This window comes from Vanacampus margaritifer, chromosome 4, assembly GCF_051991255.1.
Source record: "Vanacampus margaritifer isolate UIUO_Vmar chromosome 4, RoL_Vmar_1.0, whole genome shotgun sequence".
NCBI lineage: Eukaryota > Metazoa > Chordata > Actinopteri > Syngnathiformes > Syngnathidae > Vanacampus > Vanacampus margaritifer.
The window spans coordinates 21890124-21962212 of NC_135435.1; the positions used below are offsets into that span (position 1 = coordinate 21890124).

The 72089-nt window shown below is 38.2% G+C and overlaps 1 long non-coding RNA gene across 1 annotated transcript; it reads left to right on the plus strand.

The window, feature by feature from the left end:
- Nucleotides 1–15187: 15187 nt before the first annotated feature.
- On the plus strand, nt 15188–46035 carry LOC144050920 (uncharacterized). Its single transcript, XR_013293965.1, has 3 exons — nt 15188–15364; nt 16201–16369; nt 45429–46035. It is a non-coding gene; the product is annotated as an uncharacterized LOC144050920 (long non-coding RNA).
- The last annotated feature ends 26054 nt before the right edge of the window (nt 46036–72089 follow it).

The following is a 72089-nucleotide window of genomic DNA, read 5'->3' on the forward strand; positions in this document are numbered from 1 at the left end:
TTTGTAACGGCTGAGTCCAACAACTGGAACCATTTAGCCGTCGGTTTAAATGGAATCATTGAGAAAAAATAGTTTATTTTAGGTAAAACTTTCATTTTAACGGTGGCTATTCGTCCTATTAAAGAAATAGGAAGATTATTCCAGCGTTCCAAGTCACTATGAATGTTATCCAGAAGTGGAGAAAAATTTAAATGAATTAAATCAGTTAATTTAGGTGAGATTTTTATGCCTAAGTATTTTAAATTACCTATAGGAAATGAGTAATGTGGGTCCTGGCTTGCAGGGTTCCATGAATTTTCTGTAATAGGTAGAAGTGTTGATTTTGTCCAGTTAATAGAATAATCTGACAACTGTGAGAATTTAGTTATTAAGTTAAATACTTCCCCTAACGAAATCGCCGGGTTTTCTAGATAAAGTAAAATATCATCGGCATATAGATTAATTTTATGTTCTGTTACCCCAGAGTGAATTCCTTGAATCCTTCTTTCCTGGCGTATGGCTATTGCAAGTGGCTCGATAAATATTGCAAATAATAAAGGGGATAGTGGGCATCCCTGTCTTGTGCCTCTCTGTAAAATAAAGCGCTTAGATATAATCCCGTTAGTAGTAACTGTAGCTTTGGGAGAATCATATAATACTGACACCCAGTGGATAAATGATTTCCCAAAGCCAAATTTATTTAAAACAGCAAAGAGGAAGGACCAGTTAACTTTGTCAAAAGCTTTTTCTGCATCCAACGATATAATAACTGCCTTCTTATCATGCCGCTGTGACATGCTAATAAGGTTAAAGAGCCTCCTAATATTATTAGTAGAGTGGCGATCTTTAATAAAGCCTGTTTGGTCGCTATGAATAATTGTCGAGATTACTGTTTCTAATCTAGATGTGAAAGCCTTAGTAATAATTTTGATATCAGTGTTAATTAGTGAAATCGGACGGTAACTTGATGGAAGGGTGGGGTCTTTTTCTGGCTTTAATAAAAGTTTAATTGCTGCTGTATTCATGTGTGGACGTATGTAACCATTAGTTTTAATTTCTGTTACTACTCTTAAGAATAGCGGAGCAAGCATTAACCAGTAGTGCTTAAAAAATATAGCCGGATAACCATCTGGGCCAGGTGCCTTGCCATTAGGCATACTATCTAGAGCACTGTACAACTCGTTTATAGTAAGTGGCGCTTCTAACATATCTTTATATTCAGTAGTTAACTGAGGCATATTTAAGCTACTGAGGAATGCCTCAATATGCTCAGGGTTAGGTTTGTTAGTTTCTGAGTATAGGTTGCGATAATAGTTATAAAAAATTTGATTAATTTCTTCTGGTGATTGTGTACATTCACCAGTTGTCCCTTTAATAGCCGTTATAAGAGATTTTTCCCGATTGCGTTGAAGTTGGTTTGCAAGAAATTTACCTGATTTGTTATTATATTCAAAGTTGTTGTATCTCAATTGTTGTATTATAAACTCTGTCTTTTTAGTTAGCATATCGTCTAACTGTATTTTTGTATTTTGTAAGTCAGTCCATATTTGGTCATTTGGGTTTATTGCGTACTCATCCGTCAGTTGTTTAATTTTATCTTCCAAGTCATTTTCAAATTTTTGATCCTGTTTCTTTTTATAAGATGAATATGATATAATTTTACCTCTAATTACTGCTTTCCCAGCTTCCCAGAGAAGAGATGGCGATAGGCCTGGAGAGTCATTTATTTCCAAAAAGTCTGCCCACTCTTTCCTTATAATTTTATCAAACTCTGCATCGTTTAGAAGAGAGATGTTAAAACGCCATGTTGGTGGTGGTTTAAAAGTATAATCAACTTGTAGGGAAAGTGAGACTGGTGCGTGGTCGCTAATAATAATAGGATGTATTTTTGTAACAGTTTTATCAGCAATAGAGTTATTTGTAAGAAAATAATCAATTCTTGAAAAAGACCGGTGTACAGCGGAAAAGAAGGTAAATTCCTTCTTATTTGGGTTTTTAAGTCTCCAGCTGTCGACGAGGCCAAAATCATCCATATATTCCCTTATTACTTTAGTAGATTGTAATCGCCTTATACATGTTGTGTTATTAGAACGGTCTATTAATGGATTTAAGACTGTGTTAAAGTCTCCTCCAATAATAATAGTAGAGTTCGCTGCTAAATCAAACAGCTGAGAGAAAAATTCATGGAAAAAGGCCGGATCATCATTATTAGGGGCATATAAATTGCCAAGTGTATATATCTTATTAAATATAGTTATCTGAATAATAATGTATCGGCCCTCTGGGTCTGTTATTGTATTATTTAGAGTAAAGAGTAAATTCTTATGTATGAGTATACAGACTCCTCTTTGTCTGCTGTTATAAGGGGCAGAGTATGCTTGGCTAAAATTCTTATCAATAAGTAATTTTTCTTCAGATTTTTGTAGGTGGGTTTCTTGCAGGAGGCAAATATCTGCTTTTAATTTTAAGAGATGGTCTAAAGTTTTTATTCTTTTTGCCTGTGAGCGAGCGCCACAAACATTCCAGGAAACCAGAACTAATTTATGCATACAAACAATATAGGCTCAGTCCTGTGTAAATATCTGCATAGGCCATTTGTCAATACTGGCATGTTATAGGATAGAATCAAAGTAGTTAGGTGATTTATATAATTTGTGTAAAATATAAGGAAATGTGTAAGTAAATATAACAGTGAAAAAACAGGTAGGGATGTGAAAGTGAAGGACGTTAGTGGGGAGTTAAACAACATTATAATACACCAGTAACTGGTAACCCAAGCGAGATTTTTTTTTTTGTTTGTTTAAATCTACTTTTAGATATAGTTATGTATTATTATTATATTTATAATATAGCGTAAACATAATGAGTATTCATATTTTAGGTTTTATAACCACATATACATTATATGTATATGTATATGTATACGTATACATCTAATAATCAAACAAAGTTTAGTTCCATCGATGCTAATTAGAACAGCCAGGGAGTGGAGTTGGGGTTCCGGAATAGTTGGCCATCGATGTATAGTTTATCAACGACCATCATAGTCCGTTTACCCTCCTGCCTATTTTGTTTCATTATAGGAAACAGTACCTTTCGCCGCTCATTAATCTCTCTAGGGAATTGGTCATTCATTCCGAATGAGGTCCCTTTAAGCTCCCGTCCTTTACTTTTAACAAATACTTTTTGTTTAAAATGCTCAAATTTGGCGATAATAGGACGGGGTCTATTGCCCCTACGGGCTCCAAGCCGATGTACCCGGTGAAAGGAGATGTTATTTACCGTCTCCTGAGGAATTTTTAACGATGTCGTCATAAATTTTTTTATCTCAACCTCTGGATTGTCAGAGGTGTTCTCGGATATACCTGAGAATATTAAATTATCCTGCATGCTACGGGATTGAACATCCAGAATAGTTTCTTTTAGCATTTTATTTTCCTTTTTAATGGTTTCTAACTCGGCTGAAACAGTCACGAGTGTAGCGTGTATCTCGGCATTGTTGCGTTGAAGATCATTTATTTGTTGGCTGAAGAATTCCATACTTACCTTAAATCCTTTCACCTCCTCGCAGATTAGGGAGAGGACCTCTAACTTTTTATTTATGGACTCCAGCATACTGACCGAGACCTCCGTAGTAGTTAGGTCGTCCGTGTCCGTCGCTGAGTCATTCTTTCTCTTTTTAGAGGGTTTCTTAGACGGTTTCTCGACGGAAGAGTCCTCCATCGCGCAGTTGTAAAAATAACCGTCAATGAAGCGTTCGAGGTCCTCCACGTTGGATGGTATTCCAAATCTGTCGGATGAAAGAGAAAAGAGAAAAGCCAAGATATATGATGGTTAAACTCGAATTAGTTTAGCATAATAGAGCTAGTTCTATCTTAGCAGCAGGGCGCTGCCATGTTGGGGTGTCCCGGTCTCGCTGTAGGTCTCGCGATAATCACAGCATCTCGAGCTCCCTTCATCTGACAACTTTAATGGCCTTCACTTTTTTCTCCCTTTTCTTTTTAAATACCACCACAAGTCAAAGGGGACTGGCTGTTTTATTTTTTTGTTGTAATACATCTCCTTGACAATTGTACTCTGCGATATTTTTTTGGACAGAATAAAAGCAACTATGCCATGAATAGGTCGAACACCGCGCTGGAATTCAAACGTTTTCATCATGTGGAAAAGCCGTGAAATCCTTGAACAGAATGAAGCAAATCACGCCGCTGACGATCCAGCATTACATCACAGGCTTGCCTTGAATGGTTTGTCATGCCATTAATTCTGTTGCTGTGCATAGAACTACACAGGTGAAAATCAGATTGCGGTGATGTCTTTGAGATTTTTAGTGGACATTTAGGGGGTCAGGGTTTAGGTAATGTAAATGAAATTGCATGCCATTTCTTGGCTAAAATGGCCATCATTTGACAATAGTGGACTGTTATGCTGTGAGTGTGTGTATCTGTGTGTGATGTCACTTCAAGCTCCCTACAAACCCCCCCACCACCCCAAAAACACACACACATTTTTCTTCTCACTCTTGCTCGCCGCTGAAGCCTCGGCGGATCAATACCGGCAGTTCTGGAGACATACTGCATCGCCATGGCAACCGGACCCCCTGACCTATGCTGTGCTACGCTACGCTATGCATGGGGTAAATTACAATCCGGCTCATTAGCGTGCCATCTTCTCCTCTCGATTTCATCCAAGTGGCAAGTTTGTCCAGGTCCGAGACTGATGTTAATTTATTCAATCTGTTATTTGGCTCTCTGTGAGGTGTGCAACACAAATATATACAGTGTCAGTTGAATTTCCCTCTGAGGGCTTCTAATAAGTAAATAAATCACATTTTAATTAATTCCAATAAATGATCTCACATTTATTAAATAAAACACACACATGAATTTAAATATGGTTAAACCCCTGGGCGTTATTTTATTTTGAAATGGCTTGGTCAGAACCAACAAAAAGCCAAACAATGGTCAAATAACGCCCAGGGGTTAATTATGATCATGGCCACATTAAATGCACTTTATTTTTACTTCCTCCCCTGAAAATATATAAAATGTATATATTTTTCAACTGAGTTGTACAAGTCATATTCATTGTGGAAAACATTTTAAATTATTTATCTTGGTCTATTTTTTTCTATATTAAAAAAAAAAACACAGGGGTGTGTATTTTTTACATGTACACTGTATGCAATGATTTTACACTTTGTAGCTTAATATTAACCGTATTTCACATTTTATTTAATATTATTTCAGTGTTCACCTGAGATCTTAATAATTATTATCCCTATGTTTCACAAATTGGTAACATTTTGATGGAAGCGTATATAGTTTGATAACATTTCTGCCGCATACAAGCATTATATACTGTACATTACTTTGATTATTTTTTTGGTGTGTCATTACCTTAATACAGGGTGCATGAGGGTAAGTATATATATATTTTTAAGAGTTTATTTAAAAAATTGTAAAATAAAAGTTTACTGTGGATGAATTTAAAATCATTCATCAGGAATGAAGAAAATTTGTGACAGACAATTGGACGGACAACTTTTCTCATCTAATTGTTATGCTCTACCTTTGACTAAAACTAGTTTAAAAGTTACACTTAAAATGCGTATGAAATTCCTCAGTATTAGTCACCAAAGTCAGGTCAAATATTTTATTATTTTTTTTATTTTATTGCAGAAATGTACACAAAGGGACCACTGTAGCGCGTCTTTCATCAAATTTCTCTTGAGCAAAATTCAAACTCTAACTTTTCTTTCAAAGTGTTTGAAGCAGCTACCTGTGGCACATAGCCTCAGGAAATGTCCTTTCTAGCAAAGTCAAATCAATGGCAGATTCATGAAAGACACTTTCAATGTCATTCAACAATTCAAATATTCCACCAGAGGCCATTTAGACCTTCAGGTTAAGTCACTCAAAATGTGGGGTGGGCAAACATGAACTCACTTCACCTAAAAAAATGACAGTTTCTTATTTTTATGGTTGGGTATTGATTATGTTAATAAATATAATATTAGCTAAAAATGTGTACAAAAAAAAGCAAACACTGTATTACAATTATTAAATGTTGTGCATTTCAATGTGTGAAATCAGTATTCAATCCCCAAGCAAAATAAGTTAGTACTATGACCTGAAAATCATCATTGTTGTGTGGAAATTTGCTATGCCCAAATATGGTCAATTAAAAAAAAAAAAATCCCCATATCATAACGTTAATTTATTCATCATCCTCATGCATATTAAACTACTTTGTCATCTTATCATTTTGTTCATTGCATTACTCAATGGCTCTAATATCTTTGAGAAAGCATTTGGGAAGATGATGTAACCACAGTAATTTGCATTTGTGAGCATTAAAGGATTTTTGTCCGGCCAGCGGGTCAGCAAGAGCACAACTTAAAAATAAAGTGAGCAAACTTACAAATTCTACAGGGTGCCAATTAATATTTTATTATTTATTATTATTTCTCCCACTGTAAACGCCATTAGAGGTTTGCTTTGATATTTTCATACTTGTCTTAGTAGGAGATAAAACATGTTTGGAAGTACTAGTGGGACATGAGCGTATTCTTATCCACCAGTTCAAACCCGAATTACTCAGCGGCTCATCAAAAGGAAATCAGGCTGGCACTGTGAGAAAAAAAATCAATCAAGGACAAAATCATCTGCTGCATTCATGTCGGATAATTCAGTGTGCTGAAAGGAGTCCAAGGAGAAAAACAAGCAAATATACCAGTCATTATCTTGCACTCCTATATAATGATCAATACTTTTTTTCCCATACCTTTCTTAGCTGTAAGACACAACGTGGAACATTTCGGAGCACTTCAAGTACTAGGAGGTGATCTTCTAAGCGTGCGTGCTCGTTAAAAGCGAGGAAAGAAGAAGAGATGAGGCAGGTGGTCGACTTTGTGCTGACGAGTATGAAGAAAAGTCTTTCAAGGACTCTGCAAAGTTTTATATCCACAATTTGGCTCCAGACAACCAAAAAGTTGATGAAAACAGAAGTTCTGATTAGATCTATATAGACAAGGGATGGGAAACTTTAATTACGGTGGGAGGGGGGGGGGGCACAGTTTTTCATCAGCACGACTGGGGGTGGCCACATAGGACCACTCACCTCTCAACCAAAACTAAATATATAATTAATTTAAATATAGACAAAATACGTGCATGTCTGTTTTTTATGGAACCAATGAGTAGGTTAACATTTAAATGTACATAATTACCACATGCTGTGATCCCCCCCCAGTGCAAAGGGCTTTCATGCATTTAAAGTTGGCACAATACCGATGAACTTATTTTGCGCATAATTTCACAAAAGTCAATTCATTTAAAATTATAAGACCCAGTGCGAGTGCAATTAAGCCATTACTGGCATCTAGTGGTGAATGGTAATATTACAACTTAAAACTATACAGTGCAGCCTGCGGACAGTGAAAATCAGCATATAATTGACGCCTATTGAAATGCATTGGAACTTTTTTTTTTTTTTGTAAACCCCAAACATTCTTCAAAAAAAGGCTGATAAACCTCCAAGTTACATTGCTAATTACATGACAAATGGGTTTACTCCTCTTTAATAATAATAATAATTCTAACTGTTGAAACAGGTCACATCCTGTTAAAATCAGGTCACTTCCTGTTGATTTTAGGCCACTTCCGGGTCACTTCCTGTTAATTCCTGATGTTTCAACTATATATAAAGCAGGCCGCAAATGAAAGTGGGTGCCGAAAGAAACTTTTTTATTTTTTTTTAATACTCAGAGGGCCACTCGGAGTGTGGTGGCGGGCCGCCAGTTGCCCATCCCTGCTGTAGACCTAAGTAATCTTCACAATCATAAAAAGAACAGGCTGGGTAAATAAGGAAAGCCAGCCAACAACCCAACATAATTGAAACCCCAAAATAAACCCGAGTGAGTTTGTCAAATTCAGCTCGTGACTGTGAAACATCTTTGGCAAATCCAGCGCACCTTCTCCCCCCCCTTTTGATTAACTCTCTCACTTCACATGTCATAGAATGGAAAAGCAACTATGGTGTAAGTGAATTAGGTGTCTTCAGTCTTCCTCAATTACTTAGAGGCTGTGCATCAATGCGTGTCATCCATCATGCAACGCAGGCAAACGGCGCATCAGCATTCCGCGCCAAGCTAGCCAGCCGAGGCAGATGTGTTACACCTCTATGGATAAGATGCAACTAAAACTCAAGAAATTGGTAGCACTCTTCAAGCCAAGGATATCGTTGCAACGGCAACTTGTCAACACAAGCAACGCGGATTCAAGGACACGTACGCACAAACACACACACACATGAGAGTCACCTGCAGACGCACGGAGGTGCCGCTGTCCGGGTAACCAGGGTAACAAGTCACTACAGCGCAGTCGAGCTTATTACTAAGTGCTTGACCCGCACCTTGGCCCGCTCTCATAGTGAAGGAGCCATCTTCTGATGGTCTTACCTAATCCCCAGATGGAAGGCTTGTTTAATGGATTACTTCCTCGTGGCTTCTGCATCGCTACACTCAGGCCTGAGCAGTCTTGTGCGACAACAGGAGACAACACCTGGAGATTCTCTCAAACAGCACGTTTCATATTGTGGACTGAAGAGGGTCTTCTGCCCAGATTTAGTCATAACTGTTTTAATTTCTTTATTTCCTCAGTAGAACTTTTACCTGTGGATGTGTCTTTGTGAGTGTTGTCGCGATTTCTGCTAGCTGCCGTCGTGGCTGGGAGGCCTCCTCTATTTCCACAACAATAGACCATTTGTCTGTGGTTGAAGTCAATGTGTTAGCATGATGTTTTTAAAGTATCTCATGTCCGGTAAACTCCGGGTGGGCTGCTGTTTGCTGGGGGCTTTGTGGTACCGCCCTTCAAGATAGTATAAGAATGTTGTAAGTCCTCTGTAACTTCACACTTGTGAGAGGCTGCAGCCATTGTCTGGAACTCACTTGTGCCCGGAATATTCTGTAGAAATAAAAGCTTCGAAGTGACTGTTCATCGATCTCCAGCCTGCATTCGGATAACCAACATTCTCACTATCCGAAAGAAAACGAACACTTTTTCATTTTCTCCAACAGGACCTACTATATGCCTTCGTCATGACAGCTGTCACCATATGTTGTTTTGAAGTTATGAATGGCAAAGAATGAACTAGCCTGCCCACAACTCAATATACATTGAAAATACTTGAAGCTTTTGACAACCACATTAAGTTAGGGTCAATCCCAGTTTTATTCGCAGTCTGTCTCCCGGATTCCCCTTCACTGGCACTTAATTTAGCTACTACAGTATTCCAAACAGCGGCTACCTTGCCAACACCAACAAGCCGAAAGCTTCGCTTAGTCGCAGGCAGACAAAGAGGAGCCCGGCGGAAGTCAAGTCGCGCCATTCGAGACGGAGCCCTCCCCTGAGCGAAGCGATCGACAGGACAAACATCAAGGAGTCCCTCTCGTTCCGGGGGCCTCTCTCTCGTCAGTATGTCAAAGCACACACCCTTGACCTCGACACTCAAGCCCCCCCCCCCCCCCCCGCTCGTCACGCTGGTGGTCACATCAAACATGGAAGGCAGCGATACAGTCAGTGTGACACCGCATGACATTCATGCACACTCACATGCAGGACATTTACAGGAGCCAAAGAATGTGTGAGAGGACAAACATGAGAGTTCTGTAATCAGGGACTCTATGGGGCCTTGCAGATTAGTTGGGTCTCTGGAGTTCCCTTCCCACTCATCAAGTGTGAAATTATACAGCCGAGTATTCTGTTTGAGAACCACCCTTTTTCTGAAAAGTGTCTGCCAGCCCAATGATATTAACTTCCACAGAGTCGGGTTCATTTATATTTAGCTATCCTCACACCAAGCTTTGTGACCTATAACTTGACAAGCTAGGTTAGTTGATCCATAGCCACTCACCATTGTTGGGGCAAAATCTGTACTTGTCAATGCAGAGGCTAATTTCATTAGGATGAGAAATAGGGTGTGTAAAGTAAGCTATAACTATTGAGTTTTGGGGAATTTTGACCAAAAAAAGCACAGTATAGCTCCTTTAAAGATACAAGTGGATTTTGTTGTTCTTAACACATTCATATTAGAATTTTTAAAAGGAACACCGACTGCAATGACAAGTTTTCTCTATAATATTTATTTGGTTGTTACTAACATAACTATGAGATTAATTTTTCAAAAATCATTTCCAGTTGAATACATTTTGTAGAAACTTTATTTGGACATACTGATGCGTTGCGACGTAAATAACAATGACGGCGTTTGTCCAAATAAAGTTTCTACAAAAGTTATTTAACTGTAAATGATGTTTGAACAATTAATCTCATGGTTATGTTAGTTCCTTTTAACTTTCGCTTATGATACGGCAGTGCACTAATCGGTGGTTGCTCGAACTAAGTAGCGAATTTGCCGTTGAAAACGAACACCTAATCAAAATTTTCCAATTTGAGTCAGAATGCGTAGTAGCATCTTGTCGTAATAGAGGAAAGTTTAGAGGGGATGTCTCGTCTCTCTTCTGCGTAGTATCCTGCACATGTGTGGAACTTACGTAAGCGCTATATTTGAGTGGACACACGAAAATAGTTTGAGAATATTTCGCTGGCTAACAAACATCCTAGCAACAAAGGAGAGAGAGTTTGCTAACTTGGATGCTAGAGAAACCTGAGAGACAAACTAGCTTAGCGCTATCTAGTAGCTACAAGGCACAGCAGTGTATAAGTGCAATCCATTTACCATTTAATATTTCCATCAAATTGGACTTTTTATTTGTTGGACTAAGTAACTGATTGGAGTTGATTCGGAGCTGGCCTAATAAATTGAGATTTTGGGTGCGAGTCCAGGCACTAGCTTACTGTATGACAATTAAACATGTTAATAGACCCTGGACTGGTCAGGAGGGGACATATAGACAAACAACCATTTACAATTTCGAGTCTTCAGTAACTCCATCATGCTTGCTTAGTAGGCCTATGTTTATGCACAGTACTGTGCTGCCACCATTTTGAAAAACAATGGAAATTTGTATGGTTTGTTTTTCAAGTCAACCAAATTGATGACTATTTGAGCCCCAATTTTCAACTATCACTAGCTGTATGTTGAAAATGTACTGCTCAGCATGGTGAGAGGGTTGAAAGTTTTTTTGGGGGAAGAGGCTCCCGTAGAGGAATTTGTGGTTAGATTTAGCATCTTCTAAAGTACATTAGGACAGTATGACACTCACAATGTAATCCTATCGTGAGGGAGCAGCACTCTCACCGTCATCATTAGCAGAAGTTAAAATTCCTGCAGCCTCTCTAGAGCGCTCCATGCCCATGGGGGAGGAATCGGGAAGGGGGTGGCGGGAACTGTAACCCACGCCGCACCAGGGCAGACGGGGGTGGCGCCTCTGCAATTTCATTTCGTTCAAAAATACTCGCCAAACGTTGTTAAGGCTGCATTAAAGGATCCTGTGTTAAAACAGGCGAGAGGGCAGGATTGCTCTGCTCCGCATTAGCCGGCCTGTTGGGTTATACTACACGCTACGCACGGCGGGAGACAGCCCTTACTAACTGCATTAATTCCCCACCGTGTTGTACGATATACGGCACCTGTGGATACACACTCGCGCCGTTGTCGGTAATTACTGTCTGAACAGCAAAGCAAACAGATGCTGGCAGCAGCATCGGACTCGGTCAATGGAGGAAGCTCCCCTGGCAACCGTCTGGCGGGAGGCAGCGAGTCCAGCAGAACTTCAGTAATGTGAATCTGAGGTAGAACTCAGTTGTTTCTTTTAAAACTTACCTGTAATGGAAAGTCAAAGGGGTCATACTATGCATAACTTAACTTTCTAAGCACTTGTATACAAATAGTTGTGCCTCTGGAATGCCTTCCCATCCAATAAGTCTGAAATTAAATCAATATTAAATTCTGAAAACGTTTCTGTGAGTGAGCCGTCTACATTTTTCCAAGTTGTGACGTCACAATTGGTAGGCAAAGTTGCAGTTAAAGCCTCCAGTGCTAGATTTGTTACTCATCACTTTATTTTGGCAACATCGTTGCTTGAATCCCACAAAATTAATCGATTAATCGACAAGTAATCAATTGTAAAATTAATCGACAGCTAGTTTAATAATCGAGTAATCGTTTGGAGCCAATACTTTTTTAATCATTTGTTCCCAAAAACGTATAAATACGTTCTATATTATATATTACCAGTGTCCCAAAAACATACTTATACGTTATTTTTTTAAAAAAATGTTTTTAATGCAAGAGCATACAGAAGGCTTTGATGCAGCCTCTGAACTGAAGAGAGTGGTTGAAGCCATGTTAGTTATTACGAAAACGGCCAGCAGGTGGCAGCAGAGTATACGAGATCAACCAGGGCTGTGTTGCAAAAAGCTGTTTTCCCCACAGTTTTAAACAGATTTGTGAATAATGAAGAAACTTAGCTATATTCTAAGGCTAATTACTGCAAAACGGAAACAGATAGAAATATAATATTTTTCCTGATGAAAGAAGATCTTTCTTTTAGTAGGTTCCATGTTTTTATAGCAATAGAACACACTATTCTGTGGGCCTTGCAAAACCAGTCAAAATACAGCAAAACAGCCAGGAGCGAAGGGGGTTGCTTCAGTGAAAGCAACGACTCGACTCGATGTTACCACTAATTTGTGTCAAAGCAAAAAAGCTAAGCAGAGCTGCAGTGTTGTTGGATTACTGTTGGCTATCAGTGTTAGCTTCTGATACCTGGCATATAAACCAGTACATTCACAAAATATGACACTTTGGGAATATTTACTGTATTCAGTGTTTATTCAGTAAAATAATTTTGTTTTTGTTTTTGCAGAACACCTGTTGCACAATTATAGAAACCCACTTTTTAGATGTGGCCACATCCAGAGACAATTCCACCCCACTCACCCAGCCACTCTTTTCTGTCTCACTCTTCCGTCCTTCCCCTCGTGTCGTAAGGCCAGTTAAGGCCAAGGACGAGGCGCTTTAAGCGGCCTCACCACCGACATGTCGTGGAATCAACTAACAAACAAACAAATCCTAGGAATCTAAATACTGGGAAGTGGTTCTGATAATTTCCCATCCCTAACTAACTACTATGCTGTACTACGCACTTTGTTGTCCACAATTAGTATTAAAAAGTATTGCACCATTTCAAGTTAGGTCGTGGCTTAGAGCTTACATTTCCATGCAATTGAAAACAAGCGGACACATTTAAGGCAATATTTCAACTTTCTACTACAACTTACTTGAACTTGCAAAAAAAAAAAAAAAAAAACTGTCATGAATCTATATGAAAACAATCGCTGCAGCTGTATTAGACGCATGGGCAGTAACAACAGGTTTAATATGATTCCGTTGGAAGGAAGCAAGATACATACTATGAACAAAATATGAGGATGGGGATCTTTTATGGCTCAAACATCATAAAGATGCAAACTCACACTGTTGTTCATCTTTCAAGGTTTGAGAGGTCATATTTCTTCCGAATGCACAAATGTGGAATCCTACAGCCAAACACACACCTTGGAAAAATTCATCTGTATGTGGCAAGTACGCTATTGATTTTTTTTTTTTTGCCCCCCCCCTCCCGTCTAACCCCTTCTGTCTGAACAGTGTGAGCGTGCCAGAGCGGGTGGGATGTTTTTGTGTGCCCCTTCTATTTGTCTCTCTGTCATCGCTATTTGAGCAGGCTGCAACCACTTTGTCTTGATTTGCATTTGTCTGACTTCAAACCCCTGAACGACCGCAGAGAAACTTTTGGGGGGAAGAAAAAAAAGTTTTTCAATTTTCCGCTAGAATACTGTTAAATGTTGAACTGATTTTTTTGGGGGCGGTTTTGTGGGACAATACTGATCAGAAACAATGTTGAATGTTTTTCCACTATTTAATGTTTATTTAAAATTTTTAAACCTTTCATTCATATTTAATTTTAAGGGTAAATGACATAACATTTGATTGACTGGCATAAATCACACACAATAATGTGCGTGGAATCCATTTTGGTGAATGTTTACTTACTAGATTTGGTTCTCTCAGAGAGTAATGCATGTAAAGAGTGGTAAATTTGCAAAAAAAAAAAAAAGGCTTGTATTATTTGAAAAAACAAAAGACATCAAATACATACACGAAGAAAGACAAAAAATATATTATGGGTAAATACGCAAATGGATGTAATTTTATTAAACCAACCAATGTAAAATTATGCATGAATTAGGAGATAATGACTCTATGAGAAATTGCAATAGACAAATTATAATCTTCTTACACACACACACATGAACAAACCGCAGAGGGGTCAGATCACGGGTCTCGGGGGTCTTTTCTTTTTCCTTTTGTGTTGGCTCGTGTCACTTCCGGCTAACAGATGGACACGGACCCTCCCCTTATGGACTCTGATTGACTTCCCAAATCAAGATGGATCTGGGCGCGTTCACATTTGCACCCGCTGAAAAGAACCCGGCACATTCATCAAAATGACATACAGGAGAAGAAGAATATAAGAAGTAGTAGTCCAAGAAGAATTGATGGGTGTGTCTGCTGCTGTGTGGAAAGGAGGAACAGTAATATAGAAATTTGGAACAAATTAAAGAAACTGATAAACTGTCAGTTTCATTAAACTAAAGAGAGCAGCACCCGTGTCTACTGTGTAACAAACATTATTATTAACTTATTTTATTTAATTTTTTATATGTATATAAATAATAATAATAATAATAATAATAATAATAATAATAATAATAATAATAATTTAATTTTATTTATTATTAATTTGAGGTAATGTAATACAAATATACATGACATGTATACAAACCAACAAGTATGAACTTTTTTTTGTCTATTAAAACACTTTCTGGAAATTCGGAACTCCTTTTTCCATGCGAGAATTAGTTATGTCACCTATTTTAAGGGGCTTCTGATTGCTTAAAATGCACGAGAACCTACATGGCGTGTAAAAATCGTCACATACATTCTTGCTACTCTAGTGTGTGGTTTACCCAAGATGACCAAAACAGCACAACACACGTGACAGAAACAAATATTCACTGACAATCGCAAGAGTCCTCCCTATAAACCTATAGCTGTCTGTTGTAGTTCAAAGACTGACCTGTGAGAGGCAGTGTGGTGCCACAGACGGCCAGAAAATATAAAGGAGAAAGAATAGTAGGTGGAAAAGAAATAAAATAAGCTAAGCTAACTGTTAGCTTGCCTGTCAAAACTACAGTAGGGCTACATTATGGGGTACTAGAGATGAATTAATTGGCAAGACTTGTAATTTATGGCTTCTTTATTAATCACTGGGCAGCATTGAAGTCAGGTGGAACAAATGAAGAGTAAACAGATGAAGAATAAAAATAATACTTTTGGACTTTTCAAAGGAAGATAGGTGCTCATTTTATCCTACTTCAGTAAACAGAGAGAATCATTGCCGAGAGTAGCCTACCGTTGTTCTCTCTTAAAAAAAGAGAAAGAAAAAAAGTACCCTACTGTTGTGTTGCTACGCTGTGTGAAGGTTTTATAATTGCCATAACATCCGATGCAAATTTCTGTTATTAATCAATCTAAAATGTTTTGCTTTACAGTATTTTTTAAGCAGCTAGCAGATTTACATAAGATGAAACTTTAGGGCTTTATTGAGCATTTTGGTGTTTGAAAATAGTTTTGCGTTACCCTAACCCTGTTTTACAGTAAATGGATAGATAGGGTAACCTTCAACTGGGACAGACAAATAAAGCCCATGCCTTTGCCTTTTATTTGGAGTACTGTGTGAGCAAGAGTTTGAGTTGCGTTTTCAACCATGAGAGCAGGTGCTAAGGAATACTTTTAAGTGTGTTTTGACAAGTTTAAAAGTATTTCAAGTGAGGAGTGGAATATGTATTAAAAATAGGTTTTATATGGTCTCCTTATATTTGCGATAAAAATGAGGGTTCACTGTATTCCAACAAACGTCTAAACCACTCATACCAGTGGGTTATTATGAGCGAGGCTGTTGCTCATTGATTAGTGTTCTAAAGTAGATAATAGTGCAGTAATGCAGGTTTCTAAGCCTAGCGGAACAAAACAGCACTTTGATAATCTAACGAATGAAGAAGGCCTTGTGGGTAAATCGTTGGGTTTAACCACAACGATGCCATTCATTAGCACCTTGGGCTTTTGTTAAATCAGTTGTGCTTAATTTTTTTTAATGATTTTTCTTTCTTTCTGGTGTGTTGTGCGACCCAGGTGGTGAAGACAGTTGGCACCAGCACGGCTCTTGCCTTTCTCGCAAAACATCAAGTGCATTGCAGGAACAAAACCTTGTCGGATCCGAATGAGTCCTTTTATCAGGCGTCGGGCAGCCCAGTGGGAGACCTTGAGAGCCCAAACTGTGTTTTAAGTGAGACTGCAACTGGTGAGGCCATTATCCTTTCACTCTTGAACCTTTTTCTTGCCTGTATATGCGTGCACATATGTGTACCCATACCTCTGTGTGTGTGTGTGTGTGTGTGTCCTTCCCCTCCCTTGAAAGCTCCGGAGCCTCGGGGAGCCGTGGAAAATCAATACTCTTCGGCAGCTCCCCGCTCTTTATTCATTTAATAACTCACTACCATTGCATTACTGTTCCACTGATCTCCCATCACAGAGCCCAGACTGACACCTTTGTGCTCTTTCACCACACTGGAGTTTGATGTAATCAGTTCAACCGGCACCCTCGCGCTTGACACATGCGTCAATGGCGGCCAAATATGAAAAAGACCCAAGTCAAAGAGGAGCGTGAGAGGGAACGGGCTTTCGAGGAAGTGGGCGTCAAATGGGTGCGAGGCGGAAAAAAATAAATAAATCAAGAGAACACCTGTACAATGTTTTAAAAATTTCTCATAAAGCTAAATAAGCTAACAGAAATATCAGTATGTTGCAGTGCAGTTCTACACCATTGCAAACTACAACCCGAACTACGATCCTATGAATAACTGTGACTGAATATCCTCCCAAATCTAAAATGAATAAAAAAAATAAAACTGGTTTTACATACACATTTTTGTCATAGTAAATTAGAAAATGAAAATTGTACAACCCATGGAGTGGAATATTTTACAATTTAACTTACTAATCTTGCAGCTAATGAAAACCCCAAATTCTCCATCTCAAGAAATTTAAATATCAGATAATAAACAATGGGAAATTAATTTTTAATATAGATATTAGTTAGAAATCCTAAGCCCCTCACACAAAGTTCACTAAAATAACAATAATACAATAGCTAATAATGAAACTGACCAAAAAATAAAATAAAATTTCTCAATAAAAAACAGGAATTTAAAAAAATATATTTTTTGTGGTGTACAGAATTACAGAAAATGGCCTCAACAAAAATCATGCCATACCTAAACTTAATATTTTATTGCAACACCTTTAGAGGGAATCACTGCAATCAAATAATATCTCTTAGCATCTTGACATGTGTTTTACTTTATTAACCCCCCCCCCCCACCCTTTATTTACCCACTTAAGTGAAATTAAGAACAGATTCTCATTTGCCGACCTGGCTGTAGACCGCGATGTAAAACCAAATACATAATAAACAAAAAAAACTATCTATGCAATGCGATATAGTTGGATGTTTACATAATGCATTATCAAATCATAGCATACGGTGAATAAAAAGGTTCATAATAGGCTAAAAACAAGATGCTAAAAACAGGTGTAGGTGTATTGGAATGAATGAGGTGAGCCAGTCCTTTGTGGCAGATACTGGAATTAAGGATCAGCCAAAAGTACTATTTTGTACCAGTAGTATTTGTTTAAAACCCTAATTTGTAACCCTAGCCCTAGTTTAAAACCCTAATTTGAGACCCTAGCCCTAGTTTAAAACCCTTATTTTAAACCCTAGCCCTAGTTTTAAACCCTAATTTTAAAACCTAGCCCTAGTTTAAAACCCTAATTTGAGACCCTAACCCTAGTTTGAACCCCTAATTTGAAACCCTAGCCCTAGTTTCAAACCCTAATTTGAAACCCTAGCCCTAGTGTGAAACCCTAATTTGAAACCCTAGCCCTAGTTTGAACCCCTAATTTGAAACCCTAGCCCTAGTTTGAACCCCTAATTTGAAACCCTAGCCCTAGTTTCAAACCCTAATTTGAAACCCTAGCCCTAGTGTGAAACCCTAATTTGAAACCCTAGCTCTAATAGTAGTAGTAATAGTAGTAGTAGTACAGGGGTTTTCCTGGCTCAAAATGAGGCAGAGGGGGTATCATCCTAACTATGATGGGTGACTAACGATACCAGGTATAGATATCGGTGCCAATATCAGTCTTATTTTAAGGTATCGGTACTCGCTGCAGTGACCTATACCATTGTGGGCCGCCCTCTTGCAGCCATTTTACGATCAGAGATTAGAAATGAGAAATTATATGAATACAAAGTTGCCATTAATATTTGCCATTTTTTAAACTACAATCATTAAAAATTCATCCACTAGTACATATTAAATTGTAAATATAGTTCAGCGTTGTTGTAAAACACTATTATGTTTATTGTATATACTGTGTTTTTATGACTTTGGCGATGGCTGGAGCGCGCTACCTCTGTTTCACAACCAGGAAATGGGCTAGTGCAACGGTTTGTTCTTTGGTACATTAAAGTTTTAAAAAAAAGTAAAAAATAAATAAATAATGAAAAAGAAGAAAGCTGTTTCTTCTTCGGTTGTTGTTTCAGGTTTTTCCGGTGACATAGCGCCTCCATAATGGCACAACACTGTAACTGCAATCAACACAGCTGGAGCTCTGTGTTGAGCAACATCAGTGGCTCAGGCTGGAGGTGGCGAGCAAATTAGGTGGAGGTGGCCGCCTCTGAATTTTGTACACAGGATAAACCCTGTAGTAGTAGTAGTTTTGTTCTCAGTCATTCTTTTTTTTCCTTTTTTTTTTTTTTTTAGCTATCTGTGTCTTTGTCATGTTGAAGACCTATGACCTGTAACTGCAAACTTTCTAACACATTGCAGCACATTTCCCTCCAAAATGCCTTGATAGTCTTGACAGTTAGATTTCTTTGCATCCAGCGCAGGTGCAAGACAACGTTGCCGGTTTTAGCAAAGCATCCCCGAAATGGCACAGACACTCTGTGTTTGTAGCCTTTTGCTAAAGAAAGAAAATCAAAAACACCATCGTCACAAGAACATTGTGCCAGAAGCCTTGTGGCCGGGCTATATTCATCTCAGCAAATTTCAGTCTCAGTTTCAAGCCACTTCAGAGAACTAGCCTGTAAGCTTCACTGCAGACAACAACCTAATTTACATTCCATAAAGGTGAGACCATGAGGAGTTGTTGCATAATGTTCCTTTTCACCAGGTGAGGAGTTTTATCCGTGTGAGAGTCACATTGCTGCAAACTGTATAAGTGTAAGTGTGTGTGGTAGTGACGGGAGGAAGGAGAGTTGGGGGATGCGGTCCCCCCGTGCAGGCTGTGAGCAGAGAGCAGGTGGGCTCGGGATGGAGCAGAGAATCTGTATTGATTGTTTTTGTGCCTCAGAGCTGTTTAGCCATTGTCGACGCTGCCTCCACCAGCTGAGAGGCAAATTGCAGCGTTTACACCGGGAGGCATTTTCTTTTTCTTTTTTTTTAATCCATTTATTTATTTTTCACCCTCCCCACCTACACTTTATTTTATTTTAACAATGGCAGTTGTATCTACTGTCTACCATGTCGGAGGAATTTTGACCGCTTTATTTGCAGGCTTTGACGCAAGCATCCAGGAGAAAATTCTTTTTTCGTGCCGACCAAACAGATTTGAACTCGTTGTCGTTCATTTTAGCACAGCCTCAGTGTGCATTAAACTGTACAGCATGCATCCTACTTTAATAATGCATACATGTGACACATCCCATTAATGTTTAATGCAATATTTCCCCTTACAAAAATGTCAAGAGAGCTTAAATCAAAGTGAGACCATAACAACTCATTTACTACCGCAATCTTGTAATAGTAAACTTATCTTGCTAATTTTTGGAGGTTTGGGAGTTTTTGTCATCCTTATCCAGTGATTAGAAGGCAGAGTAGTCTGCTGAGTTTGCATCATTTTCAAGACTAGTAAGGAAAAAGAAGATAAGATTAGACAGACAGCACATCCAACAAAGTACACAACAAAAACAAAATACAGCATAGCAATAAATCTAATCTAAACAAACAAATGAACAAAAATAGACCGGAATAAATATAGTCTCATTATTAGGGTTGTATCGGGCTGATACCCAGCCTTATTTCAAGGTATCGGTACTCGTGACAGCCACTAGTAACGATATGTTGAAGAAGGGCCGGGTATCGGCCTGATACGATACCTGGTATCGGTACTCACTCATCCCTAGTTGTGGCGTTTGATTAAAAACAAGGCCTGTTTAAATCAATTATATTACACCTTTATATTATGGCATTCAGCTCCTAAGAGCCGTTGTTCAAGTACTGTGCATCAATTTATATACGAGTTAAGTATTTTATTTATCCAGGTAAGGCAATTTGAACAATGCAATCGGCATAAAATAGTTTTACAGTAATTCCAAAATATTAAATGTCATGTTTTGAGACAACCCTTTCTTTAAAGGCGAAAGTCTACACTTTTATTACCAATCCATAATGGCAAGTGAATTTTGGAGATATAAGATGAAGGAAAGCGCCGCTCCGGTGTGCAGCTGTACGACATGAACAGACAGGATGCAGACAAGCAGACGGGAGAGCAATGAACGGGGCCAACGTTTTATCACCCTGGAGCACAAAATGATGCCTGCGCCGCTTTACAATGTTGTTCTACCTGATAGCCGACGCTGGACGGCTAAAGTGTGTGATTTGATGATGGTGCTTGAGCACATTAGGCACACACTGCAGTGTGTTTGCTCATCCAATCACCGGCAGGGAAAGTTAATGGCATGAGAGGAGCTGCTGTTTGCCAAACGCACCGTTGATTGATAGCCCAGAGTGCTTCAATGCCTTTGTATTACTACAGTATAGTATAGTGCAGTTGCTGTGTAGTGTAGGACTTGTGTAATGCTGTGGGTAACACAGGAAGCACGGTATAACTTAGTCAAGAGTATTGTAGTAGTCGTGTAGTGTAATATAGTGTAGCATAACAAAATACAGTATAGTAAGGTATGGTATGATATAGTATTGTATTCTATAGTATAGCATGGTACAGTGTGGTATAGTGTAGTGTAATAGAGTGTAGCTAGTACTGTATAGGAGTTTTGTAGGAAAAGAGTTGGTCGTATTGTGTAGCTGTTTTGTGGAAATTTACTGTGCTAGAATAATTGTGCCTTTTATTCCCCGCAAACAGCAATCTACACCTGGACTGTGCTAGAATAATCGTACGTTTTATTCCCCGGAAACAGTAATCAACACCTGTGCTGTGCTAGAATAACTGTACCTTATATTCCCTGCAAACAGCAATAATCACAACTCGCTTTGCTAAAATAATGGTGCCTTTTATTCCCCGCAAACAGCAATCTACACCTGGACTGTGCTAGAATAATCGTACCTTTTATTCCCCGCAAACAGCAATAATCACAACTCGCTTTGCTAAAATAATGGTGCCTTTTATTCCCCGCAAACAGTAATCAATACACTACAACGTTAAGCAGCATAATATGATCATCATCAGTGCTTACGAGCTGCAAAACGGCTGGGCAATCGTACGTATTCCACAGCTGACTCTGTCCGGACCGTGCGCCGCTCCGTCTTTTATTCGTTAACAAAAAGTTGTGAGCGTGAGAAACCGGGCTGTTCAAGCCTTCTCCCAGACACTCTCGAAAACATGTTTTGCGAAGCAGGGAAGGCTGTAGTATAAACAAGGAAGAGTTCCCAGGCTGATTCCGCCCTTTATTTACAAATTGTTGGGCACTTGGATTCGTACAACAGTTCAGGACAACAACATATCCTTATATAAGAGGTTACATGAGGACATATCAAACCATGGTTATTTTCCCTTCAGTAGCCTAGCGTAGCATATCATAGTAGTAGTACTGTATAGCACAGTATAGTTAAGTATGATATAAATTATATAGAACAGGTCTAGTTGCGAACATTCGACTTACAAACATTCACAGATACGAACAAATGTCTTTAAAAGCTGTATTTTGCGTGCAAGTTAATATTTAAGTGTGCACCACATCATACATTACGGTACAGTACTGTACTGTAGTTCCCCTCCCTGCCACAACCCTGCCGAGCAGCACCGCGTCATTTGTGCATTTCAACTACCTCTCCGATGCACGGCACAGGAGCCACGGATCAGTGGCCGCGGCGCATGCGCTTTTCATTCACCCAATCTTGGCGCCGCACTGTGAGTACATTTCAGAGGCTCTCCTGGAGGATATTTATGAGAAGCAGCCCTCAGACGGCTTCTTTATCGGCGCAGTAGTAAAACATACAATATATCTTCAGCTTCGAAATCACTTGAATCCGACTCGGCGGTCGGGTCGCCATCTTGACTCGTCATACGCGCCAATCACATTCATGTGCACTTCACGGACAGCCGGAAAACATAACCTTTCATTTCAGTCGTCTCACATGAACTCAACTCAATAATTCCGCCATCAGTAAGCATATTTATTCTGTTTTCATGGCAGTGTACTGTGTAAAATTTTAATAAAATTTACTGTGAGGAAAAGTGGTTTAGACAATGGATGACATCATTTAATGTATTTTTAAATTTAATTTATGTCCTGTATAGAAAGTATACATTGTATATAATTAAATTTTGTTTCATTTTTAAAAATGTTTCACGTTTTATTTTTTTATTTAAAAAAAATCATAAAATGTTATTTTTTAAACAAAATTGAATAACATTTGACTTACAAACAACCTTTTCAGAACCCATTGTGTTCGTAAGTTGAGGACTACCTCTAGTGTAGTATAGCCTAGTATGGTATTAAATGGTGTAGTGTAGAGCAATGTATCACCTATTTATGATTTGCTATTTGTAAAATCACCAATTACCTTGTAGATATTTCTAAGTCCTGTCCTCTGATATTCACAGAAATTGGTTGTCAGGCCCTAGCACTGTCTAATGGAAAAGCAGTGATTTGCCGCCATCTTCTGGAATTTATAAGCAATTTTAAACCTTTTTTGTGGCGGTTTCAGTTGTGGCTTTTCAGGGATAACGCTGTCGGACGCAGCACAGTGCGCTGTAGGAGTTGTAGAGTGTATTAACTTAATTGTAGCGTATACCGTAATACAGTATAGTGTGGTATGGAATGGTGTAATAATATACCACGGCATTGTACTCATTTCAACGCAACGTTATTTGCACATCAATTTAAAGACAGCCTTAGCTGCATACAAAGTATTGCATCCTGTAGGAGTTTTTAAGTACAATGTAGTGTAGCATCGAAACATAGAGTAGTTTTAAATTGTGGAATGAATAGTGTCATGTGGTGATCGATTAGTTATGATACACATTTTTTTGCTCAGTGAGTATACATTTTATTCTTATTGTCTTATTTGGACTTTTCATAATAGAATTGAATATGAACAATGACCAAGCACCAGAGTCCGTGTTGTTGTGTTGCTGCCCGGCTCCATGCGGCGAGTCTGACATTAAATCATGAATTGTGCTCGTTTGCATGTGTCCGTGCATGTGTGTGCGCGCAGGCTTATTGATCGCCTTACGCAGCTTTATAGCGCTCCGTTGTAAATGTCATGTTTTTACAGGCTACTGTTTGATATAAGCGCGATTAAAGTATTTGCTCGCCGACGCAGATTGCGAACACAGTCGCGCCATTACTCGGCAATTAAAGAGGCCTCCAAATAACTATATGGCGGCTTGATGTGGCCGAGTACACAAAATGTGGGAAGCCACAACTTGACCCCCCACCACCGCCCCCTGCACCATCTTGACTGTGTGTGCCTGTGGTTTAAAAGTCACTTCCTCTCATGTTTGATGTCAGTTTGCATGCATTTTTGCATTGCGGGGCGTGGTCATTTGGACCAGCAGCACATTTTAAGCCACATCACACAGACAAATTCAGTTGTGATTACTAAATGGCAAATGACATAAAATAGGCTGAATGGCAACAAGCGCAAACACATATTGTTTCTGAAGTGTTGCTAACCAAAACAGCAGCACATATAGTACCAAGAAACATCTCTCAGATGGAATCATGTGTGATTCCAATATATATATATATATATATTTTTAATTAATTTTATTTACTTTTGCTAACCAAAACAGCAGCTCGTGCCAAAGCACATTTCTCAGGTAAATTACATTCAATTTCTTAAATGGTAAATAGCATGTTTATGAAACCTCATCAAAGCTGTAAGGTGACACCCTCAAATATATTGTTTTTATGTATTTATTTATTTATTTTTACTAACCAAAACAGCAGCACATACCAATGTACACCACTCGTATGAATTCCAGTCCACTGCTATTGGTTTGTTACTGCTACACTACTCATAGTACTTTTCACTTTGGAGTATTGGATGGATTTTATAATACTACCTGATGTCCAATGCTTGGAAGTCTGTCTCAGGCTTTTTCCATTGTTTGTCCCTCTACGGAGTTACAGCTCCTCTAAGTGGCTGAACCGTGCAACTGAAGCTATTATGACACATCTATCATAGACACAATTACGGCAAGAAAAAATGAGCAAAACCTAATTTTACTACATGACTACGTTGTTAAGGATTTATTTTATTTGATGTTTTTAAACAGTAAAAATGCTCATATTGTCTCTAAGGTTTGAAAAATGACATGAACAGCAATGCCATTAATCTGTTCTACAATTTTGAATGCCATAACAAACATAATTAAATAATTCGAATACAAAAATAAAAAGATTGTGCATCAGTAATTCAATAGCCATTGTGCTGCTCCTTTGCCAACAGGGGCCGAATAGTACATAAATACACGCAAATTTGATGATGAAACATGCACCGAAGTATACCCTCGCAACAAAGCTGCAATAATTGTTTCTAATCATTTTTTCATAGCGGATACAGAATATGCCTGTGTTGTATGTTGTGTCTGCGTGTATTGCAGCTTGTGTTCAAATATAAATGGTCCATAATTACTGTGACATCGATGCTAGTTTTGTTAGCTTATCAACGGTGTTTCGCATTGTGTTTTAGCACTACACTAAAATCTAGCTCGCTTTCATAAGAAAAAGTTAACGTGTTTGCTGCCACCTTAGCTGGCGCTCATAACTCAAATATTTGCTCGCAACTCAAGACTAAAAATAAACTTTTGACTATTGAAGAAACTATTATCATAATGATTAAATTATTGACTCAAAGTAAGTAAAAAAAAGAAAAGAAAAACAATTGCTTAAAAATATCTGTAAAATAGTCCGTGTGTGAATGATGAACCGCGATATCGTGGGGCACCACTGAATTGTTGACGTTCTGTTGAGTATGTCAGACACGTTTTATTGTAAGCATAAACGTGCCCGTGTGATTTCGAAGGCTCCTGGGGAGAGCAGCAGATGAGAGAGAGTGTTGCTTTTGTGAATATGCATGGCTATCTGCATTAATTCATGCATTAATAGCCTGTGCAAATGTCAGCAAACGATGGAAGAATGCTGATATGATCCACCTGCGGCACAAAAAAACGGAACCTTCTACGCAACTTTGATGTGCACGCAAGCAAGCAGTGCAATAGTAGGAAAAATACAGCAGGTTGTGTTCATCATGAACGCAGGAAAACTAATTCATCAATTGTGTTGCAGTGCCACCTAATGATTCAAAGTGGCCTTACAACCACATACAGAATAGTCAGGAATACAAAACAAAACCCACTCACTAGAGCTCACATACATCCGCCCACACAAATCACCTTATGTGCAATCCATTTATTCTCTATAAACACGGTCATGGGTCACCTCAACTAGAGGAGTTTTTTATTTATTTTTTTTACAAATATTTAATTATGTTAAATTATTCATATATTGCAGCTTACTTCTCGTGACAACACAATTTTATTCTTGTAATATTAGAAAATCCTTTTGTAGTATTATTATTTTATCATTATTAATATTACAACTTTCAATTTAAATTTATTGGCAATACTACGTTATTCTTGTAATATATAGGATTTCATTCTTGTAATAGAGATTTTTTTCCCCTGTAAAAAATATGGTTGTATTCTTCTCCAACATTACGACTTTATTTTCGTAATATTATGATTCATTCTTGACAGATGTCTTTAGAAAGAAAAACATGTTTGTTTGTTTTTAGATATTATGACTTAATTCTTGTAATATGATTACTTTCTGGTAACAGGACAACTTTACTCACATAATAAAATTAATGGATTAAAATAATATTGCTTTATTGATCAAATATACATGTACTGTACATACCTAATAAGTAAATAAATGAATATGATACATTATGACAACCAATCCTTAAAACTATATAACTTTATTATTGTACTATTACAATCTTAATATTTTGATTTTTTCCACCTCCAAAATACTATTTTATTTTTGTGATATGACTTCTAATTGGTTTCTTGTTATCTATTTTTGCATTTTCATTCATGCAATATTACGACTTAACTATCGTAACATTCTGATTGAATTTAACTAAAGAAGTATCTGCACTTTTGCACTTTCACCTCATTTGTAACCACAATCATACACCGGTGATCCAATATAGCAGCAATCTCATTAAGAGTAACTATCCCGCTCCACCTTCTTAGTTGACCTCAATATACTGTAGAACCTACTAAACGGATCCTATTCCTGTAACGAGCAAAGCATATTATGTTGCTAAAGAAGATTGTTTCTGTTCAACAGCACTTGACCTGCGGAAGACTGTGCCGTTACGGCTTTCCTTTACGGCACATTCCATTTATTTGGAATTCCATTGGATGGCAAACAATCAATAGCATGTAAAGGTTCCAATGTTTCAGATCTGGCCTGTTATGGTTTAAGAGCCAGGGCTTAAGATGAAGTGCAATAATTAAAGTGGTGATGTGATCTTGCTCAAATTTGGTCAAGCTCTGACCTTTTGTGTTTTAAAGTCGAGACTCCTCTTACATGCATACACGGCCTCAAAGATAGTTCCATATAATTCAATATAATTAATAATATTTATTTTTTCCTTTCAAATAAATGAGCCGAATAATGATGGCTATTTTATTTTTTTAATGACAGTCCCCCTAAATCACTGAAACCAGTTGAGAATGCGTATGTTGCTTCTGACCACCAGAGGTCACTGTTGTCCTGTCTGCTCTACCCTGCCGCCATCACTCGGGGCGTTTCCCTATACAATCCATCAATGGCTGCTAACATCTTCTCCTCAGTCAGTGCACACAAACTGACACTGAGCACAGAGCCTTTTGGGCCCAGGTGATATCACTTCGAATAAATAAGTGGCAAATAATGGTGTCAGAGAAGGTAGCTGCTGAGCGGACACATTTCTTTCTTTCTTCTCTTTGTGCTGCAGGGATTGGGAAAGAGCGGTCGTCAGCTGTTTGTTGTTGTCAAACAGACGGGGGAGCGCTTGAGCAAATTCAATCCGGGGAGCTAATTTGGGGAGGGAGTATTGACGAAAAGTGAAATGGATTGAAGGAAGGCTGGCAACTGAAAGGAATGACAATATTGGTAAACTGCACGTTGAAGTTAAACACTACGGACAAGCTTAAAGTCACACGGGACGTTTTGGATTTCGAGCGGTTTGTTCACTGTTGATACATAATGCACAGGTGCCAGTTTGATAGCTCTACTTGACATTTTAATGTGGAACAGATGATAATGATTGTAATTTACAAACGCTCACACTAAGGACAGCAATTTTGAATATGTCTTTAGCCAAGTGTGACTGGAAAGTGGAAATTCAGGATATGCACTACGAGATACATTGTGGTTGTCTGCAATAGTGTATTTCTAGTACATAATTACAGCGACAATTGGAACAATTGTGTCCTTTTAACTTTGCGAGACAAGTTTGGGAAAAGGTCATTTCAATCTGTTTGCAGTGTACAAAGCGAGGTCCATAAAAAGCTTGCTCGGGTGAGTTTGGCGTAGAAGCACTTGACCTTAGAGCAAAGGTATTTCGTCCATTAATGACCCCTGACCCCGAAAAATGAAATATTGCATTTTATATTTAATAGTACAGCAAATTTGTTCTCTGCATTTTACAACTTAAGTATGGTAAAATTATGACTTGATGTATTTAAAAATATATAATTATTGTAATATTCACAATTTCTTCAAAAAAAGTTATTATTGTACATTTCCGTATTATTGTAATAAATGTTTTTCATTGAGACTTTTCAAAATTGTATAATACTTTATTCTCATATTTTTCCATGTGTATACTTTAAATATTATGACTTAGTTTACATGCAACAATGTTTTTCTTAAATGAAATTCAGTTATTTGAATATTACAACTTTTTCCTCAAAAGTAACACAACTTTGTAACATTCCATACATCTAGCACGAAAATATGACGAGTATGAATTTGTTCTTTAAAAATATTAATGACTTAAAAAAATTATTTTGCAATTTTATGCTCACATTTTTTTTCATGTGGCCTCTGTGCGTGTGCTACAATACTATGTCCGGTAATATAATATATAATATAATGTAATATGAATAAAGAAACAAGCCACCAGATAAAATAAGTAAATAATATAATTTATTTTGTTGTGTAAAAAAACGAGAATTCTTCAACCTCATTGGTGGTAGCTCCACATCCTGTTTACCTGAGAGTGAAACTGAGTAAATAAATGGTAGTACTAATAATAAATGCATGTGCTGGTTTGGTTTGAGTTTTTTTTTTTTTGCATGCATAAGCGGAATGGGCTGCAACAGGGTATTTACTTTTTTGCCTTTAAGCAACAGGGAAAGGCCAACGTCAGCGTTGTCATGAGTTGTTGGAATTGGAATGGATGAGTGACCCTGGGCTGTTTATTGCGTGTGTGTGTGGTTATTACTAGCAAAGCCCAATATACTGTATACAGAATACACAAGTGCCCACACACTGCCCTTTAACACTGGTCACTGTGTCAGACCAGGCCTGTCCTAGTGGTGTCATAAATTTCAGTCGTGAACAGGAGGCTGGTGCGAGAGCACATGTGTAACCTCGACTAATCATCATGATTGGTCGAATGCTGGGCCTGGTGTGGAGGTGGGGTTCGACAAATCATAACATTGATCATTTGGTACGTACGTAAACTGTTCTGGATGGAGGCTACCGTCAGGCCCAGATGTATTTGGAAAGGGACACATTTTGGATAGTTTTGCCTTTGTATGCTAATGCAATGGTTTTGAAAAAACTATCAAGACTTGCCTAATTTTAATTTAAGATTTTTGTACATTTAAGAATTGTTTTCTTAAAAAAAAGTAACCACCTGATTCAGACATTAATGTAGCACATGGTACATTGAACCCTCATTTGTGGTGGTTAAGGACCAAGTGAAAAAAATATATAGTGAGTAATTGACTAATAGATCAAACTCTAGTCACAGTTTGATATTCAAAAATTCACCTAGTCATGTTTTTTTCATGGCCCAACATTCTACAAGTTGCCACCAAAGCCCTGTATTATAGGAAAGTAGCAATTGGTGTCAAGGAAGTATGTTAAAGTGACTTATAGTGATATTGTGTCATAAGGAAATACGTAGTATTGCCCATTACATTTTAATTGTTAGCTGATGGCTAGTTATGTTCAAAAGACGACACAACGATGGATTAACTCATTTGCTACCAAAAACGTATAAATATGTTGTATTTTAAATGTGTACTAAAGACGCTTTTTTTTTTAATGCTAGAGCATAGGCTTTGATGCAGCCTCTGAACTGCAGGGAACGAGTGAAGAAATTGTAGTAATTACAAAAACGGCCAGCAGGTGGCAGCAGAGTATAAGAGATCAACCAGGGCCATGTTGCAAACAAGCTCATTTACTCCCCACAGTTGTAAACACAGTTGTCAATAATGATTAAACTTAGCTATATTCTAATACTAATTGCTGCAAAATGGACACGGATATAAATATACTTTTTCCTGATGAAAGAAGATACTCTAATCTTTCTTTTGGTAGGTTCCATGATTTTATAGCAATAGAACACATTATTCCGTGGACCTTGCAAAATCAGTCAAAATCCAGTAAAACAGCAAAGGGGGTTGCTTCAGTGAAAATGGCTGTGAGTGAATGAGTTAAATAATATAATTAATTAAGTGATGCAGTAGTCGAAATGTCACAATCATTAGTAGATTCCTGCCATGTTTTTTTTTTATTCTCACTGCCGTTTTTGCACACGTGAGATTTTCTGCACTGCTTCCCACCAGGGAAGGAAGACACAAACACTTGTGACGGGCAAAGACGTTCCTTTGGGATATTGCCAATGCCGAGCGGCGCCGCGTTGCTGTTCTTCGACAAACGCCATAGCTCGACAAGGGACCCAACATCTGCTAGTGAGGGCACCATTGGGTCAAAGTCAGCCGGGATGAATGTTCATAATGTAGTGTCTGTTTTGCATGTATTTCAATATGGAATATGAATAAGGTATATGCAATCTGACATGGGTGATGTGTGTACCTTGTAGTCACCCGCCCACAACGCACACACAGACATTACTTTTACTGCAGAGTTACATCCCGATGGATTGCAAGGTCACAGAGCTAATTAGGATTCATCTAATCTTATCTAATCTAATAAGGCCATAATATAAAACACGCACACGCATTGTCATTAATTTGGCAGGGAGCGAAATAAAAAATGCATTTAGATAAAGCATTAATGGAGTTCAGCGCAGACGCGTAAACATAATTGGCGATACCTTTTGAGATTGCCTCTCTCGAACAGGGAAGTCAGAGAGTCACTCCGCCGACAATTATTGAGCGAATTTAAATTCTTATCCAAGTAGAGCATCAGAATTGGTTTGGGAGCCCGGTCGCAGGTGCCACCTATTTTAAAATCATTTAAAAAGTAAAATAAAAACAAAAACGTAATAGAATGACAGTCCGTAGGAAATACAAGACAAAAATGCTAAACTATCTGGATTGGAATTGGCATTTTTTATTTAAAGTGACCTTTTAATTGCTTGTATCCAATTGGATTGGGTGTTGTGTTTGCTCACCAATCAAGTGAGGAATTAAACATCCAAGTAAATCTTTTGTTAACTGCCCAGTTCTGCTGTCCATGATATGATCAGCTAGGTTGGGTGAACATCCAGAGCCATTTTCCAGCAACAGGTGCAGTAGTACGAAAAAATCTTTTGCAGAGGCGCTAACACGCACATGCCCCATATGTGCGACGCCCATGTTATCACGCCAAAGCCAAAAGATAAGCAGAACTGCATAGAGTTTTGTTGGATGCACAGATTAGCGTTAGCTTTTGATAAGCGGCACATACTTGATTACATGGGGAAGTTGTTGACGCGTGGTGGTTCAGGGGGTATTTGTGTTTGGTGGTGTGTGTCACCGTGAAATGCGTCTCCCATACATTTTCCCTGGCCAGCTAGAACAAGAGCCATCGTGCTGAACGTGATATAAAAACTAGGTAAAAAAAAAAAGCTACTTTAGATGCATTCTGCTTATGATGAATTCGTGAACACCATGAGCTCTATTTTCGTGACCGTCCTAAATCTGGCTCAGTGCTTCTACGCGGAGGTGGGTTAGACCCAATGTTGGTGAGCGCACACTGGTGGATCTGTCAGAGGGAGGGCAGCTCCCGTACTCTAGGTCACAGCTGACTTCAATCATGGCCAATCAAAGTGGCGCCTTTTATTCCCTTTAACCCTGGAGAACCCAAGAACCCTTTTCTTCTTTGGAAAATTATGAATTATACATTAAATGACTGCTATAAATTCACTGAACACCAAAATATATGTTTTTTCAATTTATTCCCTAATTTAGGATTAGGGTGAAATTTGACCCTTTGGGAATTAGGGGTATCCTTTCGAAAAATCAGAATAACAAAAACTGTCAGTAAACTGTTTAGAATTTAAGAAAAATATCAATCAAATACACAGCTACATTGAACAATATATATTTTTTATTTTATTTGTTGCATTTTAGCCATCTTGTCACCACCACTCTGGCTCATGTAAGTGCAATATTCATCCACTAGATGGCCCCATGCAGGGGTCAGAAGTGGCACTCTGGACTTTTGAAGTTAAATTTGTAAAAAAAAAAAAAAAGTATTTGTTATTTGAGTGGCAGAATTTATAGGGGCCAAATTTGACCCCGTGGGTTCTCCAGGGTTAAATATGGTCAACCTGGCGGACACACATCTGTGTTGTGAAGTGGGCACCCGGAGACCGCCGGCCTGAAAATAGAGCCCATTATGTTTAAAATGCTTGCTTAACAGTTTCTTTAATAGTAGATTATTATTTACATGATGTAAACAGTGAACCAATAACACTGCCTCACTAGTATCATCACATCATGTACAGGGGTTGCCCCGTGCAAGCGTGCATCACTAATGTGATCAAAAAAGAATATGACCCACGACAATGAAGATCACCGCATGTTAAGTAAGGACATGCCTGCATTCATTTACTGTTCATATGTACAGTATGCATCTCCGAGGTACATTAAAGCAAAGGTCAGTCAGGTCTACAAAAACGCCCCTGAAGGTTAACCAATGGAGAAAAGATGTGTGAACTTTGGCTTCACCTACAAGTCAAAACTGTGTGATCAGCTATTATAGGTTGTGAAGAACCTTGTAATAGGTTCAATACTAAAGTGTGCGCTTCAGTCATGATCATATTAGCGTCACTGTCGTGGTGAGGTATTGGACATTGACTAAAGCTTTTGAAAACAGTTTCTCTAACTCTAATTGAAATCTCTAAACCTATCTGCCTTCTTCAGACTTGATGTTTCAACTCTTTCCACAGATGTTCAATAGGGTTTAAATCAGGGCTCGCCAAAAGCTAATTCAGAATAGTCTGATGTTTTGTTTTTAGCCATTCTTGGGTGTTTTTAACTAGTCTTTGTGTAATTCATTGATTGAGTAGAAAAGAGTGACAAAGTGTAATAATACCAACAAAAAAAAAACTAAATCTGATATAAACTTAATTTAGTAAGCCATGCAGCTGTTTAAAAATATTCATGAGTATAGATTTGCATTACCTGAGGATTAGGACCAAGTCATGAATTTAATATTTTAAATTAACATAGGCTCCAGTGAATATTTATTACCTACACTTAAGTTCCTATATGATGACAGGTATCCAGCTGAGTACTCATGTAAAGTGTATCAAAGAGCATCAGCCTGTCATACTACATATAAAACCATCGGGCAAAACTGCTCTTGCATACCGAATTGATTTGAACCGGAACAGAGACATGCAACTTTACAGTATAAATGAGTCATTCCATCCTCAGTTCAAAGTGGTCAGAGTGAGCTTGTGCCAGCAATGATGAGCGGAGCGAGGTTTAGGCCCAATGCCCTCAGGAGCCACAAAGCAGCATCGGGCTTCAAAATGTTCAGCTTTACAGTGTAGTGACCAGAAATAATGGCTAATGTTGAAGGGCAGCGAGGGGGAAGCATCAAGACTTTCCAGGATTTTGTCATCGGGGTTTACAAAAGTAGACTTTTTGTCAAGCTTTTAGAGAACACTTTCCTTAACATTTGAGGTCAAACTCTTTCTGTTGTAGGAGTGCCCTGTGGTGCTACTTCTATTTGGGTACCAACCAAAATAATCACAATAGCTAAAGCTATACGCTACACCAATGGACATTTCAATCTAAATGTACACGATCAGTTAAATAGAAAGGTACAAATTAAACGCTATTAAAATCAATATTTAGTCATAATTGCACTGCTCCTTCTACACGACATTAACAAATGGCTGTGAACAGCTATGATGGTCATGAGTTTGTATTTCAACAATTTGACCCAGGAGAGATTATTTGTACTTTCGTTATTTCCTAAAATAACAGAAAAGTGTCCTGAAATGCATTGTGTTCAATGTTGTTGTTGAGGTTCTACATTAGGATGGGGAAACTTAAGGGCCACTTTTGATTAAAAAAAAACAAAGCAAAACCAAAAAAAAAAACAGTCGGGCAAGGTTACTTGTAGAAGTGATTAAAAGAAGGAAGTAAAATTTGTGCAGTATGGAAAGTGTTTTTTAATAATTCTCATTTTGAAAGTGTATTTAATTAATTATAATTAACTAAAGTATTTAAATAAACGTGTACATATACACTTGTTAACTTTCCTAAGACTGGTTCTAGTTGGTAATGTCGATTAAAGTGGAAGTCAAACTTAAACTTTTCTTGACAATAATATGTTATATGTGACCTCACTAGTCTAGACATGACATTCTTATTAATATTTCATTTGTGGAATATGAGTTATGAAGCAAAATCCAGCCATTGTTATCTATCTCAGGGGGCGGCCATTTTGCCATTTGCTGTCGACTGAAGATGACAGCAATGTTGCTCAGGCAACAACCAATCAGAGCTCACCTGTTTTCTGAAGCTGCCCTGTGATTGGTTGTTACCTGAGACCTACGTAACATTGATGTCATCTTCAGTCAGTAAGTGACAAAATGGCCGCCCCCTAAGATGGATAAAAACGGATTTTGCTGCTTAACTCATATTCCACTAACACATTTTCAACTCAGTCACTGCCAATGACAACTATAGACGTCAAAAATCTATTTTAACTGGGCTGGCAGTCATTTAGTTAATCTGAATACCGTATTTACACTAGTGGGGCTGCATAGAACATATTATTGTCCCCCAAAAATTCGGGGGTTGACTTCCCCTTTAAATAATACAACTAAATTCCTTGTGTCCTGTGGGCCTTACTTGGCTCACCTCTGCTTGAAAGCCTCAACTCTTAACACAAATATTGATTTTGGTATTCGCTAAGACGGCACAAGAAAAGCTCCAAAACTTTCTACACGCTTTTCGCTCTGTTAATCTTGCTCTTTGCACTGAGTGGGAGAAAAAAAAAGTGTGTCCTGAATATGAGAGTGAGAAGCTAAACAGCTTTGATAAAGAAGAGGAGGAAGTCGTATTACCTGCAAGTGCACCTAACAGATTGTGTGTTGTGATGAAAGGTGACACAACTCTGAAGCAGTAAACATGGCCATGAATCAAAGTCTACTAAAGCTCCTCCGTGTATCTAACATCAGTGTGGATTTGACACTTTGGCCGCAGTCGCATCGGAGCCGTCCGGATGAGATGCAGCGCATTTGTCACTTTGGTCACATCACATGTACTTTTTTTTATTTTTTTTATCTCTCTGTAGGTCTCGTCACTTGTCAGTTTCCACACCAGCTGCTGCCATACTGGCTGGGTGGCCGCGCGTGTGCGTGTGTGTGTGTGTGGGTGGGTCTCATTACTGTGGTCGGCATGTAGTGGAACGAGCTGACACTTCATCAGATTAAAGCAAAAAAAAAAAAAGATCCATTTTGCACCTCTGCTGACAATCGCCGACTTGGAAATTAGATTTCAACACTTTGACTCATGGTGGAGCAAAAAGGTCCCACTGTAAACTATTTTATTCACACTCAACTTGCTTCATATGTAGAACTATTTACTTCAGTGGACTGCAGACCTCCACCAAGGCCAAACATTCAAATCTATAACAAAATTAGAGCAATTTTAAGATATTTTAGGACATGTTTTTTCATCAAAATACCCAGAGATCAAATATTTTAGAACACTTGTCACCTTTTGTTTATAACTTCACTTCAAGGTCTGTTAACTCCAAAATAACTTTCATTACCATGTCTGGCAGGTGGGCACTTTTTGAGGCCAGAGTGCTAACTGTGAAGTGTATGAGCGTCCCAATAAAGGTGAAATTATATTTTCACTCGTGGTGGCAGCACTTCATCACCCGACAACCAAATTCCACACTGTATGTGGCACGTGCAGTGGAGACATTGGCAAAGTGATGATGGGTGGTTACCAGGTTGGGGTTAAACAGTACAATCTGACTCAATAGAAAAATAAATTTCTGGATCTGTACCTTACTTTTATCACCAAAATGTAAAGCTGTATTTATCCAAATAGTTCTTGTTTTTCTGTCAAAATGACTGCTGTGAGATAACAAAAAAAAACTCACTAACTGTGACAAGATAATGAAACGTGGTTAATGGCACCATGGTAAAAATGAACAAAAACTAAAATCTTGTCAAAAATACCAAATCAAACCTACACAAGCTGCAAAACAGACAGTTTTCAAACTAAGCTGTTGTTATAAGAAGCTATTGTGATCGTTTTAATGCAAAATGCAGTCACTAAAGTGAAATCCCAAATAAAGAAATGAATCGAGGAGTGGCTACTACTTCATGACATACCATAGCATTCCCCAGATACTAATACGAGACCTGCTAGTGAGGCTATCATATCATTTCTGCATTATTGCTGGACTCGCCTTGATATGACCCCACAGTCCAATATTCTGAGACTCAGGTTTGGTATTTGAAATGAGAAAAATAACTAGCCCCAAATGCGTCATCTATTTCGATCTGATTAATGACATTCCAAAAACGCTGCCCTGCGAACAACTCCCAATTCCACCACCATTGTATCTTGTCGGTAGTCTTCAGAAGTGAGTAGTCTTGCTTAATTCAAGAAGTACATTTGTGGCTATTCAACCACGAATTAGTTAAAAACTTTGAGATCTGAGCAATGCACTTTAAAAAAAAATTGATTTAAAGACGTGAAAAGACAAAATCCAATTTATCACGTTTATCTTTTGACATAAAACATCACTTAACAGTTTGAAGAGCGTGGGGGTTGTCTGGATGTAATGAGCCTCTGTGACAGATTTAGGGACTTTAGTAGGCGTGCCAATAATTCCAGTTTTCTGGGGCATTTGGCTCAGCCAAAGTTACACCTCTGGCCATTTTAACACAACTAATACTATACAACTAACACAACCAGTAGCAACTAACACAACCAGTAGTTGCGTGCTTTGACCAACATTTTCATAATGGACCATTCGGGAGGCCTAGTTTTCCGCCCAACATCCGATTTTAATAATCAGAGTTGAGCAGATTACATCAGAATGACAAGTGAGCGTCGGCCACGTTAGCTCGCTCGCTCGCTCGCTCGCAAACGGGGGGGAAAACAGATCGAAAATAGAAGCTCCTGAAGCGAACAGCAAGCACTGCTGATAATCGGAGCTGACATGTAAGGGAGCGAGCGGGGCAGTGGGTGCTGAGGTGCACTGGGAAAGCCGCACTTCAGGGTCTCTGTTCGTTAGCATGTTGTTTTGTTTACCGTTTGAGGGCAAGTGGAAAGCCCACTTTGAGCGACGTGTTGATTGATGAGAGGACGTGTACAAAAACATCTTAAATTTGAGAATAAACCACCAGGCAACGGAATCTACATAGTTGACTTGACCCTTCCCTATAGAGTGCCCCGCAGAACATTCTTTAACGCTGATGTACTGTTGAGGTCCAAATTGAGCCATTTTGACATTTGACAGCAATGAAAATACCTTAAAAAGCTCATTCAGATACTACAATATGTTTTTATTTAATAAGAAGTATTTGTTGTGTTGTTAACATTTACTTGTAATTTTTAGCATTTATGTGCAATACATTTGGATTAAATCATTAAGATAAGATACACCTTTATTTATCCCACAGTGGAGAAATATACACATCATCACACATCATATATAAATAATATGCATCACAAAAAATACTTATGTAGCCTATAGTTAAATAAAAAAAACCTTAAATAGTATAGTTATTTTTTTATTATCCCATTTTTAAGGACAGTGTTAACGCGTTCAAACCCCAAAAACATGTAAAAACGTTTTTTTAGTACTTTGTTCATCACTCCCAAAAACATGTTTACATGTTTTTTAAAAGTTTTTTTTAATGCAAGAGCAGACAGAAGGCTTTGATGCAGCTTCTGACATGAAGAGGTGGCTTAAGGCAATGGAAGTTAAATGTATTTTATTTATTTTTAAAACGGCAGGCAGGTGGCAGCAGAGTATAAGAGATCAGCCAGGTCCATGTTGCAACAAGCTCAGAAACTGATACAAATATGCTTTTTTTTCTGATGAAAGAAGAGACTTTAATCTTTCTTTTTGTTGCTGTCCAGGTTTTTATAGCAATAGAACACGATATTCTGTGGACCTTGCAAAATCAGTCAAACTCCAGTAACACAGCCTGGAGCGAAGGGGGTCGCTTCAGTAAAAATGTCAGGGAGTGATTAATGTTCAAACCATGCATGTTACTATGGCTTACAATAATATGAATTCAGTTTTTAGGAATAAAACTAATGCTTTGTTTTTGATGAACACTTAAACACAACTGTTTTAACGTCAGGCATAGTTAAATACTTTTTGAGTTGGTACTTAGTTCAATAAGTTGTAGAACAACTGAATAAGAGCGACAACAACAAAACTATATGGCAGGCATTAGGAGGCATGATAGCCGCATCCAAATCCAATTTGTTTTGTGCTATGAGGCTGTAATGGAAGGAGTAGGGAAGTATTTTTCTGAGGTGGGGAAAAGAGAGCTGTCGGATTGCTCTCTTTCTTGCCTAAGTCCTTTTTTAGCGCCCGGACTTACACACTTTACATTCATGCGGATTCTCAACATCATGACTTTCTCAGTCTACGTGTCAGTTGTGAATAAAAGCAGCCATACAAAAGAGGCATGAATCGGACTTGTGAATGTTATTGAAGTCTGTGAAAAAGACACAACACACGTACAATTTGAAATGTCCTTTTACTTTGAAGGAAAGCATGTGCTTTTATTCTGGTGGGGAGACAATGGCTTGCTCACGGGCACATGGAGAGTATCTTTCCAACAACTACCATTGTCACATTTTTGTCCACCGCAGGACTCAAACTAGTGGTTCCAAAGCCAATACTTTGCAGGTGGGCTACTGCTGTACCAAATGAAGAACTGCTTTGTTATTTTGCAAAGTATAGTCCAATCTTAAAAGAAAGCACAGTTGTCAAATGATGAAAAGGTGGAAGTGCTGGTGCTGTGTGTCAAAAGGCACCACACATTTATTTGGTCATGTAGCATTGAAGGCTGACTCTTGGCAAAAGTCCACTCAGTATCTGGGCCAAAATTGCCCTTGGATGCCGCTGTCGTGGGAGAGTGTACACGTACCACCACTGGGCTAAAGCACAAATGGAGACGCTTTCAGTCCTCCATGAAAAACTAAATCTCTGCTTGCCGTAGGCATGCACAAGTGTTTGAACGTAGCCCACCAGTGCTCCGCTTAAATTAATTGCACTGGAGGAGGAAATGGCCTCCGCACCCTCTCCAGTGGATGTGCTTGGAGAGCATCGTGGAAGTTTGAGATGAAGATAAGAAACTAAGATGACTACTACTAACGGATGTAACAACCTTGATTAAAAAAAATTGTTTCCTTTGTTGGAGAAGGATAAACACATTTGATAGCTTAATTGAAGTCTTTTTTACAATATAAGTTATGTGGCATCAAATTTGACTTAATACAGCCTAAGTAGGTCAAAGTTCAAAATTTCAAACAAATTGAAATATTGTAATGAGTTTTTTCTTGTAATTATAATCGTATTAACCTAATATTACGTTATCCTGGTAATATTTTATTTTCTTGTATTGATGTAATATGAATTTATTCTTGAAATATGCGTATGTCTTGTAAATTATGTCTTTATTTTGTGGTGAGTTTTTTTTCTTGTTACTTCAACTTGGTTCTCGTAAAATTAGTTAAGTAATATTAAAAATATTTTTTTTCTAATATCTATAACATTATTCATGCACTATTCTCAGCTTTTTCTTACAATTACGACAATTACGTAATATTTATGACTATTCACGTGCTACAAAAGTGTTTTTTCTTATATTACAACTTCACTCATGCAACTTAAGTCTTGTAATCAGTTTTTTTCTTAATTATGAATGAATTCTTGTAACATGACATATTTCATATATTATCTCGACTTAATTCTTGAAGTAAGATTTTTCCTCTCTGTATTTATAAGTTAACTCTTGTAGTATTGTTTATATCGCCCTTTTAAACTTACCAGACTTTGCGAAAGATACAATAAAATGATCTACCGGTTTGTATGTGTATATGCAATATTTATACAGCACAATAATTATTAAATTCCCTTAATCCTAACGTTAGCATTACTCTAGTGAAAAATCCGTTGCATTATTGAGCATCGCCGTTCATTTCGTATTGTGTGACCACGACGCGAGTGTGTGTTGCTGCATATGACTTTTACAGCAGTACGATTTACTGTTTAGTAAATAAACACAAACAGCATTGTGGACTAAGATGTACTCTATAAACATGCACGTGGTTTATATGCTATGAATTAGTCATGTCAACATAATAATTAAATATTCGGAATAAGATCAACAGGCAGACTCCAGTCATGCAAACTGGTTGCGAGCATGCTGTGATGAGGCAATAACTTCTTTTAGAGGGTTGTAATTCAATTAAAATGCTTTTAGTGCATTTCCTCAGGCTCATTATGGATATTTAATTGTTGGTTGTTATTGTTGTGTCAGTTGGCGAGGCCACTTGAAGTACGGAACATCTTGCCGCCATCTTGGTTGAAGTTCTCTAAGTGGGTTTCAACTTTTCGTCAGGACAAAACTTTTAGAAGACCGCTGTGTATTTTGATTCTGGGAGCCACGATCAATAAATTACAGCATCCACGATTTTTGGAACATTTTTGTTTGTTGTTAGACCAATGGTAAAAAGTGTTGATTGTATTTTCACTCAATGAGGCAGCGCTTTATCACCGAGCAGCCAAAAGACAAGTGAAAATTGACAATTCAGCAAATATTTTGAGCAGCTCGCTGAAAGATACGTTAACCAAACTAATTCCATTGAATAAACCTGGTTAAAAAAAATGTGTTTTCCGGTAGTAATTGAAACTAGTGTGAAAGTCCAAATTTGTAACGTGAGATTCATTTCCATTCAAAAACAAACAACAGCAATCAAAACAATCTCTATGTCATGTTTATTTCTAGTCATGTTTAGTTCCTGTCAGGTTTAGCTTCTGTTTTCCTTGTGTGTTCCCCTTGTCTTGTCATTTCCTGTTTTAGTTTGAAAATTGACTGCTCTCGTTTCTGGTCACTTGCCCTTCCTCGTGTGGTGTGTGTGTCAACCCTGATTCATGATTGTTTCCCCATTACCCTCATGTGTCATCCAATCAGTACCCTCAGCCAGGTGTGTCTTGTTATGTCATTAGTGTTGGTGTATTTAGTCGGGTGTCTCCCCCCTGTCTGTGTCGGTTCATTGTTGCTGTTGTTGAAAGTCTTTCTCCACGTCACGCTGTCCTTTTTGGCTTTGTCAGGAACCATGTCATGCTGTTAGATTTGCCTAAGTTGTTTAGCCATGTTTAGATTCATGTTTTGTTAGTTCAATTTATTTTGTACTTTGAAGATAGCCTTTTTGATTAGAAATTAAAACCTTTTTTCTTGGACTACACTTCGGCCTCCTTGCTCTGCCTTCCCGCATCTGGGTCCTAAAGCCCCACCTTACTGACACTCTAAAACTTGAGTGTGGATGAAAAAAAAAAACAGTGTCAAAACTTATGTGGTGCATCGGTTTTATTTGGACCCACTAAGTACAAATGATGGTCTATTTGATCCGAAAAGAGCCACCATGGTTTACGGTTAAGGCTGAGTTGATTCTGGCCTTGTGGTTCGCTTTGCTCACCTGGAGAGGGACGGGGACAGCATTCATTGATCCATTGTAAGGATTATTGACCAGACGAGAAAGAGTTATTGTGTCTTCCTTTTGCTCCTGAGCAACAAAATGATAATGACACACTTTCCCCTCTTTTTTTCCTAGAGAATGCACCTCTCTCTAAGGGAATTTATTTGTTGCTGTTGCTTTTTTGACACTGCTGTTCACCAAACTAGCTCACTAAACAACCAGGTCACGGACTGGTTCCAGGATAAACTCATTTAATCTTGTAAAAACAAGAAAAATAAAACCATTCACATTATTTCTGGCTGTCATACAGTTCCCTCCAAAAGTATTAGAACAGCAAGGTCATTTCTTTTGTTTTTGTTGTATACTGAAAACATTTAACAGTATCAATAGAAAAAGTGCAAGGTCTTTGACTGGCCAAGTCAATCACCAGACCATAACCCAATAGAGCATGTATTTTACCTCCTGAAGCGGAGACTGAAGGGGAAACCACACTAGAAACAAACAAGAACTCAAAGAGGCTGCAGTAAAAGCTGTTCCAATACTTTTGGCAGGCACTGTAACTTATGGATGGAAGAAGGATGACTTAACTCACAAAATAATCTTTTATTTTATAAGTCTTTTTCTTTCTTCTATGATTTTTATTGTTTACTTCTTTAATCACTGAATGTATCTACACGCGTGTAAGAAAAAGAAAACAAATCAGTGAAAATATAAAAAGCAAATCCAACCTTTCTTCCAATTGACTGAATGAACTTTCATGTGGAGCAGCATTCAAATCAATTCATTAGACTCAACAAATCCTATTATGGCTTAGTGATTATACACATACAGTAGACTTAGAGTAATTAAGTACATAAATAAGTGTGTGAATGACAATGTTAATACAACTCAAATCCATTTTTGTCACAAGTTCACACAAAAAACGGACTACTACAAAACTCAATATCAAATTCCTCCATTAATATTAAATATTAAAACATGTGCTCCAATAGCCACTGGAGTGATTTCGAAAATGCAGCCTAAGTTAAATTATTAACTGCTGATTCTTTTTTTTTTTTTAATAAAATATACTGTACTTGCCAAAAAGTTTTTCGATTATTTTTTTTCTTGCTACACTAATGATTTCCTCTGCAGCCATAATAAATGGTACATTAAAATTGATATTTCTGTTCTTGCAGCAACACTTTGGAACATCAATATTGAGACTAAATACAGGGTTGCAAGTAAGAATCTGACCATGGCAGATTAATATAATTTATTCTTTCATTTCTGGTTTACAGTTTTAATGCCGAGAGCCATTTTAATTATTTTGCTTACTCGTTTTAGTGGCATGACAGGATCAAGATAGATAGATAGATAGATAGATAGATAAAAAGATAGAAATTCTAAGCAAGAAAGAGTCCGATCTAAATTTTCTTCCCATCAACAACAAAAACTGGAGGCACTCTTTCATAGAGACCAGGGATAGTTTTATTATACAGTATAGAGTAGACTCAACCCCCATTTTTAACTCAGTCTTAGAATTTACAAAAAGTCACTACGCTGTAAAAATCAAATGCAAATACATTTTGTTCAATTGGCTCGTGAAGTTCTTTTAAATGCATAAACATAATCATTAACTACAGACTCTTTATAAAATGTAATTCCCCAAAAAGTTTTTGGAAAAACAAATCCTGCAATGTTAATGATCTCCTCTGTATCCATCATAAAGAGTATATTAAAGTTATATTTCTGTTTCCCAAGTGCATTTCGGGACTTATTTATGCTAATGACGCATAAATGTTAAATAGGCTTGAATGTGAAAATCGAATCACTGCAACCCACTGAGAGCTGTTGGCAATATTGTGGTCACCTTGTTTCGATACATGATAAGGACAATACTTTGAATTACAAGTAGAATTATTTATAGAGACGGGATTATTTTAGTGCAAAGATCTATTACGTAATGTTGTGGCTAGTGGGAGTGAACATAAATTACAAGACGTTATTTGGGGTCAATTTCCTCCACTGCAGTTACTGTAAATCAATATTTATATCTTATTGACCTTAGTGAACAACTCATTTTGAAGTCCTTGAGAACCACATGCACGCAGACTTCGGAACGATCGTTCCTTGAAGCTCAGAAACTCGGCAAATTACATCTGTTGTGCTATTGTGGATTTCGATGTAACCAAATTCCTAGAGGTCAAAGACAACTTGCTAAGTCAGAAATGTCTCTCTTTATATATATATATAAGTTACTTTCATATACTGATAAAATGTCTTTACCCATCTCGAAATGGGAGACAGACTTGTCTATAGCACCGGAACCTGACTTTTGGATTCAAGTTTGTGAAAACGCATTTAAAATGACAAAACACACAAATTTACAACTTATCCAATATAAAATTATTCACAGAACATACATTACTCAATATATGATGAAGAAAATGGGACTCTCAGACTCCGACATTTGTCTCCAATGCTTACAAAACACTACAGACACTTATGTTCATGCTTTATGGTTATGTACTCCGGTTATGTATTTCTGGACTAAAGTCTTAGAAAAACTTTCCGCTATTTTGGACTGTAGGATACCTTTATCTCCAAACTTGTGTTTGCTAGGTGACCTAACAACAACTGACTTACCACATAAACAATTTCAATCTACACTTTTAGCCCTTACTATCGCTAAAAAAACAATTCTTATTAACTGGAAAAATAAACAAACTCTGAATATCGACCAATGGTCTAACCTCCTCATAAATCACATTTTAATGGAAAAAATATCTGCCTCAAATAAAAAACAAATATCAAAATTTATAGAAACATGGTCTACGTATATAGAATTTTTTAACCTAATTCCGGTTACTTAATTCTGTCTGTTAGCGAGAGCCACTACATCGTGATAACTTACATTGATGTTTCTGCATTTGGCAATTTATTATTATATTATATTATTAGTATGGGATTTTTTTTAATGGGCTTTAGGTGAACTGATGAATACACACACGCTCGCACACACGCACGCACACACACACACACACACACAAATACACATACTCACCCACATACAAAAGAAATATATATGTGTGTATATGTGTATATATGTATATATATTAAAAAAAAAAACATTTATTAAATTTTTTTTAATTAATTTATTTTTTTTTAAAAAGGAGAGCAATGATGATGTCAAATCGAATGAACAATACTGAGCTCTCCTGAGAAAAAAAAAAAAAAAGAAAAAAAAGAAATGTCTCCCTTTAAAATCTGTAATATACAGTAGTTACGTAAAAGTGAAAGAATTTGATCACTAATAATAGAGCATACTTGGTTTCCTGAATTTGTGTCACTAAACTACGCTAAGGTAGCAGTAAACCACAATTACGGTCCATATTTGTATGACAAACACCAGTTCTCAAACTTTTTGGATCTAAAGAGAATTTTTTTCCCTCCCACTGAAAAGCACTGCTTCCACTAACAACATGGCTGCAAAGAGAGAGGAGCTACAGTAGTTTCCAAAAGCACAGTTGGTGTTGCCAACTTAGTGATTAAGGTCCCCGTAGCGGCTTTTCCGTCTGCTCTAATGACTAGCGAGTTTAATTACGGTTAAGAAATGGACAACATTAGCTGAATACTGTACTTAGCCACCTGGAAGGCAATCATAGAATCAATTGCGTTGAACAATAAATTCCAAAATAAAAATACACATACAAATTTGAGAAAATATACATGAATCTCTCCTTTAATTTTGCCACCTTAACTGTCTTTTTACGTAACATGCCATAGCAATATTTGACAAATAGCAAATGAAGAGATGTGCAAATTCATGCTTGTTTAAAGGCCATGCGGTATAGCATAGGATATTTATAGTGTGTTGTCCTCGGGGGATTGCGCAGGTCGAAGGTGAAGCTGACAGGAAGCAGGGATAACGCGTCCGTCCGGGACTTAAGCACCACGGACAGCGCCATGGATTACCGATACAAAAGCGCAGCAGAGCCACTGATACTACTGGGGCATATATTCAGCAACCTCGCTCGCATGGCGGATCGAAAGCAAGACTAACTTGGCCTCCTGCATACATTGTATTGCCAGAAAAGGTGGTAAATGGATCTGGATATATTTTATTTACAGTGTTGCCATGGTTGCAATTTTTTAAAAGTTTCCATTATTTATTTATTTTTACAACACTAGCAATAACATTGTGTCATGATGAATGGAAAATAATCATGGTTTGATATGTCCTCATGTCACCTCTTATATAAGGCTGAACTGTTGGCGGAATCGAGCCTGGGAACTCTTACCTTGTTTATACTGCAGTCCTCCCCGTTTCGAAAACATGTTTTCGAGGCAGGACACCTGCAGTCCTCCCTATTTCGGAAGCATGTTTTCGAAGCAGGACACGACTCATAGAAAGGGTGCCTGGGGGAGGGCGGCGCGCGGTCCGGGTAGAGTCAGGTGAGGGATACGTACGTTCGCCCAGCCGTTAAGCAGCTCGTTCTACCAGCGCTGATGATGATTATATTATGCTGCTTAGCGTTGAAGTGTGTTGATTGCTGTTTGCAGGGAATAAAGGACACAATTATTCTAGCACAGTATATCAGTCTCTGTGTATTCATTGTTGCCGCCGGTCACTCATGATCCTGCATAAAAATAAAAAAGTGAAGTAGTGTTTTCAACAAAACACATGGTTATGACATCACATCGATAATAGCAGAAAGTAAAGGTCTGTTGAACCGTTATCCAGATTCCGACCAAAAATGTAATTAGTTTGGTTAAGGTATTTTTTTTTGCATTGCATATTAACTCATTTGCTCCCAAAAACGTATAAATAAGTTCTATTTTAAATATTAACATGCTCCTAAAGACCTATTTGTACGTTTTGTATGTTTTTTTTTTATGTTAGAGCATACAGAAGGCTTTGATGCAGCCTCTAAACTGAAGAGAACAGTTGAAGCAATGGTAGTTATTACAAAAACAGCCAGCAGGTGGCAGCAGAGTATACGAGATCAACCAGTGCCATGTTGCAAAAAGCTCTTTCCCCACACTGTTTTAAACAGATTGAAAAATGATGAAACTTAGCTATATTCTCATGCTAATTGCTGCAAAACAGAAACAGATAGAAATATACTTTTTTTCCTGATGAAAAAAGACTTTCTTTGGGTAGGTTCAATGTTTTTATAGCAATCAAACACAATATTCTGTGGGCCTTGCAAAATCAGTCAAAATCCAGTAAAACAGTCATGAGCGAGGGCGGTTGCTTCAGTGAAAATGGCTGGGCATGAATGAGTTAAATACCGCTAATTTAAGTCACTACAGCAAGAAAACTAGCGGTGATCTTTGCTTCACTGTATGTGAACGAGGAGTGTATTTTTTAACTTATATATACGTACTTAACTTACTGTCATAAAAAAAATTGGGACATTTTATACCACTTTTTTTTCAGGCTGTTACCAGTACGGGTACTCAACTTTTGAGTAGTCAGCAATGTGATACCTTGTACCGATACTAGTACTTTTGAAACATAAAAATCCTAGCAAAAAAAAGATCTATCTATCACAATATAGTATTTTTCTTTAAAATTGCATGAAATTGATGGCAAATTTCTATTCTTCTAATTACTAGTGCCTGATCGTAAAACGGACACAAAATACTAGTATCTGTTACAAGTACCAATACCTTGAAATAAGGCCTTGTTTCGACACGATACCGATACCTGGTATTGGTCCTTGCCCATCCTTAAAAAAAAAATACCATATGTGCTTGCTGAAAAATAAATGAATGTGAGCATGAATGGCTGTTTGTGTATATGTGCCCTGCAATTGATTTGTGACCTCTCACTCAGTCAGCTGGGATAGGCTGTGTGCGTGTGCGCGCTCGTGTGTGTGTGTGTGTGTGTGTGTGTGTGCTATCAGAAAGACTCCTGGCGCTCGGAGGCATGACCAGGTGTCACTACACTGACAGACTGGCCGCACACAGTGTTGAATATTAACATGCCTGACCACATAACACAAACACACACACACACACCTTCCAAAATCATTGGCATGCTCATAGAATAAAAAAAAATGCACCAAAAAAATGTAAAAATATGCAAATGCACAACACTTAATTACAAACACATATACGCTTACACTTAGAAGACACACACACACACACACACACACACACGGATTACGATGGAGAAGCCCGCTGTTCGACTCCCCGCACGAGATTTACGAGGAACGTGAACAACATTCTGCTCTGTCGCAGCTTGACGCTAAAGGGTGCCTCCGGGCCACTCGCACTTTCGCATAATGCACAAAAATCATCCAGAATACCGATGGTATAATAGTGGTACATAGTCGGAGTGTATCACACACATTGTGGAGCGGTGATGTGTGACAGAGACAAAAAACGGACCGTGAGTACAGATGCCGATTTTGCCTGATTCTGATTGAGTGAGTGGTTTTGCACTGTTTTCATCATCAGGTTTCAAACGACAGATAACAGTAAATCCCGTGATGTGTGTGAGCGTAAGCCTGCAGGCATGCACATGTGAACACCCGCAGTGTACACTACGCGTGTGTTCCATGTGGAGTTAATCCTTAGTTTGGATGCGAGAATTACTCTCCCACTTGTACACTACTGGCGGGATTAACGCTGTCGGATTATATCTTCTAGGTCCTTGAGTTGGTGTGTGTGATATGTTACGTGCGCTATAGCGTGCGAGTTGTCGGTAATTGTATCTATTAGTGTCCCGTTTTAGCGTATTTTCTCACTTTATTGTTGTTTTGGACCAAAAAGATATTACGTAATGCTATTATAGATTTAGCAGTTGGTGATTTGAATTTTCAGTGATTATTTAGACAACATTTAGACCAAGCAAGAACCCTGTTTATTTTAATTTATTACGCCCATGAATGCCCCATATATGCCTCTAAACCATATATAGTTTAGGAATTTTCATTTTATTTTATTTTTTTTGCTTTGAGTTTTTTTTTTTTTTTTTTTTACAATTTTAAATTAAATTTCTTATTTATTTTTTCTTGTTTATTAATTAATTAATGTATTTATTTCTTTATTTTAATTTTGATTATTATTTGTGTGCAAAATAAATACAAAAAAACACCATGGTAAATAAACAGTAAAAATACAACAAAAATATTATTTTAAAACAATTAAAAAACAAGCAAATTCGTTTTACATACATCTTATCCTTTTCATGGTCAAAGGTCACCTGTACTTCAGTTGACCCAGGAATTGTCACCAGTAAATCGCTTGGCACATATAACGATAGATACAGATTCACACTCACACTATTAGTAAGCGGCAAATCAAACACGATGACTGCACGGAAGTCAGGCGGTTGAATCGCTACGCCGCAAGTAACTTATATGGTAACATGATGAATACAAACAGGTACAAAGTGAACAAATAACCTACACATCAAACAGACATACGTTTAGAGTTATTCAGCCTCGGATGAAGTCTGCGCTCCACCGAGTGCCTTTGTAGTTACTGCTTTTGATGAAATGTGACATTTGAAAAGTACCCGCATAGAGTTGCAGTTTGGCTTCTGGTTTAATGTGTTATAAATCATCATGTTATTTGACGCATAAGCCCCATTCACTCCTCTCACATCATCATTTCAGCAGTTACCGAAGTAGTAAAATTGCACATTTGGAAGATTCCTGTAGATCTGGCAGTGAAGATGTTGCCGTTTGCAGATTATAAGGCAGTTCCCATTTCCTTTGCAGACAGCGTGCAGTCAGCAAGTGCGACTCATCACTTCTCTCATCACTCCTGTACGCACACACAATCTCTTCCATAAGGTGAGTAAGCACACTTCGAGAGTAACAATCGATCTCGTCTTTAAAGAAGACATTGGAAAAGACATGGTTTGGTAAATTCAGTTTACATTGGGACTACATGTAATGACATTTAAAATCAAAATACTAAGCTGTCAATTATTCTTACGTTATTATTATTTATTTATTTATTTTATTTCTTAAATATAAATGAAGTAATCAATAATGCACTAATTTAAAAATACACGCTTGGTATTATATAACAACTTAAATCTTTACTATTTGGGTAAAATACAACATCAACAGTTCATTTTACCTCCTTTTAAGGAACGTAAAATGTCAACAGCTTGTCTTCTTTTAAAGAAAGTGCAACACCAATAGTTTTTTTTCTAGTTGGGAAAGTCCATGCAGAAGGTTTGTGGACTTTTTAAATAAAATGTAAAGTGAACAGCTGACTGGTTTAGCACGTCCGCCTCCCAGTGCAGATGACGTGAGATCGAGTCCAGGCTTCGGCCTTCATGGGTGGACTTTGCATGTTCTCCTCGTGCCTGCGTGGATTTTCTCCGGTTTCCTCCCACATTCCAAAGACACGCATGCCAGGTTAATTGAACACTCCAAATTGTCCATAGGTGTGATTGTGAGTGTGGATGGTTGTTTGTCCCTGTGTGTACCCCCCCCGCCCCGGGTCCAAAATCCCATCTGCGCCACTGATGCGGATCATAGGTAATGGATGGATAAATAGGTTTTACTTGAACCTCATTAGAGGATTTACTGTCGTGTTTACTGCCAGGATTCCGTACTTAATGATGCCGGATCAAAAATATCCTAAAGCATCCACATCCACTTAATATGTGAAGAGGTTGTTGAAAATGCACCTTTGAGTCTTTTTGTTCCTGAATTGAAATCATGCGCTTTAAAATGACTCCGTTATATATGGGGGCGAAACTAGTTGGAGCTTAAAAGCTCAAAAGGTTAGGAATCATCCAACTTCTCACAGGGGATTATAACCCGGAGCTACCGAGGAAGAGCAGTTACACTAAGACCGACTGTACATCATGAAGATAAAATGCCAAAGTCACGCTGAAAGTCAGGCAAGTGGGCCATGGGTCAAATATTGATTTCAACGGAAATGTAACACTGGCTCGTAAAGGGCTTGTCAATATCAGGCTTTTGTGTCATTTTCAAGACATCACTCATCTACAGTATATTTACCACAAAAGTAAAATATTATTGGTGGGGGTGACATAAAGTCAAGATTGATGATTGTCAATCATCCTGATGCAATTGGAACAAAATGGAGTGTTGCTTCAGCCAAAGCAATAACAAATAATAACGTTGTTTACAGTGCATAATAATTCACATTGTTCAAATGTCATATTTGTTTGCATTGTTGATTCCTAAAAAGAAGACAAGCAATAGTTATTGCAGTTGCCTAAAAAGAAGTCAAACCATTGATGTTGTACTTTCCTAAAAAGGAGACGAACGATTGATGTTGCATTTTTCTAAAAAGAAGACAAATGATGTTGCACTTTCCTAAAAAGAAAAAAAATTAAGATGTAATGTATTATTAAATATCAAATTTTTTTCTGTATACATAATCCAATTTATTTGAGAATCTTCAACCGTCTGTTGTCAGCATTTTTTGTTTTATTTTAATTACCATTAAATCTGTTCCTGCCTGCATTTTCTTCCTTTATGATACCGAATCCCAGCTGTGACCTTAAAGCCCAGTCAAAAAAAAAAACACATCAAGATTGATCTCATTGGTTCAACACTGTGGTTGTGTGGCAATTACGCCACTTTGCATTAGGAAACCAAGTCTATGAAATTGATCATTCACTCCCACGCTGGATGGCATGTGTAAACCTAACCAATACATCACATTGCAAACGGTCTGACTATAATAATATATTTCCCCGGAGAATACAATTTATCCTAACTCTGCGTTGAGGGAGGCTCCCAGGCTTCATGTCACCAATCCATGTTAATATATTTGTTGTAGCCGTGGTGTGGTAATGAGTGTCGCTTGTTTTGCAAATAGCAGCTATTTATCATTGTTTACAAGATGACCACACTTTGCTCGCTTGGCACCCGCACGCCCCTCTACGCTCGTGTGATGCTGTCGAGGATGGGCTGTCACTAGTTATTATGTAACATGAAATCTCCTTAAGTCGCTTTCCATCCAGCTGAGGACGTGTAGGCGGTAATAATAAGACAGCGAACGCCACCTCGGACCAGGAACGAGCCCGAGGTGCGATGTCGATGTCTCCCCGTGGAGGGTCGACCCTAAAACGAGTTCGATTTTCACCTCCCACGCACTTGCAGTGATCACTTCACTTTAGGAACTCTTGCACTTATAGGGATAGGGAAAAAAAAATATCATGTTTTCATAGGAACCACAAAAATTGACAATAAGAAATTAGAATGAAGACAAAACTGTAGGGAGAGCAAAATAGTAACAGTAAAATAAAACACACTCATAATTACTGTATGTGAAATGTTAAATATTTCACACAAGTCAGCATTTTTTCCCAAATAGTTCAAACATTACCATAAAAGAATAAACCTATAATTCCACAAGAAAAAAATGACTGAATTATACTTTTATTTTATTTTTTTTTATAGTTTTATGAGGATATATATTAAAGGTGCAATGTGGCATTTAAAAAGGTAATAATAATACTTTTTCTACATCATGCACGCTCCATCAATGCTCAGATGAGTACGAAGAGCCCTGACTGTTTTACTCTGACTGGACCTATCAGCTTTTATCTCCCCTTTATAGTATGCGGACCCACACACTCCACTTTCTTTGGGGAAGGGGAGGGGTGGAGTGGTGGAGGGTGACGTCATGCGCGCCCCCGCGAAGTAGCGGGCATGTGGCGTTGTGCTAGCATTAGCCTGTGGTATTAGCTAGTGCACGACACTGAACTTTACACAATTGGGATGCTGCAGTTACACTTTGGGCCAGAGGTGGCAGTCACGAGTAAAAAAAGTGACGAACTGCACAAAGATCCTTTAAAGAAAAACTGTTGCAATTTTAATGAACAATTTCAAATCTTAATTTTTATTTTTTTTAAATAACTAATACAATTTTATTATCATATTTTGTGCTTCATAAAGCACCACACTTTTTCAACGTGTGACAGCTGGCAGGCCAATCTAGGACTCACACTTAAAAAAAGAAAAGAAAATACGTTGCTTGGATGGTGGCATATGTTGATCCAAAATCTGTATGTACCTTGCAGCATTAACACTACAATATTACAGTATTTTTGTGTGTATTGTATATCCCATGTTAAAACGAGTCACTGTGGACTTAGTCTAAGAAACTAACCCAAAGCAATGATTTTTTTTCACTATGTAACTGAACAAACAGCACTTACCGAACATGTTGTTTATTCATTGTCTCAAACAATCATAACAGTCCTTCTGAGGGCCGTGTGTACCAAAACAATGTACATGACAGCAATCGTCTAGTGTCATCTCATCCTTTTCTATTATTTACTAGTTGTTATGGACCGTGCCATCCACTTGTTGCAATGCATCAGGCAAGTTAATTGGCAGCTTCCCGAGGTTGCTTTCTTTATTATGTTTAATAGATGTGCGTACTACATTATTCATCAAATCATTCAACAGGTTTGATACTTCAGTCATATGAAATACTCAATAAGCACCTCATGGACAAACATATTGTGACAAAACCTTTGGGTTCTACATTTTTATTTATTTATATATTTTTTGTTGTTATATTAGAGTATATGTATGATTATTATATATATATATATTTTTTATTTTTTTTAAACTAATAGTCATTGAATAGTAGTATGTATGTATGTATGTAATAGTACATCTAAATGTAATTAAATTGAAGTCATGAAATGCCATGGACAAACATATTGTGACAAAACCTTTGGGTTCTACATTTTTATTTATTTATATATTTTTTGTTGTTATATTAGAGTATATGTATGATTATTATATATATATATTTTTTTTATTTTTTTTATTTTATTTTTTTAAACTAATAGTCATTGAACAGTAGTATGTATGTATGTATGTAATAGTATATTTAAATGTAATTAAATTGAAGTCATGAAATGCCATGGACAAACATATTGTGACAAAACCTTTGGGTTCTACATTTTTATTTATTTATATTTTTTTGTTGTTATATTAGAGTATATGTATGATTATTATATATATATATATATTTTTTTTTTTAAACTAATAGTCATTGAATAGTAGTATGTATGTATGTATGTAATAGTACATTTAAATGTAATTAAATTGAAGTCATGAAATGCCATGGACAAACATATTGTGACAAAACCTTTGGGTTCTACATTTTTATTTATTTATATATTTTTTGTTGTTATATTAGAGTATATGTATGATTATTATATATATATATTTTTTTTATTTTTTTTAAACTAATAGTCATTGAATAGTAGTATGTATGTATGTATGTAATAGTACATCTAAATGTAATTAAATTGAAGTCATGAAATGCCTGAAAAATAAAAAAATAAATATTAACTCCCCTGCTCTGTTCATTCTTTCCTAACCTCCTAATATAAATAAGAGCATAACTAACATTTTAATGCATTTTTCACATTTGTTTCAGAACTTTTACCTTTATAATGGGCCAACGTGAGCCACAACATAACAGGAGGATGAACAACTCAAGAAAGGTGCAGCTCTGTTCCAGACTATTGATTTGAAGTTTCAATCAACCCTGACTTTGACAACGCTTTTGGTTAATCTACACCAAATGAACCGATTGGGGGAGAGAGCCAAACTGCTGCAGAGCATCCTTCCACAAAGAAGATAAAAACAATCTCATGTTACTCAGATGCAATTAGGAGGTGAGTGGAAGGGATTGACTCCATTCAGACATTGAATTGTCTTTTAAGCCAGCTGGGATAAAGAACTGCTGTGTTCTGACAATCGCGTCAAGGAGGTGGTTTACACCGTGACATCACTTTTGATGGCGAGCATTTAGTTTTTTTGGAGGTGATCCACACTGATTTCGCATTAAGCCTGACCTAATCGAACCACCTAACAGGAAAATGCTTTATCATAATGAAATTTTGCGGAACTTTGGCCAGGTCATTCAGAGCTTATTGACAGACAGAGTGTACATATTGGGTATGTTATAATTCATCGTTATTGGAGGTATGGCTTGCCTAGTACCTGGCAATTCGATTCATATCACGATTCATAGGTCACGATTCGATTCGATTAATCCCGATACAAATAAATTGATTATTGCGATTATTTTTTTTTTTTACTCAAATTTTGAAAATACTAATCAGTAAACTTGTATGATTTGTATGAAAATGTATTTTTTTAAATCTGAAAATTCTGGCTTATAAATGAGCCACTGCATTTAACAAACAGGTTGCAGTCAGTTTCAGGTTTGAACAGCAATGAAATAAAATATTAAGGCTTAATGTTCCATTAATATAACATTCTTTCATGCTTAATGTGTGAATCCTAACCCTAAGTAAGACGTTTTGTGGAATATTTCCATTTTAAAAAATGATGTTTAAAAATCGATTCGGCTGTATATTGAATCGATTCGAAAATTGCGTGCTGTAACATCGCGATATATTGCCGAAACGCCCCTAATCGTTATATTGATATATGTACATTTGCACTCTTTGTATAAATATTACCAAATATGTCAACCATTTGAAACAGTACAAGCAGTGAGTTAGATTGGCTGAAAAGAGAAGAAATGTACTTTTTATGTATGGTGAGGCCGCTTGGTTTGTTGTTATTAAATCAAACTAAAACGGCCTGTATTGTAGCACTGTATTTTTTTGCTCAGGATAAGTTATACGTCCTTTAAAAACTTGAAAACAGCTGACTTATATTCATAAATTTGATTTTCCCCTCAAAGGGTGTAACTTTAAATCACATTTTTACTATTGTATTATGTGCCCTGCTGGCCAGTCCAGGATGCAATATACCCCACCTCTCCACTAAAACCTGATGGAACAGGCTCTAGCTAACCAATGACTAAGGTGAACAGATGCCGCAGTCTAAAGTGAACAGTCAATTTTGCCAAGCCCCTTCGTTTTGTATCACTTTTACGCAAGTCCTGTTCCGGTGTCCCGTTTGTTTGTTTCTTAACCCTTCAGCAAGCCAATTGTTTGTGTATGCCAATCAAACAGTTGTCATAGTGATTTATATGATAAACCAATTAAACAGGAATTTAACCGTTAATTCACAAGCAGGCATGTTTCCATCATACCAGAACAAGAACTACTTCCTGCTTTATTGACTAAAAATCATGGGAAATATAGTCCTACTAGGCTAATGCTACGCTTGCCAGTAAGACCCAGCTGAGGTTTTCTTGGCAGCATATTTCCAATGTTACAAAATAAATGGCACGTCAGCTTCAAGTAGTTGCTGGAACAGAGTAAAAAAGGTTGGATAATGATGAGTGCATTGACTTATTTACAACTGCTTAACTGTTGAACATGATAGCATTTAGCATTAGCTAAAGTAACAACACAACCAGATTGACTAGCGAGTAAATTTGTTGTAAATAGTTCATGGTGAGAATTTATTGTAATAGTTTATTTTCCGCTTAACTAATTTGCTCTCAAAAATGTATGAATACGTTCTATTTTAAATATTACCATGCTCCCAAAGACGTATTTAGGCGTTTTTTATTTTTTTTTAAATGTTAGAGCATACAGAAGGCTTTGATGCAGCCGCTAAACTCAAGAGAATGGTTGAAGCAATGGTAGTTATTACAAAAACGGCCAGCAGGTGGCAGCAGAGTATAAGAGATCAACCAGGGCCATGTTGCAAAAAGCTGTTTTCCCCACTGTTTTAAACTGATTTGTGAATAATGATGAAATTTAGCTATATTCTAATGCTAATTACTGCAAAACAGAAACAGATAGAAATATACTTTTTCTGATAAAAGAAGAGACTTAATCTTTCTTTTGGTAAGTAGAACACAATATTCTGTGGGTCTTGCAAAATCCGACAAAATCCAGTAAAACAGCCGGGAGCAAATGGGGTTGCTTCATTGATGGCTGGGAGTAATTGTAGTGTCCCAGTTTTAGTTTTGAAAATCTTGTCACCCCACCCATGACCTTAGTGAGGAAAGGCGCTATAGAAAATTGATGGATGGGTGTCCCAATACTACTAATCAACTCAGTTGTTCCATGCAAACTGCAAAGCAATTCTGTTGGAATACTTTAGAAAGTTTTCCGCAGGCAGCATTCATTGCAAGCCTGCTCACACTGTCACAGCCGGTTGCCACTGATGAACGCGGGCGAGCTCTTAAACACACATTCATACGACGCCTCCTCCGCTTGGCCACGAGCAACGCTGACCTCCAAATGCAATTAAGCTCTAACCAGTGTTGACTGTCTGGAGGATAAGTTCATGTTGTGAAGCAGAGGCTGCGTGTTCATTTTGAAGGAGATCACCATATTGACGTCTGACACGTGATGGCCAAGTTAGCTGAGATCAAAGGCCAAATCAATACCCTGCGTGTTCTTTTTTTGCCACAATTGTCTTCGGATCGTTGTCGTACTCCTTGAGAATATTTCTAAATGTCAAAGCAAAAACTGTTTTAACACTGTATGTTTTAATGACTTTTTTTTTTTTTTTGCGTCATTGTAACAAATGTTGTTGGCATTTGCATGAGACACAATCACCCTCACACAAACAAACCAAAAAAAAAAAGTGTAAATTGAAGCTCTGAAGTAGTTTTTGATCCTTTGTGTATGTGTTTTGACCAAAAAACCTTGGAACTTTTTTAAATTGTGAAAAAAAACAAAAAACGTATAATACTCTATCTCCTTTATACTTGATTCCAAATTCTTCACAATAAGGTAAAATAACTAACCTTACAATTTCAACTAAATATGATAGGCGAGGATAATAAACATTTACAATGTTCTGTTTTTCCACCTGTTCCCTTGTAATCAGTGATGACACACTACATTCGCCATCTGCTTCACTATATCAGTTTCTCATTGGCTTCAGGCACTGGACCAAAAGGCAGATATATTCAGAAACACTGCAAAGGACTCTGGTAGATAAGAAATCAATCAAATGGGATCTCGCACCGCACCGCTTTCTTTCATCTCGGGCTGCTCATTTATGCCACATTCCGGAGTGGCTCGGTTTCAAGCACCACTGAAGATGTCCTTTGGAATGAGATGCTATCCTCACAAAAGATGGCAGGAAATAGATTGAAAAGTTGAATCTTGCTGGTTTTTCGGAAAGTATGCACATGTCGTCGATTGGCAACCGTTGATCATCGAGCAGCTGCAGATGTGGAAATATCTGTTTATCATGAGCTGTCAATCATCCCGGAGTGGCTTAGCCAATCTCAAGACTTCCTGTCTTGGAGATTGGATAACCCCAAACTAACCTAACCGTCATGGACAGAAGATTACAAATGGTACGAAGAAAGCTCAAGTTGTAGTTTACATGGAGTGAAATTAGTTTGCAGGAACTTTACTTTGGAAGCGATAACTTTTTGAGGACTATTCTTTGTTAAGGCCACAGTGATTAATGATCAAAATGTAGCCGTATGGTAATTAATCAGGGCCACAAGAAGATCTTGCTTGGAGGTTATGTTAGAAGACTATCTTTGTCTTCCGCGTGTTCGTTGTTGTTCGGGTAGAGAGAATGTTGATTTTTTGAATACAGACTGGAGATCGGGGGAACAGGTCCTTCGAAGGATTTATTTTACAGAATATTCTGGACACAAGCAAGTTTACAGACAAATGGCTGTCCTCTCGCAAGTGTGTAGTTACAGCGGACTCACAGCACTTACAAAGACACATCCACAGATAAAAGTTCTACTGAGGAAATAAGTAAATTAAAACAGTTATGACTAAATCTATGCAGAAGACCCTCTTCAGTTAGTACATTTAAGCGGACCACCTTTGGTGTGCCCTCTGAAAGTGTTTGTTTTGAGACTTGAAAACTGCATTTTTATAACAAGTTTTTTTAAAAAGACCAATGCAGGTAGTTATTTTTTAATTATTTTTAACACTTCTGGGCCATAAATATAAAACAATCAAATAAAAAACAATAAATACGGTGGTAACTTGAGTGTGCCAACTTTTTTTTCTTACGCCGTTGGTCGGGATCGTTGTAAACCGAGGACCTTCGGTACCAAGACTGAAAAGTTACTACAACTTTAGGTCAACATGAAGCTTTAGTCGTTGAATTGTGTGACATTGCCTCAAAACTTTGTAGATAATGTTAATCGACAGGCAATAATTAACCTTGCCAGCAAGCTGAATTCTCACGGTATTTTTGAGTTCACAAACTCCGGAGAATAGATCTTGTACCGCTCCCGCTGACACGTTTGCAACCGACCTTTTTTAGGTCCAATCAGGCGTTGTTTAGGGCGGGACGAAACCGAAGACGCGCCGATGGCAGGCGGGGGAAACAAACAAACCTAACAGACGAATGGACATTCTTTTTTTTCCGGAGAGCTCAGTATTGTTCATTCGGTAATTTTACCGATTTGACATGTAATCATCATTGCTCTCTCTTTTTTTAAATTTTTTTAAATTTTATTTTTTGTATGTGTATGTGCGTGCGTGCGTGCGTGCGAGTGTGTGTGTATTCATTAGTTCACCTAATACCTATTAAAAAATCCCATACCGGTCACCTAAACCGAACACTTCCAGCCAGAGTCGTGAGGCCGTCAGGAGACCCGAGGAAGGACCAAAGAAAAGAAAGGAAAGTGAAATCCAGCACCGACCAGACACCACCCACCAGGCCACCCACCAGAGTCCTTCACCAACCCCAAAGACATCTAAATTCCAACAAATCAGGGAGACCTCAAGAGACCAAAGGAGAGACTGAGGAAAGGAAGGAAGGACAGACGAAGCAGAGTGAGATCCACAGACACCAGCCTCCACCGAATGGACATTCTGTCCTCGCAGAATTACTTACCGTTTACTTGTTGAATGTTGAACACCGAAAGGCGCTTTGTGCATTTTTATCTGGTGAAGATGTTAATTATGGATCGGATGAACGGATTGATAATGTGAAGAACTCCCTTGAGTCAATCACAATTATCAATCTGGTTTGTGGGATTGGGCAATAATATATAATTATCACATTAGGTACATGCAAGAAGGTATAGTAACTGAAATTGAAACAGTAGTTCACCCCATTCAGAAATCTTCACATTTCATTGTAAGTACTGGATATATTCCTATAAAAATGAATGGGATAATTTCCACCCTTAAAGCTGCTGTCTGTAACAATTTGGTCAAAAATATCCTTTTTATTTGACCATTTATGACGGATGCTGATCACAATGGGTATTCCTGCAAGCCTCTGGCCAATAGCTTTTAGACAGAATTTGGGTTTGGATTTCCCGCCCTCTGTCTGCAGATACGACGCCATGTTCATGTTGCATATGTGAACAAGGTACCAGGTGGCAGTAGCGGTTCGAAATTCAATTTTCTGCATCAAGTAGCTTTAAATCAGGCAATGAAATTTAGAAATGAAAATGCCCATTGAAGGAGTAGTCCCATTATTTGGGGATACACAGTAAAAATACAATATGGCACAGAAAGAAGTAGAGTGAGAGCTGCTCAGGTTGGGTTGCACAATTTTAACAAAATGTGTCATGTACAGCCACTCAATCTCCTTTTCCACCTACTACAAGGGTGAGGCAACATTTATGGAGATGAAAACATATGCATTCATTATCATTGTCATCCGAAATGTTGCCCCAACCTCCAAAAAAATGTGTCCTTGATGAAGGCTCAGAATATCCCCAATCATCTCAAAGAGCCGAGCAAGATCATCAAATTTGTTCCTGGGAATTTTACACGGAAAATGCGTTGAGGTAATTACGGCGATCAACGCACTCATCAACAGGCGTTGACCTTGATGCCGTACGCTGAAGCGGCCATCAATCTGATAATGGAGCCAGTCATTAAATCGTTTGTAGCCAACAACATAAGCTGTTTCTCTGAGACTAGAGGAGGAAAGTCTAAAAATAACAATGTCCATATGTATGTGGCACCATTTTAGATCAAGAAAGGCCTGGTTAATGTGAGGCAAATGCTACCACTTTACTGCATGAATTTATGTATACAATACTGCCATTCAGCTGTGGTTGCCCATGATAACACAACCAAATGGATTATGTTAATTCCTCATATAGTGAATCGGGGGGTTTCTTTTAAGATTGGGGAGAGGCATCTACTTTTAGAATGTCTGACTCCACATTTTAGTTCAGCTGAGACATTGTTTGAATGAATCTACAGAGACTCCTGTCCACTGTGAATCAATGTTTTAGCATCTTTTATTTTTTTCCTTTTTCTTTCTTTTCTCTGGAAAGCTCAGTATTGTTCATTCGGTAATTTTACCAATTTGACATGTCATCATCATTGCTCTCCTTTTATTTATTTATTAAAAAAATAATAATTGTATGTGGGTGAGAATGTGTATGTGCGTGCGAGCAGGTGTGTGTGTATTCATTAGTTCACCTAAAATCTATTAAAAAATCCCATACCGTTCACCTAAACCGAACACTTCCAGCCAGAGTCGTGAGGCCGTCAGGAGACCCGAGGAAGGACCAAAGAAAGGAAAGTGAATACCAGCACCGACCAGACACCACCAACCAGAATGTTTTGGCATCTTGCCTTTGCCTCCTTTTGAATTTCCCTCCAACGGATGCTACTTGCTGACCATTTTAAAAGTGATGATACCCGAGACCTTTTTTTCCCTCGTATCTCACGCTGAAACCGCATCCTTTCTAATGTGTTGAACAGCACTACAACCTCAGTGGTGGGAGGGGGCGGTTTGCTTGTAGAAAGTGCTAAGGCAACGGGAAATCGGAGCTGTGATTTCCAAAACTCTTCATTCATCTTATCCGCTTGGAGATTCCTTCCTGAAAGAGAAGCGCCACGGTCTGTCTTCGGGGAATTAGAAGGGAAAGATGAGGAAAGGGGGTCGAGTGAGGCGGGTGGTGCGAAAGAGGAAGTGTGGCAAGCGGAGGGAAGAGTTCACCGGCTATCAAGTTCTGACAACTGGAAGGCACTCAGGGAAATGATACTGGCACAATATTTTTTTCTCCCTTTCTTTTCTTTCTGAATAAAGGGCATTGCACAATTTCGGAAATTAATTTACCGGCAAATTTAATTGACCTAATTATGTTGCAGCTAGGAATTGCCTGTAGACACAATGAAATAGTGAAGCACAAAAACAATGTCAAAGAAAATTTTGTTCATTTAGCACTATAAATGCTGCTTAATACATCATGGAAATCGCAAAGATCTTGTAAAAATGTAGTAGTGACTGTGGGCTGTATTGGGAACATCAATATGGATTAGCTTAATTGTGTGTTCATGCTAACAGATTGCGCTTGCTTTTAGTGAGCGCAGAACCAACTAAGATTGCAGCGCAATTGGCAACAGGTTTTGAAGGTGTGGAGATATTACTATTGTAAATGAGGATTGTGTGCCTTAGCTAGGTCCGATGGTTTGTAACAATAGAAAATTTGTGAGAGCACTGCAAAGGGGTTGCACCCGTTTTTGAGTGCAAATGTTTTTTGTTTTTGTTTTTTTGGGGTGAGTCAGTTCACCCATCCGGAATTAGTTTCAGTTTTAATCTATAGTGAGAGGCTGCTATTAAAGACAACAAATGGTAAAATGCAATGTTGTTACTTTATGTTAAAATACTAATATTTTATATAAATAATATTTTAAGCAGTTTTTGTCACAGACCAACATATCTTTTCTATAGTAGTCTCAGCATCCACACAGCGAGGAAAGATTTAAGTTCAAGTGACACCATTCCATTATGACTTGGATGTGTGATGGCAATTTAGGTAGATTAAATTACAGGCACCAAATCGGAATTGGGCACTTGGAGCTGCAGTGTAAATCCAGCCTTAACCGGGTGGATGTTTTTATTTCTCGAGCACTATTGTTTTTCCACATTTACACAAAATCGCCTACATGTAAATCCTTGTCCCTTGTTATTGACACAATCACTTTTTTCATTTCATAAGAGCCTACTTTGTGTTTTTCAAATTTACTGACTGTTCTATCCTTTTTAAATTACAATTACCGCAAACACCCCCTACCACAACAACCACCACGCTAACCCCCCCCCCCCTTTTGAACACCACGTGAATGTTCCTGCCGAGGAGCTGTTGGTTTGGGGGGCGGGGGGGGACGACACAAGACGTGGGCGAGTGTCACGCCAGATTAAGTCTCACCGGTCTCATTTATCTGGCAGCCACACACCAGAAACCTCGTGACTTGATGTTAACGGTCATGCAGCCAAAGGAAGAAGAGCGGAGTCCTCATCGTTACCATTTTTATGATCTTAGTTTTCCCACCTTGATTCCAGGGGGTGAACGCGCCCCTCTAAGCCTCTGTGACAAAACTTAATAACGTGAGACAGAAAGACGTAGGTTTTGATGAATCGGATGAGCGTGTCAGAAAAGTAATAGTGCCGTTTTAGTTATGTCATACTTTAGTGTTGAAATGCAAGCAAATAGTATATTACATAATACGCAAACCATTTTAACTCTTTGACTGCCAGACGTTTTCAGAAACGGGACGTCGCCAGTGCCAGCCGATTTAAGCATTTTGACTGATCTTTCAGGGTCCACAGAAAATTCTGTGTTTGGACTATGGAAACACACATACTACCAAATGAAAGATTGAACTCTCATCTTTCATCAGAAAAAAAGTTTGTTTCTACCTTATTCCGTTTTTCAGTAGTCAACAATAGAAAATGGTTAGTTTCACCCAAATGCTCTGTTTTGAAACAAAAAACGGAGAAATCAAGCTTTTTGTGAAACAATATTATTTCATGCACTCTAGTGAATTTGACAGTGCTTTACTTCTGTAAAACACTACCAGCAACAATGAAAAAGTGTTTTTTGATAGCAAAATACGTTTATTTAAATTCAACAGTGTAACAATTTGACAAAACAATTTGGCAAACTATTTACAAATGTGTGCAACCGTGGTACTATTTACAATTGTGCGGATGTTTCAAATACAGTTTTTCTTCGTGCAAGTGGACGCAGCAGGATTTGCACAACAGATTCGTTTAACTGCGATGGCCCCTTAGCGTGCAGACGCTACACTTTCTTGCTTGCTTTTTTTTCCGAGGAATAGCAAGTATATGCTGCAGTGTGTGTTTGGCCATGTTGCCATCAAGTCTACTCTCAGGATCACGATACGGTGACGTTACGGTGGCTTCCTCATTGCCCTTCAGTTCCTATACCGGGTGGTTGATCCATCTTATCCGCTCCATTCATGCTGGCATCGTAGTCCAGAACCAGTGTCTTCTCCGTGATCAGACTGTACCCACTCCTCCGATGAATATGCATTGGACTCGGGGCACTCTTCGTCGTCCGATTGAACGTCCGCCTGAGCAAAAGTGCTCGGTTGTGCTCCGCGTTTTCCGGTGTTAGCATCGCTAGCCGGTGAGGCTTTATGACGTGATCATAGCCGCCGCGTCAACGCTTCCAACTTCGGCGTCAACCTCGGAGTCACCATCATCATCATCGTCGTCATCAATGTGCTCTTTAGCATTGGTCGATGCTTTTCGTCTTTGAAAAAAATGCTCAAGCGTGAGCTGCTTGCAACCGGTCGCCATTATGGCTTCCTCAGCCATTGTCCCCTTAACACTCGAGCTCCGCCTCACGTCTTCTACTGACGCCTACCCAATCTTGTCCTAAGAGAGTCATCGCTGCCATCTAGGGGCCAAAAATAGGCATTATACTAACTAGATCTGCTTGATACTTTCAGCACAGCTGGCCAAGGCTTTCCTCCACCCGTTTCCCAAAAAAAACCCAAAAAAAACTTGGTGAACGTCTTTAAACGTCTTTGGCGCTCCTCCGTAGGATTTTACTAAACGTTATTTAACGTTTTTGGCAGTCAAAGAGTTAAAAAGAGAGAACAAAGCAAGTTTTCTTTTGCGCACTCTTGGGGATATTCACCAGTTGGGAGTCTGTGTGGGAAGTTGGAAGGTAATTGTAACGTTACGTTAGCCTTAAAAACAAAAAAAACTAACAAATGTTGTAATTATACTCAACTCATTTTGAACATTTTCAGGAAAACAAGAAAGACGACAACAAATTCAACAAATAAACAATGTCCAGTTTGAGAATTCAGAACTCAATTCCCAGTTAATTCTCGAAAATTCCCTTAACATTTTTTATTTGGAATATTTCCAAAATTTTCCAGCACAACTTCCCATGTCCATTTATCAGACTTTCTCCACACCCTTGGCACCTTGAATCTAACATGCATGTTTTTGAAACATGTGAGGAAGGCAGAGTACCTGGAGAAAAGCCACACAAACACGGGGCGATCTCTCTCTCTCTCTCTCTCTCTGTCACACGCCTACGCAAATGTATGTGTACATATTCAGAATGGATCCGTGGCAGAGACCCAGCATGTGGCCCCGCGGGGTTTAAACAAAGGTGTGAAAAATACTTTGTATTGATTGCTCTTTTAAATCAGAAGCACTTTAAATTACAGCCATCTTTAATTAATTAAATGTCGCTTTCGGTGGCGCATGCCCTTCACGTTGGCCGGTAATTAGCGATGTCACCAGCCATCACAGCCACTGGTGGCGTTTTTTTGGAACCATCTTCTTCCACCCCGCCCCCACATCGTCCATAGCTAAAGAAGAATTGGGAATGTGGTCTCCCAAGGCATCTTGCGCTGTAGATTGTAGCGCTCGTGTCTCTGCACATTTGTCTCTTACTTACAGTACACGAGCGTCTACGCTAACGTGGTTACGTAACGCAAATGCCATGAATATGTTTGTCAGAAGAGTCACGTTCGAACATGCTCAGCACAAACAACAACGCATGCTTTCATTTGGTTTTTTGGATAACTGAAGTAAACACACGTGGCTTCTTTCAAGCTTAGAAAAGATACGCAATGACGAAGGGGTCTTTAATTTTCAGTTTTAAATCACAACTAACATATGTGCGCATTTTACAGCGCTTGCGATCAAAGTTTGTAAAGGCCCGATTGTCTAAAAGATGACCGTGACCTGTGGTGTATTGTAAAGAAAATCATAAGATTGTTTTCTCGTCGTATAAGAGGTTATTCACAATTTACATTTTGGTTAAAGGGGAAGTCAACCCCCTCAAATTATTGACAATAATATGTTATATGCTGCCACACTAGTCTAAATATGGTATTCTGTTTAATATTGCGTTAATGAAATATGAGTTAAGCAGCAAAATCCAGCATTAAAAAAAAAACACGTCAATATCAGAAGGGAGCCATTTTGCCACTTGCTGTCGAGTGAAAATGACATCACAGTTAATCAGGTAACAACCAATCACAGCTCAGCTTTAGAAAACAGGTGAGCTGTGATTGGTCGTTGCTCGAGACCTGAGCAACTGTGATGTCATCTTTAGTCGACAGCAAGTAGCAAAATGGCCGCCCCCTGAGATGAATAAAAACGGCTGGATTTTGCTGCATAACTCGTATTCCACCAATGTAATATTAATCAGAAGGTCATGTTTAGACTAATGAGGTCACATATAACTTATTATTGTCAAGAAATGATTAAGGTTGACTTCCTCTTTAAGATGTTTAAAATCGACATACTTAACACGGGAAAACCATGCGGTCGTGAAAGGTTGATCTGCATGTGGATGTTATGATACACGACCTTGGCTGGCAGTCGCAATCCGTTCATCCGATCCATAATTTCTCAAGATGACATCTGACTGCTCTGAACGCCTGAGGGGATGCAGAATGCAGCGCACAACAGAACTGTACTGCACACACTAAAGAGAACATCCACGGCATAAGACGTTTACAGAGCGAAAACATTGTGTTGTTTTGCAAAGTCGAGCATGTCACATGTTCACATGCGGCCTGAGAGGAAGATTTTTGCCTTTGGGCTTGTTGTGACAAAAAAGGTAATGACATCAACAACGTTGATGTGGTTTACCATTCAGTCAATGAACTATGCGTTAAAGGCGACATATTATAGACATGCGACTTTTTATTGTATGCATACAAACAAATCTTTTCTAGCGTGCCTGCCCTCTCATCATGCGTGGAATTAAACGGCCAAGTACATCTTTTGCGAAGCAGTTTATGTTTGTGAAGAAGCACACGGGCATGGAGAAAAATTTCATCATCAAGCCAATGAAACAATCATATAACATTTTTTAAATGCCTTTCACAAACTCCTCCCTCATCTCGAGCCGTTTCAAATGAAAAGATGAGCTTCAAAATGCACCGCCTACAGCAAAAGTCAATGAACATGTGAAAGGTTATGTTTTGTCCTTCATTTTCAGGCATCGCGTGCTTGCGTTGCGCTAACAAAGGTTAATATATTGAGCATCATCTGCGCCGCTGAGATAGCGTAGCTAGAAAGTGGAATGCAAAACAAAAAATTAGCTCCTATGATGAAATATGTCAGTCTAATTTATTTCCATTTGACATTATGATCACTCCGCACTTCCTGCCCGATGAAATGACTCATGCAAAAAATATGCGAAGATGCTTCATGACCTACCACCCCGCATAATTAAGAACTAATATATGTATCATTCAATTTGTCAAAACAGATCATAGCGCAAACCTATTGATGTAAAAAAAAAATAAAAAATCAAAATCCTCACTCATTTGGCACGTGAAAAATTTTTTACCAAAAACTGATGTATAAATGTATTCTATACTTCAAAGAAGTAACTATTTAGTGTGAAATATACACATCAAATATTAATTATATTGTTGGGGTTGTAATCCTTTAGAGCAGAGGTCCCCAACCCTGGTCCTCAGGAACCGGTATCCAGCCTGTTTTCCATGCCTCCCACAGCCAACACAGGTGGAGATCGTTATCAGCCTTCTCCAGAGATTGCTGATTAGCTGATGATATGAATCACCTGTGTTGGCTGTGGGAGGCATGGAAAACAGGCTGGATACCGGTCCCTGAGGACCAGGGTTGGGGACCTCTGCTTTAGAGGCCACTACTTTGACCCAAGATATCTGTTTTGTATTGAACAAAAGGATTGACATGAAATACATCACAAGGAGTATTTCATTATTATTATTATTATTATTATTATTAGACCCAAATGACTGTGCCATTTACTTTTACGCATGATTTTTCAATTTAAAAAAAGGAGACATTTTATGCTCATTAAAGGAACAAAGACAAATAAACTTCTGGCAAATTTGACCTATATTCATTCCAGACAGCACAAAATGTCTGTAGGATCTCTTTGTGGTTTAGAAGAAGCAATGGATAACCACAGCCAACATTCACAGAATGTCCACTGGCTTGGTTGGCAGTGGTGAGTCAGGTTAGTTACGAGGGGCCGGACAGGGTCAACAACAGGGGTTCGGAAAAAGCAAGCCGAGGTGAGAGCGTGACAGATGGCCTTTCTCTGTCTTGACTTCCTCCATTGGCTGCACAATAACACGCATGCGAGGCCAGCATCCTACGACCAGATATGACTAATCGATGGCTCGTAGATGACCAGGATATTGCACTTCCTGTTTATTCAAGCCTGAGGGACCTTAAGCGTCTTGCAGCGAGACGATGGACCTGCTTGACAGCCAAATGTAAATTAGCAAACATGATTCCTAACAATTTGAAGTACAGAGGATGTATAACAGTACTGTCCAGTATATGTTTATTTGTCAAGATTGATTATTGTGGGAATTAAAGCATTGTATGTTATTGTGATTTTTATTCGTCACACTTTTTTTGCCGTGTAACAACTCCCACATAATACTTCCGATTTATATTATTCAAATTTCAACTTGCTTCAAAAAATTCACGCCTCCCGGGGTATATATTGTCTGATTTCACATTACTTACAGTAAAGGCACAATTTAACGTTAAATATGAACTTTCCCCATTCATTTTCAATGGTGTGTCATCAAAAGTGCATTGTCCAGTAACTAGGAGGTCGCAGGTTCGAATCCCACCTCCGACATTGCAAATGTATCCATGGTCATTACGCTAAGTGATATACAGTAGATGTATACCAACTGACTAGATCAGGAAATGGATTATAATTTTACTGAAATGATTAAATGCATGTTAGCTTTCAGCATCAGATGACACTTCAAAAATAAATACGCCATTAGCCATTAATTTGATGAAGTCAAGTTAGCTCAGTGCTTAGAGGAATTGACTCCCATCACGGGGAACCTGGGTTCAAACCCCGATTAGACCACATTTTAGTACATTTGATGGTTCGATACCAATTGACTATCATATCAGGAAATGGATTATAATTTCACTGAAATGATTTAAGCACATGCATTAGCATTCAGCTTTTCAGCATTCCCACGCAATTTCTGCAGAAATTGCTCTTTGTCTAGTTATTATTAATGTTCAACACAATTTTTTTGTGACTTCCATAGTTCAAAGTGCATCCTCATTGATTTGCTCTGCTTACACCAACAACAAGGCAGTAAACAGAGAGATGGGAGAAAAATGTGACTTGCAAGTTTAATCTCACTGAGAAACGGTCAACATAACCAGTCAGTTTCACATTGTTTTGCATATAACAAGAAAGGAGCCCATTGGAAGGCAATCACGGAGTGATTTGTGCTGAACATTGCCAAAGACATAATGTCCAATTAAAACTTGCAAAAGCAGTCATTTATCATGTTGGAAACTTTTGACGACAAGTATTTGAAATATTTTACCCACATATCTTGGTGACCTTGCCTTGCCGCTATAAAACTTTGCATGAGAAAAGACACGTGACAAAGCTGAAGAAGGTGCAGTGTCTCACAACAGACATGGACTAAACAAAGTCATGCAATTTGACAACCCATTTTATGTAAAATTGTTGAATATTAAAAAAAATGTGTGTAAAGAATCAACACCAAGTGGAATTTATCCAATATTTTGTACTTCTTTTTTTTTTTTTAACAAATGAATAACTGAGAAATAAGGTATGTGAAATTATCCACCCCCTTTTCTCTCAGTGCAGCCAACTGACTCCAGTTCCCTGATTTCTGAATGATCCAATGTTGACCTAAAAGAATGATGTTGATAAATAGTCTACATGTGTGGAATTTAGTCTCGGTATAAATTACCTGCTCTGTGATTGTCTCAGCGCTCTTTTGAACGGATATTGGGGAGCAAACAGAATCCATAGAACCATGCAGGTCCAGTATAAAGTTTTAAACATCGCCACACAACGCAATATTAACTTTGATTCCTTTTTGTGACTCGGTCGGTTGCAACCAGCTGATGACACTAATCTTAGTGGCCCACTTCCCTCTTAGAAAATATTGTTTAAAGTCTCGCAACGGTGATATACTGTTGATCAAAAAGCTGTGCTTTGGGTCTCATGGTGCCAAAATGGATAAAACAACTGTTGTAAATTTTGCAGTTCAGCTCCTTGTTGAGAACAGCAAGTTCTGCAAAAAGTCGAATATACCAAAGTTTTTGTATTTGTGGTGTTTCTGTGGAAGTTGATGATAGTTAATGCTCAGAAGAAAACAGCTTCAAACTTTGTTTGGCACTGGGAGAAATAAAGCACGTTCGAGAAGTTCAGAGCAATTAATTCTTTTTATTTATTCATTTTTGCAAAGGGTGAAAATTGAATTAAAATCAGAAATATTTTAGCATAAAAATAAAACCAAAACTGATCTTATTCATCCGACCTTAAAACGAAGAACCCCGAGAACTCAGTGAAGTGAGCATCAAAGGAGTAAGGGAGTTTTGTCTTTGAATTTAAGTGGCCTGCCCGCCTCACACTTTCTCCGAAAGGAAAGAGCAGCTTCAACAAGGGGGCTCTTAAGTGGATTATGACATTGCTGCTGAGGCACTCCACTGGTCATCGAGTTGATCGTCCCTCAACGTTCGCCAATAGCCAGCGAGCCACGGGGCTTTCTTTACATCAGCTTATTCGCGCCTGCAATTATACGCTGCAGTAAAAAGCCGCGGCCCCAGACTCATCCAGTAAATAACGGGCAAAAGTGCCGTATTGTCACGGTAAAGTCGACAGAGAGATTAATAACTTGGGTCCATACTGTAGAAGTTGGCGATAATTGCTCTCAAGAGGAATGCCGGGCCCGATGCGTGCGCACGGCGATGGCGAGGCTATGAATACGGTAAGAGCGGCGGTGGAGTAAATCTGAGCGGCGCCGCATTCATCACACATGCTGGAGCATAATTGGTCTGTTGTAGCGAGGGCAGGCGCATACACAAGCATCTGTGTCTTATATACAGTATAGCTACGTATGATGTCGTCGTGGACTTTCTGAAACGTCGGCCGAACTTGGCGTTGCGCTTAAAACCCCCAGTGAGAAACCTACAATACAGTATCACAATATCTATGGAGGGAGAAAAAACACTCGGTTGTATTGAAATGAAGCAAAAACAATTCGCTGTTCTTTAAGACCAAGCCACAAGAAAGAAAAACAAAACAAAAAAAAACACCAAGGCACAAGGAGCGATTCAGCAAGATGTTAAAAACATTGCATGTGTTCAGGTGTTTTGAGTCCGTAGAGCAGAGGTGGGCATCGAGGGCCGGAGTCCTGCAGGTTTTCCGTGTTGCCCTTCTCCGACACAGCTGATATATGATCAGCTCATCAGCGAGCTCTGCATAAGCCTGGTAACGATCCTGTTGATTGGAATCAGCTTGTGTTGGAAGTGAGAAACCTCCAAATCCTGCAGGACTCCGGCCCTCGAGGACCGAGATTGCCCACCTCTGCCGTAGAGGATACAAAAATTGACCCCTCATATTTTGGCAACAACATCATTAATATACCATAGTGCAACGATTATGTAATATTATTGTGTGAAAATCTTTTGCTGTTCATAAATTCATCTATTAGCCTAAGCTAGTTCACCTTTCTCGCGGGAGTTTACAAACCCCGAAGAATCCATTTAGCGGTTCGGACCAATCACATACATTTTTAGCTGGTAAAGATGTCCATGCTTTTTTTTCTTTTTTTTTTACCGATAATGACGATGACATGTTCATCTGGTGCCGTGATTGGTCCAAACAAAAGTTTGGTAGACATGCACAACTTACTACATTGCTCAATCAGCTTCAAGTATTGAACCGAATGTCCCGCCTTTCCCGATCAAATCACATTTGGAGCGGTCCCAGATTGATATTGTGGAGAACTCCTTTGAGTGATTCACATTATCAATCTGGCTCTTGCCAGGCTACAAGATAGTAGGAAAATAGTAATTGTTGTCAGGGAAGTATGTTGAAATGATATATATCTTGGCTGAAAGCCTAGCATAGAAGAACTCAAGCTAAGAAACAATGGTGGGCTTGCTACTCGTTATATTTGTTATTTTTATGGGCCGGGTAGTGTTGAGGAAAATTTATATCACAAAACAGCTACTATGCGTTAACCAGTATACAGTAGTGTTTTGAATTTTTTTTTTTCATGAAAGGTTATCAGAGATGTAAAAGTTTTGTTTAGCAGCAACAAGCATTAAGCAGTCAAAGTATCCATATACTCAGATTTTCAATGAATATTTTCAGAAAACGGCGGGTAATTCGGATTGACCTGAAATTCGAGATTTAGCGATGCGCCATCTCCATCAGCAAATACACAGAGTTTCATTCAAATCCAAATCTGTTTGTTTTAACCCACTGAGAGATTTGTCATGGAACGACCCGACAGTCGGCTCTATTCTTGGTGTTTGCGATACCATGTTGAGGACTCCGCCCCTTAACTGAGATAACGATGAGTTGGTCCAAAAGCAGACTTTTTAAGATGAGCTATGAGCTTCTCCGGTTCCCATGACGAGCAT